This window comes from Mesocricetus auratus, unplaced genomic scaffold (assembly GCF_017639785.1).
Source record: "Mesocricetus auratus isolate SY011 unplaced genomic scaffold, BCM_Maur_2.0 Super-Scaffold_100025, whole genome shotgun sequence".
Taxonomy (NCBI): Eukaryota; Metazoa; Chordata; class Mammalia; order Rodentia; family Cricetidae; genus Mesocricetus; species Mesocricetus auratus.
This window is the reverse complement of record NW_024429206.1, coordinates 25,035,721-25,102,245: the sequence shown is the minus strand read 5'-3', so window position 1 is coordinate 25,102,245 and position 66,525 is coordinate 25,035,721. Positions and strand designations below refer to the sequence as shown.

The 66,525-nt window shown below is 52.6% G+C and overlaps 4 protein-coding genes, 2 long non-coding RNA genes and 1 other non-coding gene across 13 annotated transcripts; 4 read left to right on the top strand and 3 right to left on the bottom strand.

The window, feature by feature from the left end:
- The first annotated feature begins 9,002 nt into the window (after positions 1 to 9,002).
- Positions 9,003 to 14,382, top strand: Vps37d (VPS37D subunit of ESCRT-I). Its single transcript, XM_005080354.4, is given in 5 exon segments — positions 9,003 to 9,197; positions 10,610 to 10,781; positions 12,744 to 12,826; positions 13,279 to 13,518; positions 13,520 to 14,382. Coding segments are annotated over 5 exon segments (771 nt in total). The 5' UTR covers positions 9,003 to 9,059; the 3' UTR covers positions 13,658 to 14,382.
- On the bottom strand, positions 11,965 to 17,315 carry LOC121133934. Its single transcript, XR_005870949.1, has 2 exons — positions 14,486 to 17,315; positions 11,965 to 13,089 (listed from the first exon to the last, which is right to left on the bottom strand). It is a non-coding gene; the product is annotated as an uncharacterized LOC121133934 (long non-coding RNA).
- Positions 17,316 to 21,475: 4,160 nt separating this feature from the next.
- On the bottom strand, positions 21,476 to 24,778 carry Dnajc30 (DnaJ heat shock protein family (Hsp40) member C30). Of its 4 annotated transcripts, none has more exons than XM_040731178.1 (2): positions 23,350 to 24,778; positions 21,476 to 22,020 (listed from the first exon to the last, which is right to left on the bottom strand). In XM_040731178.1, exon 1 carries the CDS (start codon positions 24,739 to 24,741, stop codon positions 24,082 to 24,084), a length of 660 nt encoding a protein of 219 aa, XP_040587112.1. In that variant the 5' UTR covers positions 24,742 to 24,778; the 3' UTR covers positions 21,476 to 22,020; positions 23,350 to 24,081. The 4 variants fall into 4 exon arrangements, with proteins under 4 accessions (XP_040587112.1, XP_021088786.1, XP_005080410.1 ...); XM_021233127.2 differs by having other exon boundaries at positions 21,476 to 21,750; XM_005080353.4 differs by having other exon boundaries at positions 23,614 to 24,778.
- Positions 24,779 to 24,884: 106 nt separating this feature from the next.
- Bud23 (BUD23 rRNA methyltransferase and ribosome maturation factor) lies at positions 24,885 to 35,605 on the top strand. Of its 2 annotated transcripts, XM_005080352.4 has the most exons (11): positions 24,885 to 25,010; positions 25,102 to 25,139; positions 27,241 to 27,336; positions 27,414 to 27,496; positions 27,708 to 27,804; positions 29,982 to 30,078; positions 31,170 to 31,220; positions 31,917 to 32,002; positions 32,412 to 32,457; positions 32,703 to 32,761; positions 35,093 to 35,605. In XM_005080352.4, the coding sequence occupies exons 1-11, from the start codon at positions 24,963 to 24,965 to the stop codon at positions 35,235 to 35,237; spliced, it is 846 nt and encodes a 281-aa protein (XP_005080409.1). In that variant the 5' UTR covers positions 24,885 to 24,962; the 3' UTR covers positions 35,238 to 35,605. The 2 variants fall into 2 exon arrangements, with proteins under 2 accessions (XP_005080409.1, XP_021088785.1); XM_021233126.2 differs by lacking the exons at positions 24,885 to 25,010; positions 25,102 to 25,139 and adding an exon at positions 25,193 to 25,358.
- On the top strand, positions 34,591 to 34,724 carry LOC121134098. The gene has a single exon (XR_005871125.1).
- A 47-nt stretch (positions 35,606 to 35,652) lies between the features above and the next one.
- Positions 35,653 to 37,455, top strand: LOC121133960. Its single transcript, XR_005870974.1, has 2 exons — positions 35,653 to 35,749; positions 37,143 to 37,455. It is a non-coding gene; the product is annotated as an uncharacterized LOC121133960 (long non-coding RNA).
- On the bottom strand, positions 37,409 to 62,863 carry Stx1a (syntaxin 1A). Of its 3 annotated transcripts, none has more exons than XM_005080351.3 (10): positions 62,748 to 62,863; positions 51,087 to 51,164; positions 50,705 to 50,804; positions 46,979 to 47,053; positions 45,877 to 45,950; positions 45,684 to 45,792; positions 45,203 to 45,276; positions 42,171 to 42,308; positions 39,097 to 39,207; positions 37,409 to 38,742 (listed from the first exon to the last, which is right to left on the bottom strand). In XM_005080351.3, the coding sequence occupies exons 1-10, from the start codon at positions 62,775 to 62,777 to the stop codon at positions 38,665 to 38,667; spliced, it is 867 nt and encodes a 288-aa protein (XP_005080408.1). In that variant the 5' UTR covers positions 62,778 to 62,863; the 3' UTR covers positions 37,409 to 38,664. The 3 variants fall into 3 exon arrangements, 1 of the variants encoding a protein (XP_005080408.1); XR_005870972.1 differs by having other exon boundaries at positions 38,704 to 38,742; positions 39,097 to 39,290; XR_005870973.1 differs by lacking the exon at positions 37,409 to 38,742 and having other exon boundaries at positions 39,170 to 39,290; positions 42,054 to 42,308.
- Between the last annotated feature and the right edge of the window lie 3,662 nt (positions 62,864 to 66,525).

Here is a 66,525-nt window from a genome sequence, read left to right as displayed (position 1 = left end):
TACATACATACAAACATCCAGGCAAAACACTCTCACATAAAATAAAACATACACTTACTGTGTGTGTGCATGTATGTGTATGTGATTGGGCACATGCCTGCCAAGGCACACACTCGGAAGTTAGAGCGCCACTTGTGAAAGCTGGTTCTCTTTCCACCACGTGTGGAACTCAGGTCCTCAGGCTTGGCAGCAAGCGCACACACTAGCTAAGCAATCTCACTGGCCCTACGTCTCATTAGTTATCTGGAGGCATGTTATGGATTATCAAATATTATTCACTACATTTATCTAAAACTCACATTTTATCCAGGCTGATTGGTACACACTGGGAGTTTCAGCATTCAGAAGGCAGACATAGGAAAGTTATGATGTGTTCCAAGCCAGTCAGAGCTATGTAGCAAGTTACTTCTAAACACACACACATATATACACACCAAAAACCCTCACATTTACCTGGGCTGGCCATACCCAGTATTCTCCCTTGCTCAATGAAAGATGGGGAGATGTGGGGTGTCCTCGTGTGAGGAAGGATCCTTAAGGTCAGTCAGCAAAAACCATCTTCCTCTTCTTCTTTTTTTTTTTTTCTTCTTTTCTTTTCTTTGGTTTTTCAAGACAGGGCTTCTCTGTATTGTTTTGGAGGCTGTTCTGAAACTTGCTCGGTAGACCAGGCTGGTCTTGAACTCACAGAGATCTGCCTGCCTCTGCCTCCCGAGTGCTGGGATTAAAGGCATGTGCCACCAACGCCCGGCTCAGAAACCATCTTCTAAGACCCTTTTTGTTCTTGTTTGAGAGACAATTTTGGTTTGTAGTGCTCAAACCCACAATCTTCCAGATCACACAGCCGTGTAATCCCACTACACCTGGCTGCTTCTCCTTCCTGCCATTTCCACAGCGCAGGGAGCTTACTGGGGTCCCCCTCACCTTCTCAGACCTTCACGGGGTTAGACTCACTTCATTCAGCAGCAATCAGAGGCGGTGGATGACTACTCCCCATTTTCCTAGTAAGGAGAGAGAGGACCGGGGTTGCAGCTCAGCTGGCAGAGTGCCTTGCCTAGAGCACCCGAAGTCAAGGATTCCAGCCCTGGCACCACACAAACCAAGTATGGTGTTGCATGCCTGTCATCCCAGCATTCAGGGAGCTGAGGGCAGGAGATGGTGAGTTCGAGGCCAGCCTGGGCTACATGAAAGCCTATATAAATGGAAAAAAGGAAAGAAGAGAAGGAATAGCACAGAGCACAGGGTGCTTGTTGATTTATCTGGGCTCCTGTGGATGGGAGGTGGCAGGGCTGGGCTTTGGCCTTTGGTGGTGCGTCTCTGCGGGTGCAGGCTAGCAGATCCTGTGCTGGGGGCTGGGACATGAACCTGGTCCCTTCTTTCACGGAATGTGCAAATCTTAAATGACTGTGGTGCCGTCTAGGCAGCGCCTGAGAGGCTAGAGAGGATGCTCTGGTCCTTTAGCAACTTAAGTGTTAGGGTAAAAGGTGGGAAGAGGGGAAGGTTTCAGATGCAGGGACGGTCTAAGCAACAGCAGGAGAGGTTGGGGAAATAAAGCCCAGGGAGATGGCTCAGCGGGTTCGGCGTTTGCTGCAGAAGCCCGAGGACCCAGTGCGATCGACATAAAAAGTCAGGCTCAAGCAGGGCAGTGGTGGCACATGCCCGAAATCCCAGCATGTGGCAGGCAGAGGCTGGAGAATCTGAGTTCGAGGCCAGCCTGGTCTACAGAGTGAGTTCCAGGACAGACAGGGCTATACAGAGAAACCCTGTCTTAAAACCCACCCCTAAAAAAAAAAGTATTTCCTGCTCTTGCAAAGGAACACAGTTCAGTTCCCACCACCCATGTTGGGCAACTCACAACTGCCTATAACTCCAGCTCCAGGGGTCTTCAACACACTCTTTTGGCCTCTGCAGGCACTAGCACATACATGGCATACAATCAGGCAGTCACATACATAGACATCAATACAAATTAGAAAAATCTTTAAAAGATAAAAGAAAGTATATGCCCTTACACTGATTTGATATCCTTTGTATGGCAGGTTTTTTTTTTTTCCAAACTTCTTCAGGAAGTCATAGAAATATCAATCAATAGGTTAAAGGTTAAAAAAAAAGTAATGGTTCATCCATACAAAGAGATACTATACTGCCAGTACAAATGAAGAAACGTGGTTTATGCTTTTGGTGCATGCTTTTAATCCTAGCACTCAGGAGGCAGAAACAGCCAGATCTCCATGAGTTTAAGGCCAGCCAGGGCTGCACAGTGAGACCTGCTAATGGTGATGACGGTGAAGAGGAAACTTGGGGCTGCACCTGCACTCATGTGCTGTATACCCCTGTGGACACACACACACACACACACACACGCACACACACGCACACGCACGCACACACACACACACACACGCGCGCGCACACACTTACACATAATTAAAACAATAAAAAAAATCTTTAAGAGGAAGCTGCAAGCCGGGCAGTGGTGGCGCATGCCTTTAATCCCAGCACTCTGGAGGCAGAGGCAGGCGGATCTCTGTGAGTTCGAGATCAGCCTGGTCTACAGAGAGAGCTCCAGGACAGCCTCCAAAACAATACAGAGAAACCCTGTCTCGAAAAAAAACAAAAAGGAAGCTGCTTGATGAATGTTCTGCTGTGGATAAAATCTAAGCAATTCAGAGAGAAAGAAGCCACATGAAAAAATATAATGTATACCCATGCTCTTATAAGCAACCCAATTAAACTCATTGAATCGCCAAACAAGAAAGAGAAAGCTGATGGGGGCCAGTTGGGAAGAAGCGGGACGGGGAGAGTAGGGGTGCACTGCACGCACTCCTGAAAATACCATGGTGAAACTCAGTTTTATTATTTTATTATTGTTATCCGTTTGTTTAGGCTTTCTGAGACGGTCTCCCTTGTGTAGTCCTGGTTGTCCTGGAACTTGCTCTGTAGACCGGGCTGGCCTCGCACTTGGAGATCCGCCTGCCTCTGCCTCCTGAGTGCTGGAATTAAAGTTGAGTGCCACCACCACCCAGCTGAAACCCATTATTATACATAATTGATACAGGCTTTAAAGATAGAATACAATATCAATCTATTTATATAAAAATCTAGAAATGCAGACTAACTAGTAGCAACAGAAGTGGAAAGACTATGGAGTTAAGGATTGGGAGAGAAGGCTAAGAAAGGCACAATGAGGACTGGAGAGGTGGCTCAGAGGTTAAGAGCACTGTCTGTTCTTCCAGAGGTCCTGAGTTCAATTCCCAGCAACCACATGGTGGTTCACAACCTCTGTAATGAGATCTGGTGCCCTCTTCTAGGGTGCAGGCATACATGCAAACAGAACACTGTATACACAATATAATAAATAGGAGAGAGACAGAGACAGAGAGAGAGAGACAGAGACAGAGAGAGAGACAGAGAGGAGACAGAGAGAGAGACAGAGAGACAGATAGAGAGACAGAGAGAGAGAGACAGAGAGGAGACAGAGAGACTAAAGAGATGACTCAGTGGTTAAATCATTGGCTGTTCTTGCAGAGGACCTGGGTTCAGTTCCCAGCACCCAAGTGGCAGCTCACAACTGTCTGTAACTCAGTATCAGGGTCTAATTCCCCTCTGATCTCAGCAGGCACCAGGCACACACATAGGCAAACACCTATACCCATAAGAATAAAACTAAGCCAGGCGGTGGTGGCGCATGCCTTTAATCCTAGCACTCGGGAGGCAGAGGCAGGCAGATCTCTGTGAGTTCAAGGCTGGGCTGGACCGACAGCCTCCAAAACAATGCAGAGAAACCCTGTCTCGTAAAAAAAAAAAAAAGAATAAAACTAATACATCTAAAAATAGTTTCTTTAAAGAAATGATTAACGCTTTGTTTCTTTTCTTTTAAATAATTCAAGCTGTCCCCCACAGGTGCTGGGAACTGAACCTGGTTCCTCTGGAAGGTGACCCATTTCCAACAGACACCACCAGTGCTTACCCCACAGTATAAAGGTACTAGCTGGCCTTTTATCCCAGCAGAGGCGGACAGATCTCTGTGAGTTCAAGGCCAGCCTGGTCTTCAGAGTTCCAGGACAGCCAGGGCTATGCAGTGAGAGCCTCTCAAAAAAAAAAAAAAAAAAAAAAAAAAAAAAAGACTGTGCCTGCAATAGAAATGAGAAGCTGGAAGCAGAGCTGTGGGAAGACATCTCCATGGGGAACCCCAGCTGACTGCCTCAGCTGCCCCGCTTGGTGTCTCCTGGACGTTCTGAGTGCCTGGTTTGATGATGCTCTCTTGTTCTCTCTCTTCTTTTAATTAATTAATTGTGCATAGTACGTGAGACATGCCCTGGAGCCTATATGGAGGTCAGAGGACAAATTATGGAAGTTGTTTCTCTTCTTCTGCCTTGTGGGCCCCAGGAATCAAACTCGGATTGTCAGGCCTGGCAGCAAGTGCCTTCGCCCTGCCGAGTCACCTCACTTCTGCTGTTGGTAAAGGGTCAGTCAGTCCGGTGCTTGTATGACGAGCAGTGCCCATGCGGAGGTCAGGGGACAATGTTTTTGAGTCGGTTCTCTCCTTCCACCTTTACGTGGGTTCTGGGGATGAACTCAAGTCATCAGCCTTTTACATGGCTAGGGACTTTATGCACTGAGCCATCTTTCTGGTCCCATGCTTTTTTTTATTCTTAATAATAATCGTTATACAGGAAATACAAGAGAAAATAGCTAAGCATCTTTGGGCTTTAAAAAAAAATTTTTTTTTTGGTTTTTCGAAACTGGGTTTCTCTGTAGGTCTGTAGGTTTGAAGACTGTCCTGGAACTCACTTGGTAGACCAGGCTGGTCTCAAACTCACAGAGATCCTCCTGCCTCTGCCTCCCGAGTGCTGGGATCAAAGGTGTGTGCCGCCACCGCCACCACCACCCAGCAGGCTTTTTAATTGTTTTGTTTTTTTGTTTCTTTAAGTTTTTGTTTGTTTTTGAGACAGGGTCTCTGTTATGTAGATCTGGCTGTCTGAGAACTCGCTCTGTAGACCAGGCTGGACTCGAACTCAGAGATCCGCCCGTCTCTGCTCCCCAAATGCTACAATTAAAAGCTTGCGCCATTGTAGCTGGCTTCTTACGTAGTTTTTAGTTTAGTTTTGCTTTGGTTTGTTTTTTGAAAATACTAATCATGTACAATAGTGATATTTTCACACATGTCTCTGTTGGCCTTTGATCATATTTACCCCGTAGCCTGTCTGGTCTCCCCGTCTCACTTACCCCTTTCCTTCCTGGCCCGGATTCTACTTCATCCCGCCCACGCCGGGAGTCTCGTTACTGTTGGTTTTCTGTTTTTTCGAGACAGGGTTTCTCTGTAGCTTTGGAGGCTCAGTACCGTTGTTTACAGAGAGTGGATGAGCACACACACCTTACCGGTGATTGCACCACTGAAGAGACATCTTTCCTTCCCTGGGCAGGCACAAACTCAGGGGCTTCCCGAGTCCCGCCCTTCCCTGTGGTGGAATATTGGCCAAGCCAACTTATTCAGGCTTTGGGAAGATAAACACAACTGCTGCAAACTCAAGGGCCCACACCGTGCCTTGAACAACCCTTACCTCAGGCTCTTAGATTCTGTTCATCTAAAAAAAAACCTGTCTGTTGGTGTGTCTGTCCGTCTGTCCGTCCGTCCGTCCGTCCATGCAACTGTGTCAGTGTCTGTGTGTCTGCACACTTACCACAGCGTCACGTGTGGACCAGGAGTCAGTTCTGTCCTTCCACCACGTGTGTTCCAGGGATTCAACCCAGGTCGTCCTCGGGCTCGGTAACCAGTCCTTATCCACTGAGCACCCTGCCTGCCCCAGCTGAGTGGGAACTCATGCTCTTCCTGCCTTGGCCTCTGGAGGGCGGGGGTTACAGGTGTGTGCCCCTCATTCCATCTTTAGCTCTTCAGGGACAGCGAGGGCTAAGACAGAGAAACCCTGTCTCAAAAAAAAAAAAATCCAGAAACAACAACAACAAAATTGGAATGGAGGTATTCCTCCCTGAAGCCCCTCCCACTCTCAAATTGCTTCTCACTTTACTTTTGCTCTGCTCAAAAATAACACACAAACAAGAATAAAAATTGCCGAGTGGGACACGATGGCTCACACCTCTAATACCAGAACTCAGAGGGGAAGGCAGGAAGATGGTGGCAAGCCTTGCCTATATGATGAAATCCTGTGTAGAAAAGAAACAAAAGGCCGATCTCTAACTCAGTGGTAGAACAACTTGCCTAGGATCCCCAGTGAGGGGGTGAGGGCGCAGTTCAGCAGCGGAGCACTTTGTATGGGTTAGTCCTCTGTTTCCACCCCGACTACCTCAAAGAAAACAAGTCCTGATGGGGATAAAAGGGAGTCAGTTAAAACAAAACCTAAGATGGACAAGAGGGATGGACAGAAGGCATCAGGAGCAGAGCAGGGGACTAGCCAGTCACTGGAGAGCTGGGAGTTGACCTCAGATCAAAGCTGTATCTGCTTGTGTTGACCTCTGAATGGAAAGGTTGCTCTTCCTGGAGGCAGAGGGGAAGCCAGGGCAAAGAGCAGGTGCAGAGAGCGTTCTGAGAGGCGGGGAGGAGACAGACAGGTTTCTTTCTAGGATGAAGAGTGGAACTCTGTATGAAGAGGGACACAGAAGGACCAGTGGTCTTAAAAAAAAAAGTCATGTATTTATTGCCAGACAGAGTGGCACATGCCTTTAATCCCAGCAGGCAGGAGGCTGAGGCAGGTGGATCTCTGTGAATTCCAGGCCAGCCTGGTCTACATACGAGTTCCAGGACAGGGATACACAGTGAGACTCAGTCTCAAAACAAAACAGAAGTTTATCTATTTAGTGTGTGTGTGTGTGTGTGTGTGTGTGTGTGTGTGTGTGTGTGTGTGTATGTGTATGTGTGTGTATGTGTGTATGTGTATGTGTGTGTGTGTGTGTGTCACAAGCATGCAGGGGTCACAGGTAGCCCAAGGAGGACACTGGATCCCCTGGAACTAGACTCACAGGCAGCTGTGAGCCCAAACTGCAAAAGCAGCAAATGTTCCTAACTGCTGAGCCATCTCTCTAGTCTGGGGGGGGGGGGCTGTCTTACTGAGAGCATTTATGTGAGGCATGGGGGTTGAACACACAGACCCCAGAGGCAGGAACCTGTCACCATCACACTTTCTGATCTAAGAAGGGCAAAGGTTCCCAGAGTAGGAGGGGCCAAGGGAGAACCGGACAGGAAGAGACCCCCGAAAGCTCAATAGCTGGCACTCGAGAGGCAGAATAGGGGCGGTCAGCAGGGCGTTTGGAGATGGACTGTTGATGACTCTGGGGACTATGGTCAAGCAGAATTGTGAGTTCACAGGAAAAGGACAAGTATCCAGGCTGGGGAGGTGCCGAGGGCTGGCGAGGTGTCCAGGGCTGGGGTGGGGGCGGCTTTCATATGCGTGGATTTCAGTTATGGGTAAGCGGTGGGAGAGTCAGCCAGATGTCATCTTAGCACTTGGGAGGCTGAGGCAGGAGGATGGAGCTGGATTCGGGACAGTCCTTACCGAGCTCTCTTGGTCCCTATGACTTGGCTTGTGATCTTCTTCAGAACTCCTATTCATCCTATGAAACCCAGTTGAGCCGGGTGCCTCCTAGGATAACCCTTTCTGATTGGCTGGTTCCAGTCATGTGCTTTCATAGCCATGCGGTATGCACGGGAACACATTCACTGTGTATTTTGCTTTGTGGGAAAGTGCATGTAGTATGGGTGTGTATGGAAAACAGAAGTCAATTCTGGCTGTCATGTCTACTTTTGTTTGTTTGTTTTTAGACAGGGCTTGGGGCCTCACTGACCAGGCTAGGCTGGCTGACCGTCAAGTGCCAGGAATCCACCTGCCTCTGACACACTGTGAGCATGAACCAACATGAATCCATGTCTGGTTTTTGCCTGACTTCTAGGAATTGCACTCAGGGCTTCCTTCCCGTGTGGCAAGCACTTTGCCGGCTGAGCCACCAATCGCCCTTGCTCCTGCCATCCTGAGTTTTGGGACAAAGCTTTGTTATGTAGCCCAGACTGGCCGGAGACTTGGGACAATCCCCCTGCCTCAAGCCTTCATAGTGCTGGAATTACAGGCAAGTGCCACCACGCTGTCTTGCAGTAGATGCGGGGCTGAGGCTCGGCCTTGACGTATGAATTCTCTGAAGGTAGGACAGGGTCCCCCTAGGTAGTGGCTCAACCTTTGTGCTCTGTGGATGTTGCACAAAAGGGAGCGAGGATTATCATCATCTGCAATGTGACTTTAGGGAGGTGATGTCATCGCTGAGATTTTAAAATCTGTTTTATTTTTAAGTTACCTTTTAGGAATTTATGTTTTGGTGCTGTTGGGGGAGGACTACAGGGCCTTGTTCAGGCTAGGCAAACACACTACAGCCGAGCCATGGCCCCCAGTATCTCTAAAGTAACTGTAACTCAAGTTAGTTACATATTCCCCTGCCCTGCGCCAAGGCACTCAGTATTCACTCTCTCCACGCTTATAGTGCTCAACTCCCCATTTTATGGAGGGCAGAAACTGAGGCACAGGGCGGGGGGAGGAGGTGACAGGGACGGCCGGACAACAATGATTGACGTGTTCAAGTTCGCAGCCAGACCGGGGATTTGGCGCCCAGCCCAACTAAGAAAGCTGTAGGAATCCAAAGGGGGAACCATGAAACAGCCTTGCAAACTGTAGGCGCCTGGGGTAGGAGGGTCCGCGGTGAAGCGTGGCAGGACGTAGGGGTGAGAGGAGAGAAAGGGTTAGGTTTCAAGAGGATGGGCTTCTGGAGAGAGGCCGTTTGGAGCGACAGGTTCGGGGTGACTCGGTGGCACCCGGGCTGGAGATCTCCGGGTGAGGCCCGCCCCCTACCTGCCCCACCCCCAGTCCTGCCAGCGGCGGCGACGGCCCCTTTAAGGGCGATCGAGGCGCCCCCTGGCGGCGGAACGTGGACAGCGCAGCGCGCGGCCGGAGCTGGAGCTGGAGCCGGAGCCCGGAGCCCGGAGCGGAGCCGGAGCGGAGCCGGGGCGGAGCGGGGCCGATCGGGCCGAGCCAGCAGCCGAGCTGGGGGCGCGGGCGGGCGGTATGTACCGGGCCCGGGCGGCGCGGGCGGGGCCGGAGCCCGGCAGCCCGGGGCGCTTTGGGATCCTTAGCACCGGGCAGCTCCGGGATCTGCTTCAAGATGAACCCAAGCTGGACCGGATCGTGCGGCTCAGCAGGAAGGTAACGCGGGGGGCTCGGGCAAGAGGAGGGTGTTGGGGGGTGGAAAGGACGGGCCGCGGCCTGCGGGGACCCGGAGACCCAGCCAGCGGAGGCCACCCCCCCTGGAGCTGCCAGGCCTCGGGATCATGGGAGCCTGGCACGTCCGAGTGGGCCCCGCGGAGCCGCCCCCGGGGGATGGGGGGCGCCCCAATCCTGCCTGGGGCGGGTGGTGCGGGAGGGGGCGCCTGGGGATGCACCCGTGCACCCCGGGATGGCCGCGAGGCGTGCCCTCCCGAGGATGCTCCGGGGAGGTGTGTTCTGGGGGGCGGGAGGTGGAGGGTGAGCTGTGTTGTTGGGGGCCCTGGCTCAGCACACCCACGTTCTTTAGGGCCAGAAAGGGGAGGCGCCTTGCTTGGGGAAGAGCTGAAGGCCTGCTTGACACCTGGGGCGGGAGGATAGCTGGGAAGGGGCGTTATGCTTTAGACGGGGAGGGGGCTTTGTGTCTGCCATTGGGGATAGGTCTATGAATACAGAGGCTTGTATTCCGTAGGCCACCATAAGAGAAAGTTGTATATTTTACGGGAGACATAGGCCCGGGCTGGTTGTCTGCTGGGAGGGGGGGCGCAGAAAGAGAAAGTGTGGTAGAAGGGGCCAGCCGAGGAGGGGCATGTGCACGGGTCAGGGGACAGATGGAGGGGAGTGTGCTCTCCAGGGGCGGGGAGCCAGGCTTGGCCCTCCTAGAAACAGGCTCAAAAAGCCTTCTTCAGGGCCCCAGCGCTGCCCTCTGCGAGGCGAGCAGCTAGCCCTTGCAGGGGACCACAGAAGCAAAGGGGGTGTGTGTTGTATTCGCGGGGGTGTGTGGGGTTCCACTAGAGGGCCGACGAGGGGGTTTGAGAGATGAGAGGGCGACCTGACAGGGAGGGGTGCTGGGGAGGCACAGGGTGAAAACATCACTCCCCAAAGAGTCAGAACAGAGGGTGGGAATGTTTTCCACACAAACACCTGAGGAGGAAGCGAGACAAAGGCCTGGAACGGGAGGCAAGCTGTCCAAGCATGGAAAATGGGACAGAGAGGGGAGGGGTAGTCCACGGGGACCTGAGCAGACATATTAATTGAAAAATTAAAAATTAACTAACATTTGTAGAGGCCTTTATAGTTCCGTTCACTTGGGTCTCACAACAACCCGGTAAGAGAGGTGGTTTTTGTTTTGTTTTTGTTTTGTTTCTAATCGTAGAAGAAACTGGGGCCCAAAGAGAGGACGCCAGGCACAGCCTGGAACAGGCCCACCCGGGCCCCTCCACCTGTTGGTGGCCCGCAGGCTGGGGACGCCCCGGTGCCTTTGGCTAGGCCTGTGGTGGGTGCTGTGCTGCAGTCGACTCCAGGTGACCCTGGGCAGCCTGAGCCCAGGCCCCTTAGCTCTCGTGCCCTGGCAGTTCCAGGGTCTGCAGCTGGAGCGCGATGCCTGCTTGGCCTCCAACTACGCGCTGGCCAAGGAGAACCTGGCCTTGCGGCCCCGCCTGGAGATGGGCCGGACTGCCCTGGCCATCAAGTACCAAGAGCTTCGAGAGGTGGCTGAGAACTGCGCAGACAAACTGCAGAGACTGGGTGAGGGGAGGCCCAGGAGAGCCGCCAGGGGTGGGGTTGGCCTTGACTTGGGCTCCGGGTGGGACTGGGGCACAGCTACTCCTGGACAAAACCTGAAGGGAGCTGTTTTGGCCTCCTGGGAAGTGAGTTGTGAGGTGTGGAGGAGCAGGCTCGGAAGGCCGGGCTGGGTCCCCAAAGCCTGTAACCGCAGGACTTGGGAGGCAGGATCACAAAACTTGTGTCAGTCCTGGGCTCCGTGGTGAGTTCTGGACCATACTCTTGAGGGGAGACCCTGCCTCAGAAACAAAAATAGCTGTGTGGAGGGCCTGATGGAGCCAGGAGGTGGTGGCACACGTCTTTAGCCCCAGCACCTGGGAGGCAGAGGCGGGGGGTCTCTGTGAGTTCGAGGCCAGCCTGGTCTGCAGAGCGAGTTTCAGGACAGCCAGGGATACACAGTGAAACTCTGTCTTGAAAGACCAAAAAAGAAAGAGAGGAAGGAAGGAAGGAAGGAAGGAAGGAAGGAAGGAAGGAAGGAAGGAAGGGAAAAGAAAAGGGAGGAGGAAGTGGCCCTGGGTAGTAGAAGGGGCTAGCCTGGGCATGGAGGACTATGCCTATCGTCCCACCACCTGGGAAGGAGACACAGGAGGATCAGTAGTTCAAGGCCAAACTTGGCTACAGAGTGAGTTTGAGGCCACCCTGGGCTACCTGTGACCATACCTAAAAAAAAAAAAATCACGGCTGGTGACATGGTTCATTGAGTAACGACACCCGGTAGGAAGCTTGAGTTTGATCCCTGGGACCTACATGGTAGGAGAAACCCAGCTCACATAGATTGTCCTCTGACCTCCACAACTATGCAGTGGCGTGAGCATGCCCACACGTAACACACAAGAACACAAAGTAGAAATTAAATAGTTTTTAAAGACCCAGCATCAAAACAAACAGAAAAGGAGAAAGGGGGCTGGGAGGCGCCTCAGTGCTTACACTAGAGCACTGTCCGCTGTTCCAGAAGACCTGGGCTCAGGTCCCACCACCCGAGTGGCAGTCACAGCCACCTGTAATTCCAGGTCCAGGGGATCCAGCGGTACCCTCTGCTCTCCATGGGCACCCAGCATTCACATGGTACACACACACGGGCAGGCAAAACAAACATGCACACTAAATAAAAGTTTTTTTAAAAAAGAAGAAAAGGAAAACCAGGACGTAAACTTGAAGCCCGGACTGCCCCTGTGGTCAGTCTCAGCTTTATTTTATTTTATTTTATTTTATTCCAGGTTACAGGGCTGCCTCATGTCTGACCTAACTGCTGGGTCGGGCGGTGGTAGCCTTGGTGTGGTAGTGAGGGGGTATCTGTCCACAAACACTCAGTAGTGACCATGTTATTGAAGAAACTGAGCAAACCATGGTGGTGCACGATTACTACCCTGCACTCAGGAGACTGGGGAGTACCATGCTTGGCAGGCTAGCCTGGGCTACACACGAAACCTTTCTCAAATGATGATGATGGTGATGGCCGGGGAGATGGCTCAGGGGTTGGAAAGGACTGGAGTTTGATTCCCAGCACCCAACTTGGACAGCTCACAGACTCCAGATCCTGGGGGTAGGGGGACCTGACAACCTCTGGCCTCTTCAGGGACCTGAACTCAGTCAAGAGCGTGTACTCATACACAAACATATACTCGTAATTACAAATAAAATCTTGTTAAAGAGAAAAAGAAACCACAGTATAAAAACAAGCACAGAAGATAAGCCAAACTTGTTTGTGCGTGCCTATAATCGCAGCACTTTAAGGGCTAGAGACAGGAGGAGCAGGGGTTCGAGGCTAGCCTGGGCTACACAGCCCAGAGTTCAAGGATCGAGGCTGTAAGAGACCCTGTCTCAAACGAAACAACAAGGCCAGTTGAGGATTTGGAGGCCACCGAGGCGGGAACTGTAGTCACCTGCGGTCAGTGGGAGTCAGAGTCCCTGTCTGGTCTGTCCCAGAGGAGAGCATGCGTCGCTGGAGCCCCCAATGTGCGCTGGGCTGGCTGCAGGCTGAACTGGAAGAGGCTGAGCAGGAGGCCGAGGTGAGGGGTAGAGGCGGCTGGGCCCAGGTGCACAGGGAGGGAGGCCCATCCTGTCCCTCTGGGGTTGTCGTTTCCTCGGACACTCGGGAGCGTCTCTGAGAAGGCCGCCACGATTGCCTACAGAACTTTCCGGAGCCACGGCAGCGTTTGACGTCCTAGGGGAAGGATGTCCACAGCGGAGGGCAGGGTCGGCTGAGGAGTAAGGCCCCGCTTCTCTGGGCTGGGTGGGCAGCGGACACTGAGCTGAAGGGCCTGGGAGCGCCCTTTCTCGTGGAGAGAGAGAGAGAGAGAGAGGGTGGACGTCGTCGTCTGCCCTGCCTGGGTGAGCCGGAGGCTGGGCCAGGCTGGAAGCTCGGGGCCTCTGCTGGCTGGGCACCGTGGGGGAGGAGGGCGCCAGCCCCTGGCCGGATCGCCTCCCCCCAACTGTCCCTTTCCCTCCCGGACACCGCCAGGTCCAGATGGAGCAGCTGCTGCTGGGGGAGCAGAGCCTGGAGGCCTTCCTGCCAGCCTTCCAGAGGGGCCGCGCCCTGGCCCACCTGAGGCGGACCCAGGCCGAGAAACTCCAGGAAGTGCTGAGGCGTCGGGAGCGCTCTGCCCAGCCGGCCCCCGCTACCGCCGCCGCCGCCGCCGCGGACGCCCCCAAACCCTTCCCTGCCGCTGCCGTGCTGCCCACGGGGGCCGCCCGGGGACCACCCCCCCGCCGCGCCCCGGAGCCTGCCCCCCTTGGACTCCCGCCCAGTGCCCCCGCTGAAGGGCTCTCCCGGGTGCCCCTTTGGCCCAGCCCCTCTGCTGAGCCCGCGACCCTCTCAGCCTGAGCCCCCCCATCGGTAGGAGCCAGGGTGCGGCCTCCCAGCGGGGGGTCCAGACAAACTTGGTTCGTGGCTCCTCCCCTCCCCCACTGCCCGGGTGGGGGGAGGGGCAGGCCCCTCCCCCCCGGCCTCAGGCAGGCCCCGGGCCCTGGAGGCTGAGCTGGGGAAGAGGGGCTTCCCGAAGAGGCCCGTAGAGGGCTGGGGGTGGGGTGGGCAGGGTGCTGGACCTCGGTCGCCAAGGAAACTCTGCCTTTTTATTTTATTTTATTATTTTTGTCTCCCCGGTCCTCCAGGGTGCCAAGCCAGGTCTCCAAATGAAAAGAACTTTATGGGGGCCTGCTTCCCCCAGGGAGGTCTTGCTTGGGGGGGGCGGTGGCCTGTGGTCGCACCCTGCCACATGACTGGGCTCGAACTTATTGGCCAAGGCTTACTGGATTGTTCTCCTCACATCCTGAGCTAACCCTTTCCGCATTTCGGGGGCCCTCCGCCTAGGAGCCAGGTGGTCGTGCCCCAGCTGCGGGCCCAGGGACACTCCCAAGGGCCTTGCGGCTCGCCCTGGGGCGAGGGAGGACAGAGGCTTCTCACCTGCACAGGTGAGAGCCGGCCGCCCCCCAGGAAAGACCATTCTGTATTTTTCTGTCCCTGTCTCCTTAGAATGGAAGCTTTTTGAGGGCAGGTCCTTGTCTTTGTATGTTCTGTCCCCAGCCCCGCCTCCTAGGGGCTGTCAATAAATGTGCTGATGGATGACGGTGATGATGCCCCGCCTCCTCTCTGCCCCCCAGCCAGCCTGCACATCTGCTCAGGCTCAACCTCCCGCGGAGCTGCCCTGCCCGCCCAGCGCTCGACTGACCTGCAGGGCCAACCGAAGCCTCCTCCGAGGGGCTGCCTGGTTTCCAAGGAGTCTTTTCAGCCTTACTTCCCAGCCCGGCCAGAAGTGACGCTGACCACTCCACTGTCACCCGCAGCCTCCCCGGGCCGCACCTTCTCCTCCAGGATGGCTTGTCAGCTCATCGGGATGGCAGCGCACCTTCTCCCGCCTCCGCTGGTGACCCACCCCTTCGATGGGTGACGGAGGAGGGCTCTATTAGCAATGCAGGCGTCTGTCCCCCACCAGGGAGACATTCAGTGGCCAGTTTGGCTGCTGGATGTGGGGCGAGAACACTGGCGAGCGGAACGTCGGGGAGAAGGGGCATAATGATGACTCCACTCAGAACGCGGGAGGCAGAAGCAGGAAGATCGGAAGTTCGAGGCTGGGAGCATAGCAGAGTTGGAAGAGCGCTCGTGTTTTATGCAGGAAGCCCTGGGTTCGACCCCTAGCACCCCCTAAACCAGGCAGGCATGTTGGGTCACACCTGTAATCTAGCACCTAGGAGTTGGAGGCTGAGAGATCAGGAATTCAAGGTCATCCTCCACGCATAGTGAGTCTGAGGCTGGCTGGGCTGCGTTGTCTCAACAAACAAACCCCACAAAACCGCATTCAAGGCCGGCCTAAGCAACACATAAAGTCCAAACTGAATACATGATGAGACCCTATCTTTGCAATAATGCAGCAGTAGCATTTCTGGGGTCGACCAGGGGTCAAGTCTAAGCACAGGAAATGTGGCCAAGAGGCATAGAAACACCTACAAGCAAGAGTGGTCTTGTCAAAAGCACTGGAGAAGCCAGGCACGCTGCCTCTTTCCCATAATCCTAGCACTTGGGTGGCGGAGGCAGCAGGTTCACCTTGTGTTTGAATCTAGCCTGGGGTGGTGAGTTCTGGGCCACTCCAAGCTACAGGGTGAGATTTTCTTTTTTTGTGACAGGAAACTCACATTTTAGAAAACTCTGGCCTCTAACTCACAGAGACCGCCTGCCTCTGCCTCTGGAATGCTGGGATTAAAGGCGTGCGCCACACCTGGTTTAGAGTGAGACTTTGTCTCAAAGAAGAGTGTAGTCTTGTTGACGTTTACATGGCTAGTGTGGTCTTTGTTCCTGTTACTAGAACTAGAATCATCGAGAATGTGGGTGTTGAGTTAACTCTCTTTTCACTGAGGTTTGTAGAATAAAAGGGACCCCCCCCCACTGGCATCTTTGGAGTATAAAAGATGAGAGGGTGACTTGGGACTAAGGTCTTAAGAAAAGTGTGCAGATGCAGGTGTGTGGTGTTCAGCCTATTCCTTCTTCTTCTCCTCCTCCTCCTCCTCCATGTAGTATTCTGTCTGCATGTATGCCTACAGTCCAGAAGAGGGCGCCAGATCACACTACAGATGGTTGTGAGCCACCATGTGGTTGTTGGGAATTTAACTCAGGACCTTTGGAAGAACAGCCAGTGCTCTTAACCTCTGAGCCATCTCTCTGGCCCCCAAGGACTACTTCAAGTGTGGCCCCAGGGATAGAGCCAAGGACAGTGGGAGGAGAATTTGGAGAACATGTGGGGGTTCCTCATGGGGGCTCTCAGTGGCTGTTCCTGAAGACAGGATCCCTGCTGATGTGTGAGAAAAGCTAGACTTGCTTGATCTTTAGAATGTCACCCGACAGCTGGGGCGCCTGGTGGGTCGGAACCTTAGTGCCATTTAAGCTCTATCAGCGGCCCCCAGAAGAGTGCGGGGAAGGCACCCTGGGAGCAGGCTGGGTGCTCACATCCTACACGATGTCCCATCCCTGGACCAACATTCCAGGCAGTTTTGTTTAGGAGTATAACCAAAGAGAGCAAGAGGCAGGCGTGGTGAGGCACGCCTTTGATCTCACCTCTTAGGAGGCAGAGGCAGGAGGATCTCTGTGAGGGGGAGAGCTAAGGCTGGGCATGGCTACCTCTTACCCTTATCTTTGAGGAGTAGTTTCTAGAAGGGGTCAGTGTTCAGGACTGACCTCAGCCCGCCTTCCCTAGGACAGGCGGGAAGTCCAGAAAGAGCCAACCAGGTTGAGACTGTGGCTCCAGTGGTGGCGTGACCACCTCACATGCATGAAGCCTGGGTTCCACCCCCAGCACCCCATAAACCAGGTGTGGCAGTGCATGTCTGTAATCCCAGTACTTAGGAGCTGGAGGCCTGAGGGTCAGAAGTTCAATGTCATTCATGACTACAAAAGAAGTCTAAAACCAGCCTGAGGGATGCATTACCATGGGAACCAGATGGGTCCTTCAGGTTGCCTCCCAGTGAGGTGAGGTGTGGTGGCCCATACTTGTAATCTAATCCCGGTACTTGGGAGGCAGGAGCAGGCAGATCTCTATGAGTTCAAGGCCAGCCTGGTCTACAAAGTGAGTTCCAGACCAGACAGGACTACATAGTCTCAAAAAACAAAGCAAAGAGTCCCATGTCCTTGACTAGCAGGTACATGTATTTCTGAAGATTCCAGTCATCATTACTCTTGGTTTTTTTTTGTTTTTGTTTTGTTTTGTTTTGTTTTGTTTTTTCGAGACAGGGTTTCTCTGTGGCTTTGGAGGCTGTCCTGGAACTTACTCTTGTAGACCAGGTTGGCCTCAAACTCACAGAGATCCGCCTGCCTCTGCATCCCGAGTGCTGGGATTAAAGGCGTGCACCACCACCGCCCGGCTTCTACTGAACTATCTTGCCAACCCTTATTGGGGACTTTTTTGTTGTTTTTGTTTTTTCTTTTTTTTTTTAGATTTATCTATTACATATACAGTGTTTTGCCTACATGCCAGAAGAGAGCACCAGATTAAATTGTAGATGATTGTGAGTCACCATGTGGTTGTTGGGAATTGAACTCATGACCTCTGGAAGACCAGTCAGTGCTCTTAACCTCTGAGCCATCTCTCCAGCCCCCTGTTTTTGTTTTTTCTTTTTCTTTTTTTTCTTTTTTTTTTTTTTTTGGTTTTTCGAGACAGGGTTTCTCTGTGGCTTTGGAGGCTGTCCTGGAACTCGCTCGGTAGTCCAGGCTGGTCTCGAACTCACAGAGATCCACCTGCCTCTGCCTCCCGAGTGCTGGGATTAAAGGCGTGCGCCACCAACGCCCGGCTTCTGTTTTTGTTTTTTCGAGACAGGTTTCTCTGTGGCTTTGGAGGCTGTCCTGGAACTCACTCAGTATATCAGGCTGGTCTCAAACTCGAAGAGATCTGCCTGTCTCTGCCTCCCGAGTGCTAGGATTAAAGGTGTATGGCACGACACTTTTTTTTTTTAGATTATTATTCATTTATTTGCATGTGTCTGTGAGTGTGTGTATCGGGAGTGTGTGTGTGTGTGTGTGTTGGGAGGCTGTGTCTGTGAGTGTGTGTATTGGGAGGGTGCGTGTGTGTGTGTGTGTGTGTGTGTGTGTGTGTGTGTGTGTGTGTGTATTGGGCGGTGTGTGCTCCTAAGCGTGTGGAAGCCAGAAGAGCATCCAGTGTCCTTTTCCATTAGCCTCCCTCTTCTTCTGAGACGCAGTCTCTCCCTGAAGCTGGGATTCCCGTTTTCTCAGCTATGGAGCTCTGGCAGTCCTCAGTCTCTGCCCTCCAACTCTGCAGAGTTGCGGTTTCAGGGGTGTGTGAGGTGCACGGCTTATTACCTAGATACGTGATCTGAACTCCACCCCCAGGCTCTTAACCACTGAGGTGCTCTTAACCACTGAGCCTCCTTTCCTTCCCAGGTCTGGGTTTACAAAACAAAACAGAGCAACAGCAACAAAAACCAAGGTCTCTAGACTGCTTACTATGTGGATGGCCAGACAGAAAGTTGTGTTAGTTGAAGACTCATTATTTATGCGTCTCTGTGTGTGTGCACCTGTTTGTGTGTGAGCCTTTGGATGCCAGAAGAGGGCATCTAAGCCCTCAGAGCAGTGGGTACAGAGAATTGAATCAGGTTCTCCGGAGAGCAGGAAACTCAACTGCTGAGCCATGTCTCCAGCAGCAAATCAGTTTGTTTAACTATGTCTATGGGGGGGGCTGGGGAGCTGGGCGCATGCCTGCCTGCTTGCTCCTGCTGGTGCATTCATTTGCTGGAGCCAGATCTGCCCAGCACAAACTCAGTTTCTCAGGCTTGGTGAGAATGTACCCGGTAATCCAAGCTGCTTGGGATGATTCTGTCCCAGAAAATCTTATACCATGGCTTTGTTTGTGAAGCACCAGGTTTTATATATTTTCCCCAGAATTCCTTATTTTTCAAGTAGGAAACATGTTGGCATTAAGTAACTTCTCTTCTTTAGATAGGTTCTCACTATGGAGACCAATCTGCTTGAATTCAGAGAGATACACCTGCCTCTGCCTTGCAAGTGCTTGGATTAAAGGCGTGAGCCACTATATCCTAAGTGAACAAGGCACCAACCAGAGTTCACCAAGTCAAGAAGTTGCCAACCAGGGTCGGGCGTTGGTGGCGCACGCCTTTAATCCCAGCACTCGGGAGGCATAGGCAGGTGGATCTCTGTTGAGTTCGAGGCCAGCCTGGTCTACAGAGCGAGTTCCAGGACAGCCTCCAAAGCCACAGAGAAACCCTGTCTCGAAAAAAACCAAAAAAAAAAAAAAAAAAAAAGAATAGACACCCCAAGGCCAGCCTAAGCTACATAGAAATATACTGTCCCCCACAAATGATAACAAAAAACCACGTCTCCTAGCTAAAGTCTCAGGAGCTGAGACTCTTATGTATGTAACTCCAAAGTTGATAGAAACATTGCCTAGAATTTCCTATCCAGGGCTTGGGTATGGCTCAGTGGTAGAGCATCTTCCTAGGACCCCCGTGAGGGGCTGGGGTGTGGCTCAGTGGTAGAGCCCCTGCCTAGAATCCCCCAGTGAGGGGCTGGGGTGTGGCTCAGTGGTAGAGCACCTGCCTAGAATCCCCCAGTGAGGGGCTGGGGTGTGGCTCAGTGGTACAGCACCTGCCTAGAATCCCCCAGTGAGGGGCTGGGGTGTGGCTCAGTGGTAGAGCACCTGCCTAGAATCCCCCAGTGAGGGGCTGGGGTGTGGCTCAGTGGTACAGCACCTGCCTAGAATCCCCCAGTGAGGGGCTGGGGTGTGGCTCAGTGGTAGAGCACCTGCCTAGAATCCCCTAGTGAGGGGCTGGGGTGTGGCTCAGTGGGAAAGTACTTGCCTGGCATGTGCAAATCCTGGGTTCTATCCCAGCATTGGAAAACAATGAAGGTTTATATTATCTTTCTGTATAAAACAAGGGTTATTAAAAACGTATGTATTTGTGTATATGTGTATTTGCACATGAGTGGAGGTCAGAGGACAGCGAGTGGGAGTTAGTTCTTTCTCCTGTAGATCCTGGGAATCAGAAGCGACTCAGGATGCCAGGTTTGGTGTTAAGTACCTTCACTGGTGAGCCATCCCATTGGTCCAGGCATGGGTTATCATATCAAACTCAAATCCTTGCAGGGGTCAGTAAGGTGATGAGGTAAAGTAGTCTGTTTCTCTGAGAAATGCTTTTGCCTCCTTTCGTTCAGCTTTTCTTTATATGAGGTTATTTTGAGACACTGTCTCATGTGTAGGCCAAGCAGGCCTGAAGCTCTTTATCCTCTTTCTTTCTTTGATTTTTCAAGACAGGGTTTCTCTATGTAGCCCTGGCTGTCCTGGAACTCACTCTATAGATGACGCTCACCTCAAAAACACAGAGGTCTGCCTGTTTCTGTCTCCTGGATACTGAGATTAAAGGTATGTGCCACCACCACCTGGCCATTCTTTTTCTTTTTAAAGATTTATTTTATTTCTTCTCTCTATATTTTTTTTCCTTTTAAACACAAGCCCCAGCAGGCTATGGGGCTCTATCCTGCTTGTTTTTTTTTTTTTTTGCCTTTTTTTTTTTTAACATGCATTAGTGTTTTGCCTGCATGTATGTCTTTTTTTTTTTTTTTTGGTTTTTCAAGACAGGGTTTCTTTGTGGCTTTGGAGGCTGTCCTGGAACTAGCTCTTGTAGACCAGGCTGGCCTCGAACTCACAGAGATCTGCCTGCCTCTGCCTCCCAAGTGCTGGGATTAAAGGCGTGCGCCACCAACGCCCAGCGCATGTATGTCTTTGTGAGGGTATTGGATCCCCTGGAACTTAAAGAAGTTGTGAGCGGTCACATGGGTGCTTGGAATTGAATCCAGGTCATTGGGAAGAACAGACAGTGTTCTTAATTGCTGAGTCATCTCCCCAGCCCAAGAACAAGAGTTTTTAATTTTTAATTTTACTTTTTGCTTAACAGGGTTTCTCTGTGTAGTCCTGGCTATCCTGGAACTCACTTTTAGATCAGGCTGGCATCAAACTCACAGAGATCCACCTACCTTTGCCTCCAGGGCGCTGAGATTAAAGGCATGTGCTAATAGTTTTATGTTTGTGTGTCTGTTAAGTCCATGTGTGAGTGCAGTACCCACAGAAACCAGAAGAGGGTCTTGGATTCTTTGAAGCTGGACGGCCATCGTGAGCCCCCAGACATGGGTGCTGGGAATGGAACTTGGTCCTCTGTAAGAGCAGTACATGTTCTTAACTGCAGAACCAAGCTCCAAGCTCTCTATCCTGCCTGCATTTGTTGTTGCTATGGTTTGAGGAAGGGTCTGAGTGCGTAGCCCTGGCTGGCCTCAGATTCAGAGATCAGCCTGCTCCTGCCTCCTGAATGCCAGGACTAAAGGCTACCCCACTGCATCTGGGGAAGACCTTACCCTTCTCTCCCCACTTGTGTGCTGGACGTGCAGACAGCACCACCATTTCTGATGCCACGTTAGGCACGGAATCCAGGGCTTCCAGTGTGCTCCATTTCTGGTGCTCACTCTGGTTTAACACAGAGAGGGGCACTACTCACCAAGTCAGAGGCTATGCAGCACCCTAAGTTACAGGTTGGATCCAAGAGCTAACCTACCTGGGGGTTGGCACCTGGTTAGGCAGGTGCTCCCTCTGATGTCATCCACAGGCACGACTTTATCCCAGCAAAGCTGAACCAGAGCACTCAGTCTGAGGTTAGGTAACTTCCCTTCATTTATTTGGAGGCAGGTCCACGTAGCCTAGGCTGGCCTTAAACTCTGTCTCAGGGTGACACTGAACTTCGGGTCATCACACCATGCTCAGGGTCCGCAGTGCTGCAGTTGGAACCCAGCGCTTTGTGAATGCCACACAAGCCCTCTACCAACGGAGCTACATTCCCAGTCTTCCCCATCCTCATCCACAAGACGATGACCACGAGGCCTGTGACTCGCCAACGTTCCTTTTCTCTCTTCAAGAAGTCTGGCGACCTCCTAGGGAACACAGGTTCAAGATACAGGATATCTTGTTTCCCAAAATGAGTGTTGGTGGCCATTCCTGTGGTGCTGCAGGGAATCTCCTGAGTCACTGGTGAGCCAGAGAACTAGCTCCCTGGCCCAGAGCTACACATCTCTTTTTATTACATTTATTTATTTTGTCTGCGTGTGAAGTATCCAGGTGCGCATGCGCACACATGCACACGCCATTACATGGAGTTTAGAAGAGAACTTAGGAGTTACTTTTCTCCTTCTACCATATAGGTCCTGGGGTAGAACAAGACAAAGTCAGTCATTCATAGGTGCATGCCATCCCCACCCTGGGTTCCTGTACTTACCATGTCCTAGCCCACTCCCAATGTGAGTCAGAAGTAAGGGGACCTCATGACTACTGTAGCTCTGACAACAAGTTATTGCTGGCTGCTTGGTGCAAGAAAACCAAAAAACCAGAAATCTAAACCTGTCCCCTAGTGCTAAGCAGGTGGAGGCAGGAAGCTGGGTGTGGCAGCATAAATCTTTAATTCCAGCTCTCAGGAGGCAGAAGCAGGCAGATCTCTGTGAGTTCAAGGCCAGCCTGGTCTACAGAGTGAGTTCCATGACAGCCAGGGCTTCACAGGACCCTGTATCAAAAATGAAACAAAAACAACAACAAAAAAGAAGGTGGTGGCAGGAGGATCAAGAGTTCAAGATCAGGCCGGGCGTTGGTGGCTCACGCCTTTAATCCCAGCACTCGGGAGGCAGAGGCAGGCGGATCTCTGTGAGTTTGAGGCTGGGCTGGACCGACAGCCTCCAAAACAATACAGAGAAACCCTGTCTTGAAAAAAAAAAAAAAAAAAAAAAAAAAAAGAGTTCAAGATCAGGCACAGACCAGCCTGATCATGACCAGCCTGGGTTACTAGACACTATCTCAAAACCATCAACAACAAAACAAAACAAAACTTCCCCAAAATCCAAATGACAAACTCTCCCAAAAACTCATTACAATCCTTGGTCAGCAGCATATAAGAAACCTAGTTTTCAACTTTTTGTTTTGTTTTTTTGAGACAAGGTTTCTCTGTATTGTTTTGGAGGCTGCCCTGGAACTCACTCTATAGTCCAGGCTGGCCTCGAACTCACAGAGATCCGCCTGCCTCTGCCTCCCGAGTGCTGGGATTAAAGGTGTGCGCCAGCACCGCCTGGCAATTTTTATTTTTTTAAAGACAAGCCTTGCTAGATAATTGGTCCCAGCCTCCAGTTTCAGCCTTCTTGGTGGATAACAAGCCTATACTACTCTCTGGACTTCATCTCCTGCTGCTTCTATTCCTGGCTATTCCAGGGTCCAAAACTATACACGATCCAAAACCTCATTAGAAAGATTTGACTGATCGTCTGATCAACACTGCAGATGCATGGGCCACACTCAGGGACTCGCGCTCCAAGTCTGTCACAGCTGGCGGGCAGACTACACAGTTAGCAAAGCGAGTGGCTAGGAAAGGCAGACCAAGGACAGGCATGCTGTCCCAGGATGAACTTGGCCCCAGTAGCACCACCCTATGTCACCACTGTGGAGCAGAATATGGGTAATAGTGACAGACCTCAGGAGAGCTAATTACTTACTCTTCTGCTGTTACATCCCCAGGGCACCTTCCGCAAAGGTCACACTCGAGATAAATATGGACACAGGAAGATACTCCTCATACTCAAGGGCTTTGTTTTCTCGATGGCACATGACAGAGGTGGTGTGAAACAGGCCTGAGAGAAACGGGGGACACACCACCACCACAGCCATGCTGGGGACCAAACCTAGCGCCTCCTGCCTGCTAGCATTCTCTCCCTGAGCTAGGGACGTCCCCGTCTGCTGGATCGCCGATCAAGTCTCACCTTTGGCTTGGGGTAACACAGAAAGACAAGATTCATGCAAGCCTCCCAAATTAATCTTTTTGGCAGCAGACAACCAGTGATATTGCACGGTTCAAAGGTTACAGAGGAAGTGCTGCCCCATGGTATAAACGTGTGGCAGGGGACAAGACAAAACTTGCTCCTGGCTTCTGGATAAAACCAGAGCATTTGTTCTGGGAGTTGACATCTGGAAGGCAACTTCTAGGAGCAAGCAGGCACCCAGGGGGCTCTGGAAAGCACGTAAATTTCTGGTCTCCGGGTATCTATCCTGGGGTCTCTTTCTTGGCCAGGAAAGAGCTTCTTTTTCTGGACCATAGGAGAGGGATATGTTGATGACAGGCCAGGCCAACAGAATGCCACTAGAGGTAGTCAATTCAATCCAAGACCAATAGTTCAAAGGTTAAAAAGGCAAGTGTCTTGGGCTTGTTCCCCTTGCCTCCTTTTCTCCGATTAAATACGAAAACCGACGAAGACGAAGATGAGGAAAAGGAGGACAAAGAAAGTGGCATCTCGGGTCTCGTCCCACCGGAGCCCCTTGTTGTCCCGGCTCTCCTGCTTTTTGCGAAGGGCCTCCCTGCGGGCGCGCAGACGCCGCTCTCTCTCTAGCTGCTCTCCGTAGTGCGCCTGGTAGAAGGCGTCGAAGTCGAACATGGTGCGCCGGTCGCCGGGGGAGGCCCGGAAGCCATCGTGAGCTCCGGGGGCACAGCGGGGAGGGCGGGGAGGGGTGGGGTCGGCCGGGGGTGTCCTCGAGGGCCTGACACCGGGTCCGCGTAGGTCCTGGTCGGTGAGCAGGCCTCGGTCATACTTGCGACGGAGGACGGTGCTGCCCAGGACCAGGTAAGCTTCGGAGATGCGCGTGAAGCGCTCGGCGGCCTCGGTGCTCCCGGGATTGCGATCGGGATGGTAGAGGAAGCTCTGCCGGTAGTACGCCGCCTTGATCTGTGCCTGCGTGGCCGTGGAAGGGACGCCCAGCAGCTCATAGAGGGCGGTGCGGGAGTAAGCCCTCCCTGGCGAGCACAAGCCCGCGGCGGAATTTTGTGGGAGCCCCCCGGCCCGCCACAGTCTCCGCAGCGGTGACAGCGGCCAGCCCAGGCAGCGCGCGGCCGCCATGTTGTGGCTCGGGCAGGGGGGCGGGACTGGGCGGAGCAGAGCCGGCCAATGGAAATCGCGGGTCGTCAGGGGCGTCTCCACCTTGTAGCCAATCAAAAGAAAGAAAGGCGGGGACAGTTCGGAGCGTGAGTTCGACGGGGGGAGGGCTTGTCGCAGATTGGTGACGTCAAGCACTGCGCCGGGGCTTGCCGGCACCAGCGTGCTGCAGCGGTGCCCCAGAGATGGCGTCTCGCAGCCGCAGACCCGAGCACAGCGGGCCGCCAGAGCTGGTAGGAGCCTTGTCAGGTCTCGGTCTCCTTCTATAATGCCTGTTTTTGGGTTCTCTCCCTCACACCCCGTGTATCTTTCTTTTCCCAACAGTTTTATGACCAGAATGAAGCCCGGAAATACGTTCGCAAGTGAGGAAACCGCGGCTGTTGAGTGGCATCGGGGGTCGGGGTCGGCGTGTCGCCCGTGTTCTGGGCGCCGCGGGGAGAGCTTGTTGGATTTGGGAGTGAGGGGGCGGGGAATGCAGTTCTGCCGCCGGTGAAGTGAACTTTGAACCGTCGAACTCCTGGAGGGATCTTGGTACCTTGGTTCCAGCGTGGGTGGGCGTATTCATCTCCGGTTTACACCAGGTCATTTGACAAAGTGTTTAAAATAGATGGTAGTCAGTAGTTAGAGAAGGGTGCTGTCATACTGTAGGCTCTGTCGCTGGGCCACACCCCCAGTCCCTCACTTGGGCCACACACCCAGAAAGGAATCAGTATTAGTAGGTGGCAGGGCTTATTGTGATCCTTATTTAAATGCACGATTGCTCTAACTTGTCATGGCAACCATTGACAGAAACATTGTGCCTGCTGTGTGTTGGAGGTGACTGAATTCCTGACCCTCCCGTCTCCACTCCCAAGTGCTAAAATTGCAGGCATGGTCCAGCATGTAAGGCTTTATGAAAACTGTTGTGTGCGATTATTTACTTTGATTCTGGACAGACCAGGTGTAGAACTATTCTGTTTAGTATGGCAGTCAGTAGCTAGCTATTAAAATTCTGTAAGTTTGAATTACTTAATGTGGAGAGATGGAAGAAAAAAGACACTCACAATTTTTTGCTGATTATAATATGAAATAACACTGAGTATATTGACCTAAAATACTTATATATGGGGTTAAGTAAATTGATTACAGTTTACTTGTCCTATATTTTTTGAGATATGTTCACTTTATGTAGCCCAGGCTGGACTTATTTGTGGTGACTGACCCTCCTGCCTCAGCCTTCTGCATGCTGAGATTACAGGCTTGTCCTACTGTGCTCTGTTCTTCTGCTTACTGTCTTTCCCACCTCCACCTTCCTTTAGAGACAGGCTCTCTGGGTAACCCTGGCTGGCCTTAGCTCACAGAGGTATGCCTGCCTCTGCCGTTCAGATTCTGGTTCTGTGGAGGCGTGCCCCACCACACCTGGTGCCTGCATTATATTCCTCATGGTCATCGGCGCTGTGAGGGTTTTGTTTTCAGGTCCTGGGGATGGGATGTGTGGCCTGGTACCCACTTTTTACTACCGAGGTGGCTAGTTTTGTTTTTGGAGGTGCTGGGTGTGGAACTCAGGTTCTCCTGTATGTTGGCAAGTACTCCACCACTGAGACGTGTCCCTAACACTTGTTGTACATTTTTGATCCTTATAGGTGGGAGTGAGTGTGTCAAATGAGTCTTTGAGAGGGAATATTCCTAAGGAATAAAGCATCGAAGTCCAATAGAATTGTAGGTCATCACTGACTGGCTGTTTGCTGAGTGACCTGACTGTTTCTGTGAGCTTTGCAGCCGGTGCACTTAAATGTGTACACAGTAGAATGACTTTTGGGATTACTTTGGTGATGTTTTGAGGCAGGATCTTGTCCAGACTGGACTTAAACTCTTCGTCTTGTCTCAGCCTTTTGAATGCTCAAATTTTGTGGGAACGTCCATGCCTATCATGGAACTACTTTTAATGGCTGCATTAGAGTTTGTTGGTTTCAGGTTAGAATCGTAAGTTTAAAATGTTGGGCAAGGGGCTGGTGAGATAGCTTGGGGGGGTCATCACCAAGCTTCAGGACTGAATTCGATCCCCAGAACCCACATGTTAGAAGAAGAGAACCAAATTGAGCAAGTTGGCCTCTGACCTCCACATGCAGACAGACAGACAGACAGACAGACAGACAGACAGACAGACAGAGTCACACACACACACACACACACACAATGAAATAAATAATTTTTTTTCCAGACAGTGTAGCCCTGGCTATCTTGGAACTCACTCTGTAGACCAGGCTGGCCTTGAACTCACAGAGATCCACCTGTCTCTGCCTCCCGAGTGCTGGGATTAAAGGCGTGTGCCACAGCCATCCACCAAATAAAAAAATTTTTTAAGTTAAAAAAAAAAGTACTTTTAGTTGATTGTTCCTTTTTAAAAATTCTCCTAACTCTTTTGATCTAGGAGAAACATGACCTAGAATCCTATAACTGCTCCTATGTTTTTCTGGTTCCCAGCTCACGAATGATTGACATTCAGACCAAGATGACTGAGCGAGCATTGGAGCTCCTCTGTTTGCCAGAGGGTCAGCCCTCTTTTCTGTTGGACATTGGGTGAGGTCTGATTGCCCTGGTGGGGTGGAGGGTGTTTATTATTCATCTATGTGACCCCCGTGGATTGTTTCTTCCAGCTGCGGTTCTGGACTGAGTGGAGACTTTATCTCAGAAGAGGGGCACTATTGGGTGGGCATTGACATCAGCCCTGCCATGCTGGGTAAGTGTGCTCTGTCCTGTGCCAGGGTGACTGTCCTCTTGATTATAGAGCAGCTAAATTGGATTTTTGGTTGAGATCAGGTCTTGCTGTAGAGCCAGGCCCCAACTTGGGATGCCCCTCTACCTCAGACTTCCTGCTGTTACAATCACCGGCCCACTCACCACGCCTGTATGCAGCGGTGGTACCCATACTCTCCTTTACTTCGATGTAGATGCTGCCTTGGACCGAGACACAGAGGGAGACCTGCTGCTCGGGGACATGGGCCAGGGAGTCCCTTTCAGACCGGGTTCTTTTGATGGCTGCATTAGGTAAGGGCCTTCACTTCCCTTCCTACTTTTAATTTCATTGACCAGGGTTTCCTAAACCCAGCTGTGCAGCAGTCATACATGGTATTTAGAAGTTTTTTTAGCAGTCTTTGTCTTTTGCCTGTGAGCTGGCCCAGTGATCACAGGTGTTTACCAAGCCTAAGTCTGACATAGAGTACGCATGGTGGAGAAGAAGAAGGCTCTTGAAGAAGGGTCTGTCCTCTGTGTACGAGGCAGGGTGATACAGAGTTAATAAATGCAGTTAGACAAATGCACATGTCCTAAGATTTTTGAGATTTACAAAGACAAAGACTGCTAAAAAAATAGTTGTGGCCGGGTGGTGGTGGCGCACGCCTTTAATCCCAGCACTTGGGAGGCAGAGGCAGGCGGATCTGTGAGTTCGAGGCCGGGCTGGACCGATAGCATCCGAAACAATACAGAGAAACCCTGTCTCGTGAAAACAAACAAACAAACAAAAAATAGTTGTGTGTGTACACGTTCTTTTTCTTTTCTTTTTGTTTTTGTTTTTTGAGACAGGGTTTCTCTGTGTAACTTTGGAGCCTGTCCTGGCACTTGCTCTGTAGCCCAGGCTGGCCTCTACTTTACAGAGATCGTCCTGCCTCTGCCTTCCGAGTGCTGCGGTCAAAGGTGTTTGCCACTGCCCAGGCGTGTGTGCACATTCTTATGTAAGTGGAGGCCAGAGAGCAACCTTAGGTGTTGTCTTCAGACATTATCTAACTTTTGTTTCAGACAATCTTTCATTGGCTTGGAACATTGTCACACAGGCCAGACTAGCTGTCCAATGAGCTTCCAGGCATCTTCCTGGCTCTGAATCCCATTCCCCCATTGCTGGGATGATAGACATACTGACCCTATAATTATTTCCCCAGGCAGTGGTGGCACACCGCTTTAATCCCAGCACTTGGGAGGCAGAAGCATGTAGATCTCTGAGTTCAAGGCCAGCCTGGTCTACAGAGCAAGTTCCAGGGTGTCCAGGACTACATACTCAGAGAAACCCTGTGTTGAAAACTAAGTTTATTTTATTTTATGTGTGTGTTGGCCTGTGTGTATGTACCACATGCATGTCTGGTCCCCTGGGGTGGCTAGAGGACAGTGTCCAATCTCCTGGAACTGCAGATGATTGGGAGTTGCTGTGTGGCTGCTGGGAACTGAACCTGTGTCTTCTGCAAGAGCAGCCAGCGCTCTACATCTCTGATCGGTCTCTCCAGCCCCGGACTTTAACAACTAGCTTTGGGGCATTGAAATTACTGTAAGGAATATGCAAAGTGGCCGCACATGGTTGTAACCCCAGCTCTAGGCAGGCAGGAGGATCAGTTCACTCATCCTCTGCCACGTGAGATCCTGGCTCAAAGTTAAATGATAATATTAAAGAAATATGAGCCGGGCGGTGGTGGCGCACGCCTTTAATCCCAGCACTTGGGAGGCAGAGGCAGGCGGATCTGTGTGAGTTCGAGGCCATGCTTGACCGACAGCCTCCGAAACAATACAGAGAAACCCTGTCTCGTAAAAACCAAAAAAAAAAAGAAAAAGAAATATGGAGCATTTGGGATTTTTGTACGTATATGTGTATGATTTTTTCTGTTCCGGATCTCACCAGGTAGCCCTGTCTGGCTGGGAAGTCCCTATGTAGATCATAGAAGTGTTTCTGTTTTGTGATCAGACTGAAGGCCTTGCTCATGCCAGGCCTGTAATGCGGCATTCTCTGGCTGGGTGTGCAAAGCAGTGAGGAGGTGTGGGCCAGAAGTCAGGAGTGTAACTTCAGGAGGTGTGAGATCTGATGTGTGTGTGTGCATGTGCACGCACGCACGCGAAGAGCCTTGATAGACGCAGCAGAAGCGTGTAAAAGGACAGATGAGTGGCTGGGTAGAAAGCGCTGTCCAGTGGGTTTACTTTGCTGGGAGAGAGTGAAGGGTGGTAGGCAGCAGTGGCCTTGGCTCCTGGAGGTCCACATGGACGTTGGTTGAGAAAGCATTTCCTAGAATGAGTGAAGGAAGTGAGTGCTGCCTGGGCTGGTTCTGAGTTGTCAGGAAGTGACCAGGAGTGGACTGGCCTGCAGGGTCGGAGCTGTGTGCAGCAGATTATGGTGGATAACGGCAGGGTCCTCGGGCGGTCACTGGGGAGGGTGTCAGTCCCTGCTGACTGGGTCCCTTCCTTCCCAGCATCTCGGCTGTCCAGTGGCTCTGCAATGCAAACAAGAGGTCGGACGTCCCTGCCAGGCGCCTCTACTGCTTCTTTTCTTCTCTGTACTCCGCCCTTGTGAGTATAAGCTCCCTCCTTTCCTGTCTGCCCGCCCTTGTGAGTATAAGCTCCCTCCTTTCCTGTCTGTCCGCCCTTGTGAGTATCAGCTCCCTCCTTTCCTGTCTGCCCGTCTGTCCGCCTTGTGAGTATCAGCTCCCTCCTTTCCTGTCTGCCCGTCAGTCAGCCTCCTGCCTTGCAAGTTCAAGGATGAAATTGAGGGGCCCCATGATAGGAAGACTGCGTAGAAAGGACACACAGCCCTGTTGAGACTTGGTTGGGCTTTGTGGTATAGGCCTGGAATCCTAACACTTTTGGAGGCAGAGACTGGAGAGTTGGGAGTTCAGGGACAGCCTTGGCTACATAGGAAATTCAAAGTCAACCAGACTTGTCCAGGTGCAAAAGGCTGACATCTGACCAAACTCAGAAACATTGCAGTCAGTATCTGAGGCAGGCAGTTGAGTGAGAATAGTGATGTCGTGACGTTATGACCAGCTAACAGAGGTCACCTGCCACAATGTCCATGTCCTCTCCACTTCTCTCCACTGTCACTTTTTTTTTGTTGGGGGGGGGGTTGTTTCCGAGACAGGGTTTCTCTGTATTGTTTTGGAGGCTGTCGGTCCAGCCCAGCCTCGAACTCACAGAGATTCGCCTGCCTCTGCCTCCCGAGTGCTGGGATTAAAGGCATGCACCACCACTGCCCGGCTACTGTCACTTTTTTAGTCAAAAGAAATTTCATGGCTGGCATTGTGGTGCACATCTTCGATCCCAACCCTTGCTGGGTAATTCTTGTTTCTTGTCCTTTTCCTTTTGAGACAAGGATTTTCTGTGTAGACGAGGCTGGGCTTGAGCATATCGTGATCCTCCTGCCTCTGCCTCCCAAAGGCTTGGGCTACAGGCATGCACCTTTCTTGTTCCTTTGTCACTTCCTCAACTCTAAGTTAGATGACTGCTTTACCAGCAAGTGCCCCGGTTCAGGAGGCTTGTTCTGATGACTGATGTTCAGAGCCTTGCCTGTGATGGGAGCTCTGCAAATATCCAGTGAGTGAAGGCGTGCAGTGGTCACGATCGCTTGAGTGCTTGTGTGGTCATGACGTTTCTGTTGCTTCCAGGCCCACGGGGCCCGAGCCGTCTTGCAGCTGTACCCTGAGAACTCGGAGCAGGTGAGCAGCTTAGCTGTATCTGTGGGAAGGGGGTGTAGAGCAGCCCTCTCCACTCAGCTCCTTCCTGCCACTGGCAGGACCAAGGAGCTCTTGCGGCTTGGCGGGAGGGAAAGAGGGAAGGAGCGCCCTAGTGATGGTGGCAGTGATCCCAGGCGGCTTCCTGAGAGGGGCGCGTCTGTGGGGGAGGCTGGGCTGTTGACAGATGAGATGGTGGGAGGCTGGGGTGTGGCTCAGTGGTCGAGTGCTCACTTAGTGTACACATGAGGGCCTGGCCTCCATCCCTGAGAGCCAGCACTGGGTGTTACAGGATGTGCTGTGATGTTACACATCTCCATAACCCACAGTAGAGAGGGGCCGGCTAAGGACCTCCTGCCTTAGGTGGTGTGAGTTAGGCTTAGAATGACAGTAACCTGCAGGTCCCTGAGAAGTAACACAATACCTGAGTCTGATCTAGTTTCCCGAGGGTGTGGCGATGGGTCCCTGGACCAGAGCGTGGGGACAGCAGAACTGCTTTGTTCTGACATCCCCTCCTCAGGGTGGGGCTGCTGAGTCTGCTTATAGCTCACTCTGCCTTGGTAGCTTTTGGGGCCTGTGAGTCGGGAAGGTCTAGTTAGAATATGCTTTAGATTCTGACCAGTGAGAGCTGAGGACCTCTAGAGCGTCTGTCCCTCCCACCCCTCCGTCTTCTCCCTTCAGCTGGAGCTGATCACAACCCAGGCCACGAGGGCGGGCTTTACTGGTGGCGTGGTGGTGGACTTCCCCAACAGTGCCAAAGCAAAGAAGTAAGTGCCAGGGGTGGGGGTGATGGCTGGGTGGGTGGAGCGCCTGCTCTGCAAGCATGAGGGCCTGAGCTCCCGTTCCCAGCACCAGTGTAAAAGGCCAGGCATGGTGGTGCTTGTGTGTAATCCCTATGAGGCGCTGGGGAGATGGGAACAGGCAGACCCTGGAGAACCGCTGGCTAGCCAGTGTAGCCTGCATGGTGAGCTTGAGGATGGTGAGAGACCCTGTCAAAGCATGAGGGGGACCTCGACTTCATGTGTGCACACACAGTGGGTGCCGGGCCCAAGAGCTGTCTACACAGCAGGCTACTGAGTGGACAGGAATGCTGGGTAGGTGGGCAGGGCCACAAAGATGCAGGACAAGGACTTGTGTTTTGTGAGCCAGGTTTCACGTCGCCCTGCCTTGTTTCAGGTTCTACCTCTGTCTGTTTTCTGGGCCTTCCACCTCCCTGCCAAAGGTAAGCATCCTGGGCTCTCAGGCCAGCACAAGAGCATGCTGGGAGGACCTCAGTGGTCAGGGTTCCTCAACCCCTTGCACACACAGATGCCAGCTATTTGAGATTTGTGCAGGTCTGGGAAGGACTGCCAACCCCTGTAGCCTGTAGTCGACTTTCAGGCCTGCTGGGTTACTTGGGCCTGGACGCACATATGTCTGTGTTGGGGCAGTAAGTGCCAAGGTGACTTAGGAGCTTTGTCTCCACAGGGGCTGACTGAAAGCCAGGATGCAGACCAGGCCACTGAGCTCGCGTTCACCAGTGAGAGGTAAGGTGCATAGGTGCGGGGACCAGGCAAGGACCTGGGCATTTCTCTCCGCTTTCACCCGAGCCTTAGGTTAGACACGGCTGCTGTGCCCAAAGGATGTCAGAACCAGCTGTGCCTCTTGGGCTACATCTGCATCCTCCTCAGGCTGGGAACTGGGACAGCCACGCCCCTTAGCTTCCTGTGTGAGCCTGCAAACGCCCCTTCTCCACACCGCTTCCCCCAGGCACTTTGAACTACAGCCTGGGTCCCAGCCTTCCCTGGCTCCTGCATCCTCCTCTCTACCCTCTAGAGTCATTGCTGTCCACACACATAGCTCACAGTTTGTTCCCACAGCTCACAGAGAGCACCGTCAGCAGCAGACACTAGTGTTAGGATGAGACACCCTAAGATGCATGGAGGGGACTGGACGCCTGGTCCCAGGGCCCAGTGCGGAGCTAGCAGGGGAACTAAGAAAGCAGTAGCCAAGGCTCAGGGCCAGGCTACTTATGTAGCAAGCTCCTGTTCCTGTTGCTGTTTTACTATGAAGAAGCAGGTCTCCTCATGGTGTCACCGCCCCAGCCCCGTCACTCCTGGCGCCTGTGGTCACTGCCATTTCCTTTCACCCACCTCGGTGACTTTCTGTTGCCTGCATTTAGTGACTTGCATCTTGTTCCTGTAGCAGACTTTCTTGGACACATTCTTGTTGATGATTATGAGTGGTCAGCCTAATGTAGGCTTGTTTCTAGATAGCTTCTTTAACTTAAATTGGCCCGTTTCTGCTAATCTATGATGGCCTCGGGGATCATTTAGTACTGTCCGGCCTGCTGTGCCCTGGCCTGCCAGCCCCACGTTTCCCTCCTCTGCCTAGCTATTGGCCGGTCTCAGCTCTTTATTAGACCAATCAGGTGCCTGAGGCAGGCCAGGGAAAACAGCACCACATCTTTTCATAAACAAACCAAGCAGCAAACCAATGTGACACATCTTTACATACTTAAACTATTATTCTGCAACACAAACAAATGCAATGCATCTTTATTAGTTAGACAAATTTCTGTTCCACAACACGTTCCCATTTATACTCTGCCCCCAGTGTCCATGTGCTCTGAATGATCTTTGGATCTGCTGCTCTTGCTGTCTCCTGACAGCGCCTGGCCCTGACCCTTGGCCACTGCTTTCTTAGCTCCCCTGCTCACTCCCCTTTGAGCTTTGGGACTCTTCTAGATGTTTCTACTTGGCTTTGCAGAGAAGTACAAGGTGTCCAGTCCCTCCATGCATCTTAGGGTCCCTTGGCTTCACACTGGTGTCTGTGAATGGGGTGGTTACCAGCGCTGTCCCTGCTCTTCCGGGTGGTCCCAGCCCTCTTCCCTTTCCTCCTCAGTCCACTCAACTCAGTCCCTTCTTCCCTCCTCTTCCTGGCTACTAAGGGCTGTCCGGGTTCCTGTCGCAAGCATTCTTACACACCCCTAGTGTGCATGTCTGTCACTGCTGCTGTAAACTCGCTGATTCCTGCTGTTCCCCTGCCCACGGAGGAGGGCAGGCTCCGTACTTCCCGACCAACGAGGGTGCTCTTTCTCTCCTCCCATGGCTCCCTTCTGGCCTCCTGTGGCTGCCCTTCTTTGCTGGTGGCCTGGGTTGCTGCACACAGCCCAGCCCCTGCCATACATGCTGAGCAGCTCTTGGACCCCTGCCCTGGCTCTGCTAGGGGAGGGTTTGACAAGGCTAAGTCATGGCTCCTGCCTGTACTCAGGAAGCAGCCAGCCACTCTCCCTCCAGCTAGGCCGGATCGCTTCATCCCAGCAGCCAATAGGAATGTGGCTGTGGCTGTGTGAGCGGGCTCCCTCTCTTCCTTGTGCCTTTTGTCCATTGGGCTGTGGGGAATCACGTTCCTCCTCAGCGAGGGCTGGAGGCCAAGATCAATCTGTGAGGAAAAGCTTCGTCAGGACTGCCACGAGCAGGCGGCCTTGTTTTCCGGTCTCCGACATTGACAGAAGCTGGCGATGGGCAGGGGACGGGTGTGGGGGTATGACACTGGCTCCCTCTAAGCACACTGAACCCCAACCCCGACAAAGACCTTAAGTGGCATCAGTGGACAGTGCAGGTACCATGGCTTTCCTTGGACACCACCAGGCTCTTGGGTTACTCCTTCCTGGAGTCACCCTATGGACAAGGTGTGTGCCAGACACAAGGCCATCTACCCGGTGATACCTTACAGGGACAGGGACTGCCCCACAGCTCTACTAAACCAGGTTCTGGTCCTGTTGCAGAGGTATCCAGAGTGGGGATTATAGATGGGAAGAAGGGGTCTCTAGAGCTGCCCCCCCACAGCTTAGCCACCCTCTCGCTTCTTTCTAGGGCCCCACACAAGAGGGCGCGGCGGGACCTGCTGAAGAAGAGCAGGGAATGGGTCCTGGAGAAGAAGGAGAGGCGCAGGCGCCAGGGCAAGGAGGTCAGACCTGACACCCAGTACACGGGCCGCAAGCGAAAGCCCCGCTTCTGAGGGTGCTGGATCTAATCAAGTGGAGATCCTGGCCACCCACACCTGCATCCAGCCCTGCAGACGGCCCTGGCCACCCACTCTGTTCAGAGGTTGGGAGCTGTCCAATCCGGGACTACCTCTGAGGAATTTTCTAGATTGAACTGTTTACCTCAGCAGCTAGCAACATAGTATTTTAGAAAAGTTGTGAATTTCTCAAAATATTTTTTCACTAAAAGGGTTTCAGGGAGTTGGGTTTGGCAGCCCAGATCCTGTAATCCCAACACCCTCCTGAGAGGCTGAGACAGCAAGATGGAAAGTTCCAGGTCAGTCTGAGCTACACAGCAAAAACCTGTCTTAAAAAAAAAAAAGAAAAAAAATTCTAAGGATGTTTTATTTTGTCTTAAATATATTAAATTACTTTCTAAGTAACTGGTCTCCCTGGCTCTGTATACCCTGTATCTCAGGTTCCTGTTGGGGACCGCTGCATGGACCAGGAATGGACAGAAGCACCCTTGCACCTTTGAGAGGCACAGGTGGGTCCCTTGAATCAGGACCCATCTCTCATGTCATGATGTCATGCAAGGATGGGAATGGGGCTCGGGTGCTGGAGGTTCCCATTGCCTCCGGTCTCTGCCGCTCTAAGTCCCTTGCCTCAGGTGGGAACTTGGCAGCCTCAGGCCATGTGGACAATCGTAGATCCTACTCTGGGTGTGTGGCGTCCACCAGGCTGACGATATTTGATGGATATATCCTATGAGCCCCAGGAGGGAGACCTGGCCGTGGCATAGCAGGAAGGTGCTGATAAGGGAGGGTGAGGGGCATCTCCCAGGGACCAGACCTGAGGCCTTGGCTCAGTGGATGCAGCTCTTGCCATGTGAATGAGGGGTTCAGATTCCCAGAACACAGGGGAAGCTGGATGCAGAAATGCCGCTAGTTAGACAATTCCCTGAAACCCCTGGGTCAGCTATACACAGTGAACAAAAGACCAAAGATCCTGCCCTGTATGCGAACTAAATCAAATAATCGAGCAGAACAAGGGGAACCCAGAAATTTAAATACAACAATACAAGAGCTGGGAAGAGCACTTCTGCTTCAAACACTTCCACAGCTGGGAGGGCAGGAGCTCTGATCCCCAGAGCAAAATAAGATCCTGCCTTGTACAAGGTAGGTGAGGACCAAAGCCCAAAGTTGTCCTTTGATCTCCTCACACATGCACACACGCCCAGGCACACATGCATACTTTTTAAAAGGGCTGGAGAGATGGCTCAGTGGTCAAGAGCATGTACTTCTCTTCCAGAGGACCTGAGTTTAGTTTCTACCACCCACATGACCACCTGTAACTCCAGTGCCAGGTGATCCAACGCCCTCTTCTGGCCTCCACAGGCACCTGCCCTCACATGACAGACGTAAATAAACAGCCAGGCATGGTGGCACTACTTTTTTTTTTTTTTTTTTTTTTTTTTTTTTGGTTTTTCGAGACAGGGTTTCTCTGTATTGTTTTTTGGACCATGTCCTGGAACTCGCTCGGTAGACCAGGCTGGTCTCGAACTCACAGAGATCTGCTGCCTTTGCCTCCCGAGTGCTGGGATTAAAGGCGAGCGCCACCACCGCCCGGCTAAGTCAGCATACGTTTAAGTCACTGATCTTTTTACCAGTAAGCCTTTCAAGTCTTACGGTGGCACTACCTTTTAATCCCAGCACCAGGGCAGCAGAGCAAAGCAGTGGATTTCTCTGGATTTGAAGTCAGTGTGGTCTACCTAGTAAGTTCCAGAACAGCAAGGGCTATACCTAGTGAGGCCGTCTTTAAAAAAAAAAAATTGAAGAGATGGTTTCAGCAGTTAAGAGCACTTGTTGCTTGTGCAGAGAAACTGGAATTGGTTCCCAGCACCCACATGGCAGGCAGCTAACATCCACCCATAAATCCAGTTGCAGGGATCCAACCCACTGTCCTGACTTCTGCCGGCCCCAGGCACACTGGCAAAACAGTCATAAAGGTAAATCTGAAGCCATGCCTCTGATGAGCAAAGGCGCTGGCTCTCCCCTAGGTAAGGGGACATTCTGGGACTCCCAGAAAAGCCCAGATGTTACCCACTGACCAGGCAGAGGCAGCCGACCGCCTTCAGCACCTACACGGTTGATTCCATATCTCCTACGCCGCAAATGGAGAAAGAAAGTTCCAAACAGAGGCTCACTACAGATACAAATGTTTATTCTACATAAAAATTTCACAAAATGGGCAGCTGGTTGTACCAAGACCTTTGGTGAAGGGGTGGGGGAGGCGGCCATGAGAGAAGGCGTCACGGACAGTGGTCACAGTCACTGGGCAGGAGCGAAGCTGAGGATGGGGGGTGCGGACACGGCCCCAACCCCCGCTGCATGCACTCGCATGCACGCACACTCCTCGCCTGGGAACGAGAAAGGGTTCCTGGGGCAGGGGGTACAGTTTTGACGCTGAGAAGCCCCCAGATGGCAGGGGAGGGAAGTGGGGAGTCCCCTTCCCCGGCTGGCTGCTGAATACTGCATCCATACACCTGACACCACGTGGCACATCAGTGGGACACAGGGCAGGGTGAGACCGCAGGCCCAACGTGACACCTGGCTTTTCAAAGCATTAACACACCAGGGGACCGCTGTCCCCAACATGCAACTCTGGCCGAGACTCAACATGCCTGCTAGAGACTGTGGGCAGAGCCCTGAGGTCTCGCTCCCACCTCTCAGCTCCAAGCAAGGCTGCAGAGGGCACCAGCAAGCTTCTTGCACAAGTTCCCTAGGCTCAGGCCCAGCCCAGGGACATGACTCCCAGGACTGCGGTAAGGGCAGCTGACACCAGAGACATTGTCAGGCTTTGCTCAAAGTGGGGGTACTGGGTGCTTCGAACACACCAGCACCCGTGGCACCCTGAGCTTCCTGGCAGTGGTAAGCTAACAAAGACTTCAGTGTTGGGCTATCTATCCCCTGGGACACCTCTCCCCTAACCTGAAAAGCAGCACCATGTGACCAGCTGGGTCCCCACCCTCCAGGTGCCTTGGCATGGCGGGGAGAGCTGGAGAAGCCAGAGGGCAGGGCAGGTGAGGGCAAGGTTGGGGTCCAGAAAGGAGCCCGAGTCCCAGGGAAGGGTGGACCTCAGGCCTAAAGGAAGGCGGACCTGGCAGGGCCCGAGTCTTGCCCACACCGACCTGTCCCCAGCCCCTGTGGCTGGCCCTGATCCCGCTCCCCTCTGCCTCCTGTACAGACACACACTGTCACAAGATCATGCACACGACACGGCTTGGGGCCGGGTGGTGGGGACGGGAGCCTCATGGCAGAGAGGGAGCAGTGTGGGGCGGGCGGGAGGGGAGGGGCTCCCAGCCAGAAGGCAGGGGTGGGGAGGGCAACCCAGCTAGGCGCAGCAGCCAGGGGCCTCCTCAGGGAGACCCATCCAGAGTGGAGAGGTGGGTGGGGCTGGCTTCTACCCGAAGATGCCCCCGATGGTGGAGGCGATGACGATGCCCAGGATCACGCAGCAAATGATGATCATGATCTTCTTCTGCGGGGACACAGAGGGCTGGCCTCAGAAGAGCCGGGGCACAGTAAAGGAGGGGCTGGGTGATAGCATGCGGGCCCAGAACCCCCCAGTGAGGGGCTGGGGATACAGCTCAGCAATGGAGCTTTCATCTGCCACGTACCAGATCCTGGGTTCCATCCCACATATGAGACAAACCACAGTCAGAAATCAGCAAAGTGAGGGCTGAGATCTGGAGGGTCAGGACTAAGGGTAGGTGATGGAGAGGTGAAGGCTATGGCTGGAGTTTCTGGAAACGGGACAGAGGTACGTGGGGAGTAGTGTCTCACAGTCTGGGGGCTCCCCCGGCCATGGGCTCGGACAGAGCTGGTCACTGACCCTGCGCGCCTTGCTCTGGTACTTGACAGCCTTCTTGGTGTCAGACACAGCCCTTTCCACGTAGTCCACGGCGTGTTCCACATTGTACTCGATCCTGTCAATCATCTCCCCCTGCAGGACCAGGGGTACCCAAGGTCCAGGCCTCCTTCCTCGGAACCAGAAGGGAGCTCGGGGGAGGGATTCAGGAAAGTCCCCTGAAGTCAGAGAGAGAGAGAAAGGGGAGAGCCGTGAGGAGGGCAGGGAGCGTCTCAACTGTGCCACCAGGCCAGGCACCTGGCCAGGGAATCTTGAATACTAAGGCATGCCAGGAGCAGAGCCACCTTTCCCATCCTGGGGGCGGAATTGGCCATGCAGTCTCAGGCAAGGGTGGGGACCATGCAGAGGGTAGTCAGCTGTGCGCCTAGGAAGTGGACAGTGCCAGGCAAGGGCAGGGCTGGGGTGGGTGGGCTGAGCCTGCCCTGGCCGAGGTTTACCAGGTGACCACGGGCAAGCCTCTCACTCTTTCCTTAGGGGGACAGTTTCACAGAGCTCTTAATGTCAGCCATCCTCCAACTCTGAGACCCTCTGGCCAGCCCCACAGTTCTCTTTGGGTCCCATGCTCTTCATCTGACTGTGACATCGCCGCACAAGACTCACAGCAATGCTGTGTCTCTGTTTAGGTCTCATACCTTCTCAGAGGTTCTCACCAAGACACAGCAGCAGCTCCCTCAGACCTCCCCACTGCTTAAGGTTATGTCACGTCTACCCGTTGAACCCCTCGTCCAGCCAGGCATGACTTATGAGCCTAGCACTTGGGAAGTTGAGGAAGCAAGAGGATCGGAGTTCAAGGCTAGCCAGGGTTACACAGGAAGTCCTTTTCTTACAACGGTAAAAAGAAATCACACAACACACAACAATCCCTCAAAAAGAAAAAAAGAGACCAAAGCAGACAAAACCAAACAGCAGCAAAGATTCAAGAGAGCCAGGTGTGGAGACACAGCTAAAATTCTGGCACTGAAGAGGCTGAGCCAGGAGCAGGGGTTCAAAGCCAAGCTTGTGCTCAACAGCAAGACTGTCTCACAAAGGCAAGAGAACAAAACAAAATCAAAACTAAAAGTCAACAACAAAATCTGCATCAACAAAGCCAGAGGTGGTGACTTAGCCCTGTAATCCCAGCACCCAGGAGGCTGAGGGGGGGGGTCACTACAGGTTTGAGGCCAGCCAAGGAAAACCCTGTCTCAAATCAGAAGGCTGGAGATGTAGCTCAGTTGCTATGGTGGTTGTCTAGAATACAAGGTGTCCCGCGTTTGATCTCCAGCACCAGTCAATTGGTACTGTGGCGCACACCTAAGATCCCATCATTTGGGAAGTAGGGACAAGAGTCCAGGACGTGAGATGGCTCAGGGGATAAAGCTGATTGCCGCCAAGACTGAGTTCAACCCTTGGCCCACATAATCCAAGGAGAGAACTGACTCCTGCAAGCACAAATAGACACAGACACACAGACACACACAGACAGACACACAGACACAGACAGACAGACAGACAGACACACACACACACACACATACAGACAGACAGACACCCACACACACACAGAGATTCGAAAAGGTCTTTTTTAAATAAAAAGTTCAAGGTTAGACTGATACATGGCTCAGTGTTTACGAGCACTGGAAGCTCATGCAGAGGACACTGGTTCAACTCCCAACACCCACGTGGCAGATCACAGCAATTGATAACCCTGATTCTAGGGGGTTAGACACTTTTTTCGGGCCTCATGAGGCCCAGGCACATAGGACACAGATGTGTATACAGACACAACACCCACACAACACATTAAAATAATATTTCTTTCTTAGTTCATAGTCATCTTCAGCTACAAATCCAGTTTGAGGTTGGCATGGCACATAAGAGACCCTGTCTCTAAAACAAAACACACCCAGTAAGAGTCAATAAATAAACGGATAGCCTCATGGTATTTGGCACCAACAGTTTTAGCAACTCATCTGTCTCCAACTTTGGCTTGGCCTTGGCCACTTCCTGTGTCCCATTCCCTGTGTCTCCTTAAGCCTAGCCTCTTGCTGAGCCCTTGGTACAGTTGGTCCCTCAGTCAGGGACCATTCCACATCTCTCCTGGGAGTCATTCCTAGCTGGTCCCTTTGAGAGGAGCGGAAGCAGCCAGGAGTGGATGAGGTTCTGAATTTGTGTTAGGACTTGGGCACAGTCTTTCATCTCAGCGCTCGAGGCAGAAGCAGTTGGACCTCACCCTGGTCTACATAGCAAGATGTTGTCTCAAAGGGGGAAGAAAAAGAAAGGAAAGAAAACCTGCAGTAGAAGTCAGGAAACTGGGCTGAGACGGCACAGCGGACAAATACTTCAGTCTGGATCCCTTATAAAAGACATCCCTGTAAAAAGCCAGCCATAGAGGCCCATGCTTCTAACCCCAGTTACGGGAGCCAGGAATGAAGATTGGAAGCTCACTGGGCAGCCAGTCTAGCTGATTTGGTGAGCTCCAGATTCAGTGAGAGTTCTTGTCTAGAAGAAATGAGGCGCGCACACACACACACACACACACACACCTGTGCACACACAGACCTGTGCAAACACACAATCAAGTGTTAGTTTGTGATTTTGTGTTAGGCCTCATTCATAACTATCTCAGGTCTCCTGGGGCTCACAAGCCACTGGCTGAACCTAGGGCTCTCCTGAGCTCCCCCAGGGAATATTCCATTTGTTCTACTTAGATGCTGTGCTAACCCCTTCTCACCCAAATGCCATTCTACTCCTGTAAGCAATGCTCAGTTGTCTTGTTCATTGCCTCCTGCTCCTGGCAAGGCAGCCAGTCCACAGTGGCCGCTGTCAGAGTCTGTGAAGCCAGGACAGGGCTGGGGTGAGGAGTGGAGCCATGCAGGGCCTGGGGGACCAAGCAAAGCCATGCAGCAGGATCCCCGGAGGCCCTAACGACAGTCTACGGTTACCTGAAGACACTGTCCCTCCCGGCCAGGGCAGCGTGTTGGGTGGAAAGGGAAGGGGTTAGTGTGGCCCTGGATGCTGCCGAGAGCCAGAGGTCACAGCATCAGGGGCGAGGGACCCACCTGACTCTCGACCAACATGGCCATGTCCATGAACATGTCGTGTAGCTCCCGGATGCTGCTCTCCAGCTTGATGATCTCGCTGTGCCTGGTCTCGATCTCACTCAGAGCCTGCTTCGAGATGCTGGAGTCCATGATGATCTAGAGGGTAGAGCAGCAGGACCCTGGTGCTGAGAAGGGCTGGAGACCAGGACTAGGAGGGCAGGGAAGCTGCCTTTTCTTTTGCTTTTCAATCTATACATACGTGTTTGTTTGGGTATGTGAGTGTGGTGCCTGAGCTCCTACAGCTGTCAGACATGGGTGTGGGGAACCAGACTCATGTATTCCAGAAGAGCAGCAAAGACTCTTAGCCACAGGAAATCCTCCAGGCTCAATGGTAGGTTTTGTCAATTTGACATAACCTGGAATCACTGGGGAAGAGTCTCATTTCAATGAGGATTGTCCAAATCAGCTTAGCTAGGTCTATGAGGGATTGTCTTAATTACCAATATTAGTCAATGTGAGAAGACCCAGCCCACTGCGGGTGGCACCATTCCCTACACAGAAGACCCTGGACTATGTCAAGAGGAAGCTTGCTGGGCACTAAAGCATGCAAACATTTTCTCTTTGCTTTGATTATGATGTGACTAGCCATTTCAAGCTCCTGTGAGCTGTCTAAATCATGACCCATCTCCCCTGAGTTGCTTTTTGTCTTGGCATTTTATCACAGCGACAGAAAAGAAACTAGAACAGGGGCCAAGGAGGGAGGTGGCTGGGATGAGCAGAGGTTTCCCAGAAGCAGCAGCCACAGTCCTTCCAGCCTCCTGTTTGGCTCCACTGCTAATTAGCTTCTGTGTGACGCAATTCCTGCCTGAAATAAGGAACTGCTGACACTCCCCCCACAGTTAGTGCTCACCAAGTGACTGCTTCATCAGAGCAGGCATGGTATGGAACACCTTTAATCCCAGCACTTGAGAGACATAAGCAGACCAATCTCTATGAGTTCCAAACCAGCCAGGTCTACAAAGAGTTCCAGGACAACCAGAGCAACATAGTGAGACCCCCCTTACATACACACCCTCCCCCCATTATTTATTTATTGCGCATGTGTGTATGTGTGCACGCAAATGCCAAGTAGCACCTACATGGAAGCCAGACAAGGAGTCAATTTTCTCCTTTCACAGAGAGTCCTGGGCATCAAACCCAGGTACTTAGGTTTGGTGGCAAGTGTTTTTACCTGTTGAGCCATCTCTGTTTCTTTTGAGACAGTGTCTCATGTATCCTCGCCAGCCTGGAACTGATGATATAGCCAAAGATAACCTTAAACTCAGAATCCTCCTCCCTGTACCTTTTTTGTTGTTTTGGTTTTTTTTGTTTTGTTTTGTTTTTGAGACAGGGTTTCTTTGTATAACAGCCCTAGCTGACCTGGCACTCAGTTTGTAGAGCAGGCTGGCCTCAAACTCAGAAAGGTCTGCCTGCCTTTACCTCCTTAGTGTGGAGTTATGGGCCGGCAACCATGCTGGATTTTAGTAAGTGCTGAGAACTAAATCCAGGGTTTCATGAGTGGCAGGCAAGCACTTTAACAACCGAGCTGCAGCCCAGTCCTATTTTCTAAACATTGTGTGTGTGTGTACATGTGTACAGGCACACACACATATGAGCACACAGGTCTGTGCACCAGCTTGCACACATGCAGAGGCCAGAACAAGGTATTCATTCTCCCTCTACCACTTTTTACTTCACTGTTTTGTTTGGTGGGGGAGTTCAGACAGGGTTTTCTGCGTAGCTTTGGAACCTGTCCTGGAACTCGCTCTGTAGACCAGGCTGGCCTCGAACTCCCAGAGATCCGCCTGCTTCTGCCTCCCGAGTGTTGGGATTAAAGGCGTGCACCACCAACGCCCGGCTACCTCCCTGGTTTTTAAAAACGTTTTCCGTTTACTTGCATGTGTTTCCGTTTACTTGCATGTGTGGGGTACACGCCCACCGCAGGTTGCGTGTGGTCAGAAGACAGCTTTGGGAAGCCAGTTCTCCTCCACTGTGTGGTTCTTGGGGACTGAACTCAGGTCACAAGACTCAACAGCAGGTTCTTTCCCCTTCTTAGCCATCTTGTCAGCCCTGCCTCTGGGAGACAGTCTCTCGCTGAATCACAAGTTGGCCTTTTTGGGCTAGGCCGGCCGGCCGGCAAGCACTCAGCTTTGGCCTGGGTCTGAGCGTTCACTGCTGGAGTAACAGGCACTCACATTTTGTTCTAAACCAGGGTCTCACACGCCCCAGCCTATCCTCCAGTGTGCTGTGTAGCCAAGGGTGACCTCATCCTCTTCCCTCCACCTGCCCAGTGCGGGGACAACAGCTGTCATCACACCTGCTTGGTTAGGACATGTGTCCTGGTTGGCCTTGAACTTGGTTAGGACACGTGTCCCGGTTGGCCTTGAACTTGGTTAGGACACGTGTCCCGGTTGGCCTTGAACTTGGTTAGGACACGTGTCCCGGTTGGCCTTGAACTGGAAGCACTACTCTTTCTTCACCCTCTCAAGTGCTGGCTTTACAGGTGTGAGGCATAATGCCCAGCTTGGATACGGATCTTAATTTTCCTTATTACGTTTTATTAGTGTGTGTGTGTGTGTGTGTGTGTGTGTGTGTGTGTGTGTGTGTGTGCATGTGTGCCTGTGGTGTGTGTGTATGTCTGGGTATATATGTGTGTGTCTGTGGTATGTGTGTATGCATATATATGTATAATGTGTTTGTGATGTGTGTGTGAAGACAACTTGCAGGAGTTAGTTCTCTGTTTCCACCATTTGAGTTCCAGGGACCCCGCAGGTTGGCAGGCAGGCATGGCAGCAAGCTCCTTTACCTGATGAGCCGTCTCAACCTGGACACAAGTTTTGATTTTCACTGACATCTATGGGACCCGCAACCTTGTCCCCTTCCTTCTCTTGAGACTGAGGATTTCTCTAAAATCCAAACACTGCCCTGACCCTGGGTTTGGCACACACACTCGGCCTAGTGTGAGGGGTGTGGTTAATGGGTCCTGGTAACAGGGAGGGCTTCCCACTCACCCCAGAGGCGAAGATGGCAGGGTTCCCGCTCTCCAGCATGTCTTCCAACTCCTCACTGGTTGTGGTCCGGCCAGCTGCGGGTGGGATCACACTACGTTCTTCCCTCTCCAGGGAGCTCAGGGGCTTCTAGTCGGCTCTCCAGCCGAAGCCCTACCCCCAACCACCCCTCTAGCTACAAGCCCCACCCCAGGCTGGAGGGATGGAACACATCTCCAGCCACAAGCTTCACCAATGGCCCCATGCTTCCCCCATACGCACCCCAAGGTCTTACCCACCCACCCTAGCCCATGGCACCACCCCTCCAGCTCAAACCTTACCCCTAGCGCAAGCCATACTTACCTACCACATCAGCTCAAACCACCACGGGCCCTGCTTGTAGCTCCAACCCTCCCCCCCAAACTACATCTGTAGCGCAAGCCCCATCTCAGCTCCTTCAGCCACAGGCCCCTCCCTTCCAACCCAGACCCCGCCCCCAGCTCACTGATCTCCAGCTGTCTCTGGATGCGCCCTTTGCAGCGTTCTCTGTAGTCGGACTGTGTGGCGTTGTACTCCGACATGACCTCCACAAACTTTCGTGAAAGCGTGGAGTGCTGGGAGCAGGGAGAAAGGGGTGCCGGTAGGTATCAGGCTCCACAGGGACCCAGAGACTCGCCCGCCCCCGTTTCCTGCTGCACCTGTGTCTTCCGGATCCTCAGGTCTGCAGATGAGCGGTTCAGACCTTCCTCCTGCTCGATGCTCTGCTCGATGCCTGGGTGGGGGGTGATGTCAGGGGACCGGTGAGCAGATCCCAGCCTCCATGCATCAGCCCCATCCACAAGTGGAGGATTGGGCTCCCCACCCCACCCCACTCTACCCCTGGTGTGGAGTCTCTGCCTGTGTCAAGGGGTATAAGGGGGGTGTCATATGGAAAGCAAAATGTAAACAGTAATGGAGGTAGGAACAACAATGGTCCTTCTCCCTGGCTAGTGTGTCCGGCTGTGTGCATTTGTGTGGAAGCACACACCCACTGTGAATACCCTACCCTAAACAGGTGTAGGTGTGTGTGTGTCCATATGGATGTACTTGCTTACGCTGGGTCTGGACTCTGTGACCTGATAATTCCTCTTTTGTTCAGGAAAGTGTGGAGGACCAGGTGTCTGCCACTGACAGGACATGTCCTTCAAGCTGCCACGGCCATGGGACACGTATGCACGCTTGTGAGCACAGACACAACATACAGTTTTCTGCATGAGTCCAGGGTGCCAACCACCTCTTTGGGTGGGTTTTTTAATTTAAAAATTTTTTTTTCTCTTTTGGTTTTTCAAGACAGGGTTTCTCTGTGGCTTTGTAACTAAATATATATATATATACATATATATATATATATATATATATATATTTTTTTTTTTTTTTTGGTTTTTCGAGACAGGGTTTCTCTGTGGCTTTGGAGGCTGTCCTGGAACTCGCTTGGTAGTCCAGGCTGGTCTCGAACTCACAGAGATCCGCCTGCCTCTGCCTTCCGAGTGCTGGGATTAAAGGCGTGCGCCACCAACACCCGGCTACTAAATATTTTTTAAATTTACCATTTCTATACGATTCTCATATAGCCCAGGCTGTCTGTCTGCAAACTAAGTAGCCTAGGCTGTCCTTGAACTCTTGATCCTCCCATCTCCACTTTCTGAGATTACAGGTGTGAGTCTCCACACCCAACATATGGGGTTCTGTGAATCAAACTCAGGGCTTCAAGTAGGCTGGACTGTACCAACTGAGTCACATCCCCAGCCACCGGTGACTTACTCTTTAACTTGGAGCGAACCTTGTTTGCTGTCTTCTTTATATCCGACATGAGCTCTTCCAGCTCCTCCTTGGTCTCTGGGCGGGGGAGTAATAGACACATGGTTTCCTCCTTGTTCAGACCCAGGTTCTAGCACCAGGAGTGGAACATGGGCTCCGGGCAAACCACAGCACCGTGGCCCCCCTCTTCCCTTGGCTGTGTCTTTGTCTGCAGTTGCAATTCTAGGCCAAGGCCACCTCAGCTCCAGCCTCACCCCCTCTCCCGCTGCCTTCCAAGAAGCCGCCCTCCCGCCTCCCGGCTCCCCCATCTCCTGTAGACAACAGATGGGGCTAAATTTAAGAGGCTGGTCAGGCTGCAGTGGGCAGGCGCCAAGGACTGTTTACTTGTGGGGTGTTGGGCGTGGGTTCACCTGGCTTTACCTGGTGGCTCAGGACAGGAAGCAGAAACCCCAGCAGGGCAGCCCACCTTGCCTACCCAGTCAGAGCAATAGCTGACCCTGAACTCCTCACAAAGCTGTCCTTTCTACGTGCTTAGCTCCCCAGAGTGACTGAGACGGGGGACACCGTGGTCTTGGTGGGAGGCAGCAGTCTCAAAGCGCTAATACCCCCCCTTGGGAGTTGTAGCCATAAGGTGACAGGCCACTAGGGGTCATGAGAGGTGAATGAAGGTGAGGGAAGTCCTAGCCATAGCTATGACTTTAAGCTGGCAAAGGCCTCAGGGTGCTCAGCTTGCCGCCCTCCCAAGGTGCCCACAACACCAACTTCTCTTCAGGAGAAACTGGGTCCAGGTTCTCGGCTGTTACCTTTCCGGCCATGCATAAAGGGGTGACGGCGGTGCCATCAGGATAGGCGGGCCACCTACCCTGATGAGTGTGGGTGAGGCGGCGCACGGGGGCTCTGCGAGCGGAGGAGGGGAGCCGTCCTCCCACGGACAGCAGGAAACTTGGTCACCAGCTGCTCTTGCCGCCTCAGCCTTTTTTGCTCGGAACTAAAATAGCCCAGCCCGGATGGCAGCCCCCGAGGATCAAGAAGCAGCGTTGATCAGGGAAAGCCCCAACCCACTGCCGGTCTCCATAGTCCTCCTTAGTCACTCCTGCCTCACAGCCCATGGGATGCTCTCTCCCCCTGGCGAGTGGCTGCATCTCCACGCGGCTCTGCTGCTGCTGCTGCTGGCTCTCGGGAACCATACCCACCCTGTAGGCCACACAGGGATGGATGCGAGTGGACAGGGTGGCACGTGGGAGCTGAGAGAGGAGGCTGAGTGTGCCTCCGGAGCCGAGGGGTCTCCTTGCCAACCCCCCCCCCACGCTTTCCTTCAGACATAGTCTCATATAGCCCAGGCTATCCTGCAACTTACTGTGTAGCCAAAGACGACCTTGAACTCCTGATCTCCCGCCTCTGCCTCCCGATTGCTAGAATGGCTACGGATGTGTGCCACCACTGCCTAGCTACGGGGGGCTGGGGACTGAGCCCAGAACTTGGTGCCTGCTAGTCAGGCGCTCCATCCGAAGCTCGCCGCGTTCTTCTCACACAGAATCCCCGTATCATGCAGCCCACGCAAGGACCCACGGTGACCCAGACAACCACAGACATAAACACGGACATATTGCAGCAATCATGGACAAATCTGCACCGACTTCCCATGGCCTGGGTGCTCCCTCTCTGTCCTCCCCTCCTAGGCTGTCTCCTTAGGTCCCAAACTCTCCGATCTGCCTTCCCAGGGGGCAGGTATAGCACAGCTGCTATCACAACTCTTGGTCCAAACACACTGAATCGAAGGGCCGGAGGAAGCCTTATTCTGACGCAGACGGTGAGGGGTCCTGGGTAAGGGGGACACATGCTTGACACAAAAGCCTTCCCTTGTCTTGTGTGAGCCACAGGGGACTGGGACCTCCCAGAGGACAAGAGATGACGGGATAGCAAGCTTCCAGGAACTAGTGACCATGAAGGGCAGACAGACAAGAGTGGCTGGTCAGCCTGGGTCCCCGAGGCAGAGGACTGGCCAGTCGGTGTATCGGTGTGCCTGGGTTGAAACCTTCCTGGGCAGACAGTCTTGGCTGGGCCTGGCTGCGCTAACATGCTAAACATCAATGTGGCAATCACTGTCTCAACAGAGCACCAGGTGTAGTGGCATGTGCGCATAATTCTAGCACTTCAGAGGTAGAGGCCAGAGCTGGAGGGATGGCACAGAGATTAAGGGCACTGGCTGCTCTTCCAGAGGACCTGAGTTCAATTCCCAGCAACCACACTGTGGATGGAGAGGACTGAGTCCCGAAAGTTCAAGTTGGCCTCTGAATGTGCTCAGGGCACACATACCCCTAGCACCACCTAAAAATTAAACAAATAAATAAATGTAACTTTAAAAAGAGAAAGGGCCGGACAGATGGCTCAGTGGTTAAGAGGACCCAGGTTCAGTTCCCAGAACCCACACGGTAGTTCACAACCATCTAGTCCCAAGGGACACAAGGACTCTCTGACTTCCATGGGCTCCAGACACGCATGTAGTGTACTTGCATACATGCTAGCAGGACCCTTGTGCACATAAAATAAATATAATAATAGTAATAATAGAAGCCAGCTTGGGCTGCATATCTCTCTCTGGTTTTTTGAGCCGTTTCTCTGTATAGCCCTGGCTGTCTTGGAACTCACTCTGTAAATGTAAATGATGCTGCCCTCAAACTCACAGAGATCCACCTGCCTCTGCCTCCCGAGGGCTGGGGTCAAAGGTCTGCGCCACTACCAACCGGTTCAGACATTATCTCAAAAAACAAACAAACAAACAAACAAAAAACCCCAACCAAAATAAAAGATAAGGGAGGACAAAGACAAGCCTGACAGCTTGCTCTGGCCCTGCATGCCCACATATGGGCACACGTACCCAAACACTCACATCCATGCAGCACATACACACACACACACACACACACACACACAGATACAGACAGACAGACAGACACACACACACACACACACACACACACAGAGAGACACACGCAGATACAGACAGACAGACAGACACACACACACCCAGGTCAAGAAACCCTGTCCAGGACTAAATGGGATCTAGACACACACAGGCTCCCTGTGTGAGGGGAGACAGGTGACTAACTTCCTGGAGCCTCCAGAATGCAGGGCTCTGGGCTACTAAGTGGCAGGGTGCCAGATCTCACAGGAAGCCGGGCCTGCTCTGCCAGAGAGCCACCTCAGAGTCGCCATCTGCTCCCTGGGTAGTCAAGGAGGGCGGGGTTGGGCTGGAGCAGGCTCCAATTCATCAAGCATCTTATTCTGTCCTTCTTTCTGTCCATGCATCCATCCATGCTCCATCCTCCCATCCATCCATCCACCCATCCATCCATCCATCCATGGACCCAACTTCCCAGCACCCAGGAGAGCTGCCTGCCATCCCCATCCCGCTAGGGAAAACCGTTAGCTGGGGAGGGGGGGCTGGCCTGGAACTCTCTTTGTAGCAGAGGACGACTTTGAACTCCTGACCCTCTAACCACCACCTGCTGGGGTGACAGGTGTGTAACCGCCATCCCTCGCCATAGTCATCTTCACAGCAGGTCCAGGTCTACCAGCAACAGTGGGGCACTGACCCGCTCATCTCCAGGCCTGGGCCAATGCAAGGAGCCCTGTCTTCTGCACGTGCAGACCAAGCTCCGCCCCCGTCACACCCCAGTGCAGGGGGGCTCAGGAGCCCCGCTTTCAGCTGTTCCCACTCTCACTCACTCTCGTCCGGGTTGGGGGAGGCCAGGATGGCGCTGTGTTTCCGCTTCACCTCCTCCACATTTTCGGCAATCTTGTCGATAAAGCCTCGGATCTCTTCCACCTGGGGACCCGGGCCAGGGAGGTTAGAGGGAGACAACAGAGCCCGGAATCACAGGGAGATGGGCCAGCACCGACTGGGAGCTGGGCAACAGTTCCCCGGAAGTCCAAGCAGGGACTCTGCTCTGCTAAACCCGCCCTCGAAGAGGCTCACCCCGGAGTCCCCTCCCTCCGAGGGCGGGGCGGGGGCGGGGCTGAGCAAGGCTCAGGTGCTGGAGAGTCCTGCACCGGCTTGTGGGTGAGGAAGGACAGGTGCGACAGGAGCATAGAGCAGGCTGGTTCCCACCTGTTCGAAGAACTCATCCATGAAACGGTCCCGGTCCACGGTGACAGTGACATCATCATCGTCATCGCTGTCCTTGGCCTGGGCAGTGTTAAATATATATGTGAGTGGACATGTGTGGGTCCCCTGGGATCCTAAACTATGGACGACCTCCTTCACACACAGGAACAGTACCTCACTCTCGGGAGTCTCTGGGCAGGAACAAGGACAGACAAGCTGTGCCCCAGCTTCCAGCCACAGAGCCGCCTGAGGGCCACCAGGCACCCAGCAGAGGAGAGAAGATTTGCCTGACACTCCTGCAAGCCAGGGCTCCCTACGCTCCACGCTCAATAGCCTTGTTTTCTTTGGTTTCCACAGTGTCTCGATGTATAGCCCAGGCTAGGGTTAAACTCTCGACCTTACCTCGCCTCTCAAGTGCCGGGATTTTGGGTGTGTGCCTGTTTCTCAATTAAAACAGAGCTCAGAGTTTCCAAGACCTGTAGGTCCCAGCGTTCCAAAAGCAGCCATACAAAAACCACAATTACCAGCCAGAGAATAATTAGACGACGCTTATCTTCGGGCCATGGTCATTTTTTCTTCCTTTTCCATTTTTGTGTGTGCGCCTACGTGTGTGTGATACGCATGTGTGTATGTACATTTGTATGCGTGTGGGCGCACACGCATGTGGAGGCCGGAAGTCAATGTCCTCGTGACTCATCCCCCTGTTTATTGAGGCAGGGTCTCCCAATCAAGCCCAGAGCTTGCCAATTGGATACGGGTAGTCGTGCTAGCCAGCTTGCTCTAGGGACACAAGCAAGATGCCACACTAACATGGCATGGGTTCCGGGGATCTGAACTCAGGTTCTCTGCTTGTATGTCGAGCATTTTAACTGCTGAGCAATCTCCCGGCTCTGGCCATGGTCATCCTATCCAGCAACTCCTGGAGTCAGTCCCGGTCATGAGCTGGTTAGTTCAATGTCCTCCCCAGAGCCAAGGTATGCTGATGTGACCCAGGGCACCTTTGGGTCAGGAGCTCTGGGCCCAGCCACGGCTCGAAGCTCAGTACCTGACAGCAGCGGGTACCACCTGCTCTCCCAACAAGGTGCGGAGATGAGAAGGCCTGGCTCAGGGACACACCATCCCTCCAAAACCGATGCTTTCTGTGAACAGGGGGCTGACTGTGGGGGTAGAGGACTTGGAAGAAAAAGACGCAGGCGTTTTCTTGGGCTCTATTACCTAGTCGAAGCAGGACCCACAGAACGCAAGAGGGGGTGGCTGGAAGCTTCTGTGGAGGCAGCACTGAGGGCCCCCCTCCCATCTAGAGATTACACCTCCTCCCCCGGGAAGCTAAAATAAGACCCCACTCTGCTCCTTCTCCTCAGAGGCCTGTGGACTCCACCAGGTGGCCATCCCTCCCCCAACCCATACACAAGGAGACACTGGGAACTACTGTCACACTCAGGGCACACCTTCGGGAAACTGAGGCATGGCCCTGCCTGCAAGAGCCCCGTTTCCTACCACTGTGCAGCAAGCCAGGTCCTGAGCAGTGGAATTGGGATTTATGCCATTCAGTCTCCTGCAAGCTCTGGGATCCAGAGAAGGATGGGGATACTAGGAGAGGTGGAACGAGAATGCCCCATCTTCTTTGCTTTTTTTTCTTATTCACTTCAAATTTTTTAATTACAAAAATTACACACAGACGCCGGGCATTGGTGGTGCACGCCTTTAATCCCAGCACTCGGGAGGCAGAGGCAGGCGGATCTCTGTGAGTTCGAGGCCAGCCTGGTCTACAAAGTGAGTTCCAGGGCAACTTCCAAAGCCACAGAGAAACCCTGTCTCAAAAAAACAAAAAAAAAATTTACCCACAGCTGTGGTATATACAGGAATGCATGTGTATACCGTGCCCAGTAGGTACCCTCCTGCGCTATGTAGGTCAAAGGACAGAGTGTAGGAGTTGGTTCTCTTCCACCTGGGCACTGAACTGAGGTCTCCAGGGTTAGCAGCGAGCACCTTTACCCACTGAGCCTGCTCCTTTATTTTTATCTTGGAGTCAGAGTCTCATGTAGCCCAAACTAATCTCCAACGCAATATGGAGTCGAGGATGATCTTGGATTCCTGGCCCTTCCATCTCTACTTCCTGGGTGCTAGAATTGCAGGAATATACCGCCACGCCCAGTTTCCAGCTTCTTTATCTGGGAATATCCAAAACTGGACAGGCTACCATGTGCCTGCAATCCCAACAACACTCCAGAGGCTGAAGCAAGAGGATAAGGAGTCAAGGTCATCCCCAGCTATTTTCGAGTTCAAGGATAGCTTGTGCTACATTAAGACCCTGTCTCAAAAAAACTAAAATGGGCACTCGGGAGGCAGAGGCAGGCGGATCTCTGTGAGTTCGAGGCCAGGCTAGACCGACAGCCTCCAAAACAGAGAAACCCTGTCTCATAAAAAAAACAAAACAAAACAAAACAAAACAAAAAAAACTAAAATGGGAACCGGGCGGTGGTGGCGCATGCCTTTAATCCCAGCACTAGGGAGGCAGAGGCAGGCGGATCTCTGTGAGTTCAAGACCAACCTGGTCTACAGAGCGAGTTCCAGGACAGCCTCCAAAGCCACGGAGAAACCCTGTCTCGAAAAACCAAACAAAAACAAAAACAAACAAGACAAAAAACAACACTAAAATGGAGTTGGAGAGATAGCTCATCAGTTAAGTAAGAGCTCACATGGCTTTTACAGAGGGTCAGAGTTTTGGTTTCCAGCACCCACAACAGGCAGCTCACAACCACCTGTAACAACTTCAGATAAAAGGGATCTGGCACCCTCTTCTGTACTCTGCAGGCCACACACTCAAGTACACATACCCACTCAAAGACATCCACATACTTCAAAACTTTAAAATAACCCGCCGTCTCCCAAGGGCTGGAGCTAGACTGGAGGCTGGTAGGGATAAGGTTGGACCTTGTCCAGGAGGGCAAAGCTGGGAGAGATTCTGAAGGTGCCATTCAGAGCGGCCCCAAAGCCAGTCAGAAGGTTTGGATCTGACCTCCCAGTTGTGGTCAGATCTGGCATGGTTCTCTGGTACCCTGAGGGGGAAGCCCATAGAAATCATCCTTCTCGATTTCTCTTGGCCTCTGGCTTAATTTCCTCTCAAGCTACTGTGACAAATAATGTCCTGAGAAAAAGCACCTCAAGCTGGGCGTTGGTGGCACACGCCTTTAATCCCAGCACTCGGGAGGCAGAGGCAGGCAGATCTCTGTGAGTTCGAGGACAGCCTGGTCAAGAGAGCAAGTTCCAGGACAGCCTCCAAAACAGTACAGAGAAACCCTGTCTCAAAAAACCAAAAAACCAAAACAAAAAAGCTGACCAAGCCAGCCAGTGGTGGCACACGCCTTTAATCCCAGCATTCTGGAAGCAGAGCCAGATACATCAGTGAGTTCAAGGTCAGCCTCATCTATGGAACGAGTTCCAGGACACCCAGGGCTACACAGAGAAACTCTGTCTTGAAAAAACAACAATAATAATAATAATAACATTTTTAAAAAGTTGACCAAGGTGGTCTAACTCTATTAATATAGCCAAATAATCAATGCAGGTCTAACTCTATTAATATACCCAAATAATCAATGCAGGTCTGGCAAAATGGCTCAGCAGGTCAAAGAGCTCGCCCTGCAACCCTGGCGATCTGAGTTCAATGGCCTGGGCTCAATTCCTGGAATTCAAATTAAAAAAGAAAGAAAACAGAAAAGCTGGATGCAATGGCTATTACGTGAGATCTCAGCATGCCTGCAGGGAGAAGGGAGGCAGAGCCAGAAGAACCCACTAGAACACACATAACTGAAATAACAGGAGAGAGAGACTCTGCCTCAAAAACAAGGTGAGAGCTCAGGAGTGAAAGCACTCGCCAAAAAGCCTGGGGACAAAGTTGCACTCTGGCCTTAACACGGGAGTCACGGCAAGGACACATCCCCACAATACATCACACACACACACACACACACACACAGAGAGAGAGACAGAGAGACAGAGAGATGCATGCAGGGAAATAGAGAAAATTGAAACAAAAATTATAAACACGTAATACTTTCTTTCAAGGAAAAGCCCAAGCGGTCCCCTGCCCACAGCCCATGTACTTAGACTAAAAAGGACTTATCCTGTTTCATTACGTTTGCTTCCCCTCGCATTCTTGGTTTCCTTGAGTTAGGGCCGGCCTCCAACTCCCATCTTCCTGCTTCTGTCTCCCTAGAGCTAGGACTGCAGGTATGGGCCATGATGCTCTTCTGACCAGAACAAAATCAGTGCAGGTGGCTAACCTAGCTATCCTGGCATGCCTTCTTCCTGGTGTCTTGTCCAGGGTGGGCACGGTGCACGAGCCCGAGTGGTTATCCACGCTCCAGGAATGTGGCTCATTGGGCTGAGTGCTTGCCTCTCATGAATCCTGGGATCCCCAACCCCGGACAAACCAACTGTGGTGGTGCATGTCAATAATCTTAGCGATTGGGGTGTTGGAGGCAGGAGGATCACCATCAGCTACACACCAAGTTTGAGGCCAGCCTGGACTACATGACACCCTGTCACAGACAGACAAGCCCAAAGGAGCAGCCAAGTACTTTTTGGATGATTAAGGACCCAGGTGTGTGTGGGACGGGGTTAGTGGAAGCTACATAGAAGGGGCAGGATAAGGGTAAGGGCTTGGTGACCTTCAGCATGGAGGCAGCAGCTGAAGTCATGAGGTTAAGTATAGGTCAAGGCCCAAACATCCTATGGACAGCACAGAAACCAATCTGCTGCCAATCTGGCCAGAGTCTCTCTCTGCCCTTCTTCAGGGTCCACTCCTCAAACTCCCAGGTTGGAGCCCTCCTGTGCCCAAGAGCCCCCAAACTGGAAACATGGAGCCCTCCCTCCCTCTCTCTCCCCTTCCCTCCCTCCCTCCTTTCCTGTTTTATTCTGTGAGACTGGGTCTACCTATGCATCCCAGGCTAACCTTGAGTGCACAGAAATCCTCCTGCTCCCACCTTCCAAATGCCAAATGCTGGGACTACAGCTGTGCAGCTCTGTAACAACCCCCCAAACCTAGCCATTTGATTTTTTCCTGGTGGGTTTTGTTGCTTATCCCCTGGTTTTTACTCTTGATTCATATCCAGAACCTTTTAGGGAAGGGTTAAGAATCCATTCCCAGGGGGCTAGAGAAATGGCTCAGCGGTTAAGGACACATACTGCTCTTCCAGAGGACTGAGTTCAGTTCTCAGCACCCTCTTCTAGACCCCTAAGGTACCTATACATATGCATAAACACACACACACACACACACACACACACACACACAAAAACCCTCTAAGCCGGGCGTTGGTGGCGCAGGCCTTTAATCCCAGCACTCGGGAGGCAGAGGCAGGCGGATCTCTGTGAGTTCGAGACCAGCCTGGACTACCAAGCGAGTTCCAGGACAGCCTCCAAAGCCACAGAGAAACCCTGTCTCGAAAAACCAAAAAAAAAAAAAAAAAAAAAAACCTCTAGTGAGGGGCTGGCAGTGTGGCTCAGTAGTAGAGCTCCTGCTTAGAATCCCCCAGAGAGGGGCTGGGGACAAAGCTCAGCGGAAGAGCGCCTGCCCAGACTGTACAGTGCCTTGAGTTTGATCTCCAGCACTGCAAACAAACAAGACAATCTCTACAGAGGTCAAGTGTGAAAGAAAATGGCCCCAAAGGGGAGTGGCACTATTAGGAGGTGTGGCCTTATTGGAATAGATGTGGTCTTGCTGGAGGAAGTGTGTCACTGTGGAGGCGGGTTCTGAAGTCTCATACATCCTCAAACTCCCTGCAAGGTGCAGAGCTGTCAGCTCCCTCTCCAGCACCATGCCTGCCTGCACACCGCCATGATAACGGACTGGACCCCTAACTGTAAGCTGTCATCTCAATTAAATGTTTCCTTGACAAGAGTTGCCATGGCCGTGGTGTCTCTTCACAGGAATAGAAACCCTGACAAAGACGCCATGGTACCTAACTCCAGTCCCAGAACAAAGGAGGCAGAGGCAGAAGGATCAATATAAGTTTGAGGATAGCCTGGGCTACACATCAAAAACCACATTTCTCTCTCTCTCTCTCTCTCTCTCTCTCTCTCTCTCTCTCTCTCTCTCTCTCTCTCTCTCTCTCTCTCTCTCTCTCTCTCTCTCTCTCTGTCTCTCTCTCTCTCTCTCTGTCTCTCTGTCTCTCTCTCCCTCCCTCCCTCCCTCCCTCCCTCCCTGGAAATGTTCAACCCACACAGTGAATAAAAAGAACTGACTCCTGTATGGTGTCCTGACTCCCATGGGTGCACCTTCATTCATGTGTGCCCCTTCCAAACAAATAAAAAATAAGCAAATATACAGATGATAGTACCTTCCTCCTTCAGTTAAGGAGTCAGCCTTGACCAGTGAGATGGCTCGGCCGGGCGAAAGCCCTTTCCACTCAAGCCTGGCAACCTGAGTTCGATCCCTGGGACTCACACAGAGGTGGAAAGAGAGAATGGACTCCCCAGAGTTGTCCTTTGACCCTCTGACCTCATGACTGCCAGGAAATTGCAGGGCTGGAAGCAAGTGCCGTTCCCAGCAAAGATAGCTGAAACACAGGACCTCATCAGAGCCAGTGTGGGCAGAAAGCCGGGCGCTGCCCTAGCGGTGTTGAGGACACTGTACGTGATCTTCCTGGCACAGACTCATATTCCAGGACACTTGTTCTCCAGGAAGCCACTGTGACTGCTCTAGGGGTGGGGGCGGGGTGGCAGCAGGCCAGCCAGCAGGGTTGGATTCATTTGGTGAACCCAGCCAGCACTGCTGTCTGCCTCCGGGGCTTTTCCCCCCCTTCCTCTGTAGTGACTAATCAAAGTCTATATTGCTGGTGCAGAGAGGCCCTGAGCTCCAGACAAGGATGCACAGAGAGAAGCCAGGCTGGGTCCCCAGAAAAGTGAGCTCCCAAGTCCTGCCTAGTATCCTGTCTCCACTCCTGGGGCTGGGGCGATCCCTACGACTCCACTTTCTACTTCAAGTCCCTGCCCGGGCTCAGCGCCTTCCACAGAATCCGCAAAGGGGCAGTGCTGGTCTATGCATCCTTAAATAAACCCCCACGTAAAACAGGTGGTTTGACTAGATGGTCCTGAAAGCTGATTCCATGCCCAAGTATAGAGTTTATGCTGGACCCTCTCCCAGAGAGCTGAAGAGCAGTAAGGAAACCACACACTAGGTTACCTCTGGGAAACAGACCATGCCAGGTCCATTTTATCATCTCTCTTTTACTTCTGGGTTTGTTGTTATTGTTGCTTGTTTATTTTTTGTTTTGAGACAGTGTTTCGTGTAGCCCAGGTTAGCTTTAACTGCTATGGAGTTGAAGGTGGCCTTGAACTTCTGGTCCTTTTGTCTCCATCTCCTAAATCCTGAGATTACGGGTCTATCTGTGCCACTATGCCTAGCTAATAACAGCTCCATCTTACAAAAGATGGAAGAAGATAGGTTAAGCACCAGAAAGAGATGGTATCTTGAGGAGCAGGGAACTAGTGGGCAAGGACAAAGAGAACCCTGAGCTTCCTCTTCCAGAACGTTCTGCCTGTCCTGGATCTCATGGAACACTGGCTGCCAGGTGTCAGGGACCTTGATATCTTCGCCCTTCTTTTTTACATTTTTATTTTTACTTATTTATTTTTTGCTCTTCAAGACAGGATTTCCCTATGTAGCCTTAGATGTCCTGGTACTCCCTCTGTAGTCCAGGCTGGCCTCGAACTCAGAGATCCACCTCCCTCTGCCCCCCAAGTGCTGGGTTAAAGGCATGCGGCAGCAGCAGCAGGCCACAAGTGCTCTTAATCACAGAGCCATGACTCCAGCTCCCCCTGTCATAGTTTTTGAGACAGGGTCTCACTGAGTTGTGGAAGCTGATACCAAACTCACTGTGTAGTTGAAATTGACCTTGAATTTGAGATCTTCCAGCCTCAGCCTCTGGCGTAGCTAAGATGACAGGAATGTACCACAAGACATCAAAGGCCTGGCTTGAAACCTTTCATTTGGGGGAAGGTCTAAATTCTACTCTGTTGTCAGCTGCCCCCCCCCCCCCCCCGTTTTGGATCATGGTCTTTATCTTAGGAAGTCCAGCTCCCTCTGGGCCACATTCTTATTCCTCATCTGCCCTGCCAGTCCCTGTGCACTCTCTGCCTTCTGACCTCGCACACAAGTGACTGACAACCTGGGAGTGCTCTGGGTTACTGGGTGTGGGGCAGGTCAGTTCCAGAAATTCCCCAGAAGAAAATAAAGATCTGGGGTCGGAGCCAGAGCTCGGTTGGTAGAGCCGCATGACCAGCGTGCAGGAAGCCCCAAGCTCCATCCCGAGCACAGCACAAACTGAGTTTGCAATGGCGGTGCACGCCTGAAATCCCAACACTAGGATAGCGAAGGCAGGAAAGTCAGAAGTTCAAGGTCATCCTCAGATACATGAGGCCTTAATTCAAAAACACGAATAAACGAAACCCCACAGAAAATCAGGGTGCAGACCTGCTGCTCATGCATGTCTGAAATACCAATGCTAGAGAGGCCAAAACAGTAGACTCACAGGGCCTGTATGGGAAAGACCTGGTCTCAAAAATAAAAAAAAGAATTAAGGGCCAACAAGATGGCTCAGCAAGTAAGGGCACTTGCTGCCAAGCATGACAACTTGAGTTCCATCCTTGGGACCCACATGATGGAAGGAGAGAGCCGACTCCTAAAGCTGTCCCTCTGACCTCCGTGCAAATACATAAGTAAACGTAAAGATAAAATAATAATATAATAATAAAATGAATAAAAGCCAGGTGTCGTGGCTTACTAAACACTTAGGAAGCTGAAGTAGGAGAATTGCTTATAGTTTGAGGCCTCCCCTGGCTACATAATGAATTCCAGGCCAGCCTGGGATATGTAGAAAACCCGAGTCAGGGAGGAAAAGTGAAAAAGGAAGAAAAAAAAAAGCAAAAAAGAATCAGTATGGTGGTACGTGCCTGCCACTCCAGCAGCTGGGGCGAGAAGGCTGCAAGATCAGGAGTTCAAGGCTACCCTTGTCGACATAACAGGGTTAAGATGAGCTCTTCTCAGCTGGGCGCTGGTGGCGCTCGCCTTTAATCCCAGCACTCGGGAGGCAGAGGCAGGCGGATCTCTGTGAGTTCGAGGCCAGCCTGGACTACCAAGGGAGTTCCAGGACAGCCTCCAAAGCCACAGAGAAACCCTGTCTCAAAAAACAAACCAAAAAAAAAAAAAAAAAAAAAAAAGATGAGCTCTTCTCAAACAAATGGAGAAAATGAGGAAGACCCCTGAGTTCCAGACATGAGGCCTCTTCATGCCACATGTCAGGGAAACAGTTTACTCCCCAACTGTCTCCCCAGCCGTGTGAGCCTGGACCAGCCTTGGCCTCTGAGGGGTTAGAGAGGCTTCTGATCTCCTGTCTCCGAGGCTAGGGGCAGGGAGCCCTGCGGGCCCCTTCACCGTCGATTTTACTGTGCCATCTGCAGATCTGGGAGAGGTGCAGCTGAAGAAGGCTAGAGGGCTGGGCCCGGCCCACATCGCAGCAGCGAGGAAGCAAGCCAGCTCCTTCCCCAAGTGTGACTTTTATAAATAAGTTCCCTTCTCCTTCCTTCCAAATGTGGTGGTGCTGGGTGGGGGAGAAAGAGGAGGAGGAGGCCAAGGAGGAGGGAAGGGGAGGGAAGGCTGGAGCAGGCACACAGACGCCACGTGTGCGTCCAGCAGCAGCAGCACCAGCGTCTCCATCCCTGGTGACTCTGTGCTTTTAAGCCCTCACTCCTCGGCTACAAAGGTTCCTGCAAATTCAGTCACAACTGGAAGACCTAGGACCTCGTCAAGCCCCAAGAAGCTGGGCTCTTGAGTTTTCCTCTGGTTCTTTTCTCACGCGGCCTGTGCTACTTAGCATCAAAATCCCTGTAGGGCTAAGAATGATGGCGAATTCTACCTCCAAAGTGCTGAGGTGACTGACAGGTGTGCCCAGACATATGGGGTTTATGCTAGGCAAGCGTTCTACTAGCTGGACTACGTTTCTAGTCCCTCTTCATAGCTCATAAACAGGAACCCTAGGACAGAAGAGCAAGGGTTTCTTTCTTTTCTTTTTGTTTTGTTTTGTTTTTCAAGACAGGGTTTCTCTGTGTAGCTCTGTAGACCAGGCTGGCCTCAAACTCACAGAGATCTACCTGCCTCTGCCATCCATCACCTGGATATGCTACCTGACTCCATTTGTGTACCAGCCTGAGATGGTGGTGCACGCCGTCACCTCAGCACTCATGAAGCTCAGGCAGGAGGATTGCTTTGAGTTTAAGACCCAACTAGCCTATACAGTTCCAAGCTACTGTGGACTAGGAAAAGATTTTATTCAAAACAAACAAACAAACAAACAAACAAAAAGCCAGCATAGGAAACTAGGGGGCAGCGACACGGGGCGTGTGGGGGAAGTGTCTAAAGCCTATGTATGACACCAGAGACTGTTTCCTTTGAAACAGATGAAGCACTGGGTACCCAGCCAAGAAGAATACAGGTCTGGAGGCATGTGCCGGTCGGTGGCAGGTGGAACAAGAGGAAGGCGAGGCTGGAGAGCCCAAATGTGGCTGGTATTGGGGTGTTCCAGGCACCAATGGGGAAGCCAAGCAGAAATCACAGCCGTTAGGTCAAAAGCCCAAAGACAGAACTTTCCATGAAAGGTTGTAAGTGGGGCACAAGGGGAGGGATCTAGGAAGCCACCAGACGGGGGGAGGGGGCTCCCAGAAGCCAATGGGTGGAGCTCACGGGAGATGGTCAGCTGGGGAATCAGATAAGACAACCTGATAAAGCACCCCTATTTAACCCTCCCTTGGGGGAGCTTAGTCTCTGCCCCTCTAGGGTCTGAGACCCGGGGAATGACACTCCCCTGTGTGTTAAGAGTATGTGGTTGGGGTCTCAGGACTGGGAGGTGGGGGTTCTAACTTAGAACGGTTCTACAGCCTTCCACTCCTCTCCAAACCCCGCCCCAAGAGCCACACCCCAGAGGCCTCCGTCACACAGGTAGGAAAATAGATCCAGGTCGCAGTTAGACCTGGAAATCCGGGTAGGGTCTGGGCAACGCCGGCTTGGGTTGCCTAGAAGCCCAAAGGTGGACCAAGGGGGTAGGTATGGTTGAGTCCTTTAACCCAAAACAGGCCGGGGATCCCTAAGGCGACTGGGGTGGATCGGGAGCCACAGGTGATGGGAGCCACAGGTGATGGGGCGCCCCAAGAGACAGCTCCCACAGAGGCCACCCCCACCCGGCGGCCTCATTTCCGCAGCGCGCCCAAGGATGGAGTTGGGAGGGGAACTCTGGGCAGGGGGTGGGGGAGACAAGAGGCTCAGCCTCCAGGGGACGGTACAAGGACGGTGACAAGCGGGCGGGGAAGAGGTCACGATTTTACATCCCGCCACCGAAACCCCGTAACAGCTTCCCAATCGCCCCCAAACAGAGGCGCCCCGAAAAGTTCCTCAAGACCCCGGGTTCCAGCCATCAGTCCTGGCGCTGAAGAGCTCGAATCCGTGACCAGAAGTGGATCGGAGGGGTGGGACTCCCAGGGGATTTCGGGGGGTCCCCCAGACTTGCGAGGCTCCCTCTGTCCCACTGTGGACGCCCCGGTGGTCTGCGGGAGCCGAGCGCAGGATTGCGGGGCGCGGGGTGAGAAGCACGCGGGGCTCGGACTCACCGTGCGGAGCTCCTGGGTTCGGTCCTTCATGCTCCCGGGAGTGGCAGTAGGCGCCGGCTGCAGCCGAGTGAGCCCCGCATGCGCGGATGCCGCCCCGCGGCTGCGCAGCGCCCGCCCGTGCCCCGCCCCAGTCCCTGGGACCCCCAAGCCCAGCCCCAGATGGCCACACCCATCATCCTTCCGCGCCGTGATAGATCCCGCCCCGGGCTCCGCCCCCGAAGTGTCCAAAAGGGTACAGATTTAGCACTCGGGTTCTGGTATCTTCTCCACGCATCCGCGAGTGATCTCTGAATCAGTGTGGCTCCAAGACCCTCGCCCTCCCCTGCCCCAGCCCCCACTTCTGCTCAACCACTCAGTGGCCCTTAATCTAGATCCTGACCCTCAGAGCCCTTCCTATCCCCTGGATAACAGTGGCTGGAGTGGACACCCCCCCCACACACACACACCTTTGTTTTAAAGGTAGAGTCTCACTGTGTAGCCCAGGCTAGCCTTGAACTCCTGCTCCTGCCTCAGCCCTTAGGAATACAGGGTTTGCAGGTATGAGCCTCCCTGCCAGGTTTGAAAGTCCCTTCTTTAATTGACTGTCTCGGGGACTTCCAGCATCTTCTTTCTTCCCCAAATCAAAATGCCCCCCCATCCTGTCCTGAGATGGCTGAAACAGTAAAGGTGATTGCCTCCAAGCCTAAAGATCTGAGTTCTATTCCTGGGATCCACATACTGGGAGGAGGGAATCAGCTCCTACAGCTGTCCTCTGGTCTCTATGTGAGCTCTATGGCACTTGAATTCCAAGCCACACAGCCACACAGAGGAGGAAGGTGGATGACTGAGTGAATTAAATCCCTCTCCAGAGTGGTCAGTCCTCAGCTTCCCACCTCTCTGAACATCCTCCTGTCCAGACTGGGACTTTGCCTCCTTTTCCAGGGTTCCTCAGCTCACCTGTTAGATTCAGGATGATTGAATTTCTCCTTTTTGCACAATAAATAGGTGTAAAGATAAAAATGTTTAGTCAGCAGCCAATCAGAGTTCTGGCTGCTCGTCCAGAGGTCATGAGTTCAATTCCCAGCAACCATATTGGAGCTCACAACCATCTATAATGAGATCTGGTGCTCTCTTCTGGCCCGAAGACATACATACAGAGCACTCATACCAAAAATAAATAAATAAATAAATAAATAAATAAATAAATAAATAAAAATTTAAAAAGTTTAGCCAGGCAGTCGTGGCACATACCTTTAATCCCAGCACTCAGGAGACAGAGGCAGGTGGATCTCCATGAGTTCAAGGCCAGCCTGGTTAACAGTTAGTTCCAGGACAGCTAAGGCTACACAGAGAAACCCTGTAGTGAAAGAAAAAGAAAAAAGAAAATTCCCCATCCCACCTCTTTCCTCAGCCTCCACCACCATCTCCCAGAGTTCAAACGCCAGGCCTAATGTCTTATTTCCTGTGTGGAAACTGCAGGCTGCTCAGACCCAGGCCCAGCAGAAAGACCTTGCCAGTATCCACGGAGCAATGTGGATGGTGTGCCAGTTGGTAGACATGCACCTTTTAGTTCCCTGCTGGCATCTTGCTACACAACACACACACACACACACACACACACACACACACTCCGCATCTGCCCACCTCCCTGCCCCTGTCCCGTCTGTGTAAATGGTCTCAGGCCTTCCTGACCCCACGCCAAGCACGCCCATGCCTCTTTGTACATCAGGGTTAGCGGCATGGTTCTGGATCTGATCCAGCCGCCTGCTGCCCAGCGTGTCTGGCCCTGGCGCCTGTCCCGGACTTCAGTGAGGGTTAGATGACTGGCTGGCAGGCTGGCTGCGACACTGGCTCACCCTTCCCTTTATCCCTAGAAAATCTGACAGGAGATAAATGTGGCCTGGCGAGGGAGACAACCGCATCCTCCCCGGTTGTCCAGACATCAACTTTATGCTACATTTTATTTTTAAAACAATTTGTGAGCGTGGTAATGTCGCAGCGTCCACAGAGAGGTCAAAGGACAACGTGTAGGAGTCAGTTTTCTACTTCCGCCATGTGGGTCACAGGCATCAAACCTAGGTCATCAGGCCTGGCAGAAAGTACCTTTTCTCAATGGGCCATCCTGTCATGTATGTGTGTTCCTCTGTGTGTGTTGTGTGTTTAAGAAAGGGTCTCTTATGCCTCAGGTTGGCCTCAAACTTGAGGCACAAGAGACCGAAGATGTTGAATCCCTGATCTTCCTGCATCTGTGTTGCTAAAATTCTTTCCCCCGACTATAAGGTTCCCAAAACAAACCAAGGTATGACGTCACCCAAGCTAACCCAGGAACACCAATCCCTCTATTGGCTTTACGTACAGGGCACAGGTGGGGGGGTCTCTTATAGGTGGATGTTTCTCCCCAAAAGGCCACACTGGAAAGTCTACTCAGTAGGGATGATGGTTTTCCCATGGTTGCATGGATGGAGCCCCTCCTTAAAGCGCCTCCCGTGTGCCACAGGAGGGCAGAGTTGTGGAGATCAGGTTGAGAGGCGTGACTGGATGCGCAGTGAGGGTCCCAGGAGCCTCTCTGTTCCACCCATCTATGAGGGAAGGTCAACAGTGGGCACGCCCACCGGGGGTGATGTTTTGAACCGGCCCAGCCCAGCCCCTGAAGATGGTGACAGTCTGGCTCAGAGGACAGTGCTGTCATCGCCCCCACCACCCAAGTGCTAGGGTTACAGATGTGCAGCACCACCCCATTTTATGCAGCTGGCGATGGAACCCAGGCTTTCATGCGTGCTAGGCAAGCACTCCACCAGCTGAATTACATGCCCAGCCTCTTTTTTTAAATTTCGAGTCAGCACCTCACATTGCCGGAATGACTATGCAGCTCAGGCTAGCCTCAAATTTAAGAGCCAAAAAAAAAAAAAAAAAAAAAAAGCCGGGCGTTGGTGGCGCATGCCTTTAATCCCAGCACTCGGGAGGCAGAGGCAGGCGGATCTCTGTGAGTTCGAGGCCAGCCTGGTCTACAAGAGCTAGTTCCAGGACAGCCTCCAAAGCCACAGAGAAACCCTGTCTCGAAAAACCAAAAAACCAAAAAAAAAAAAAATTTAAGAGCGGCCTGCCTCAGCCTGAGTGCTGGGGGTACGGGTACATGTGTCACTATGCTCATCTCTACTCTGTGTGCACAACAGGACCCATGCTATTCACTCTTCAGTCTTTGGGGCCCACCACCCAGCTTCCAAATAAACCGCACACGGAGGCTTATGCTTTGTCATGAATGCCCGGTCTTAGCTTGGCTTGTTTCTTGCCAGCTTCTCTTGACTTAAAGGATTCGGTCTATCTTTGGCCTTTCATCTTTCTCTGTTCCTGTGTCGCCTTTTCTTTCCTTCTCTCTCCGTGTCTGGATGTGTAACTGGGTGGCTGACCCCGAAGTCGTCCTCCTCCCTCCTTTCTTTCTTGTCCCCCACTCCTTCCTTTTAGTCCAAGATTCCCCGTATTTACCCTCTCTGCCGGCCAGCCCCACCCACTCCTCTCTGCCGGCCAGCCCCACCCACTCCTCTCTGCCGGCCAGCCCCACCCACTCCTCTCTGCCGGCCAGCCCCACCCACTCCTCTCTGCCGGCCAGCCCCACCCACTCCTCTCTGCCGGCCAGCCCCACCCACTCCTCTCTGCCGGCCAGCCCCACCCACTCCTCTCTGCCGGCCAGCCCCACCCACTCCTCTCTCCTCTTCACTTCTGGCTGTTCCGCTCTTTATTAGACCACCAGGTGCGTTAGGCAGGCAACGAATCACAGCCTCACCAAGTTCAACAAATGCAA

What these genes read in the sequence shown, in the direction of transcription:
- Stx1a (XM_005080351.3), bottom strand. Translation starts at nt 62,777, where the DNA reads ATGAAGGACCGAACCCAGGAGCTCCGCACG. An exon ending in TGGATGAGTTCTTCGAACAG is followed by an intron (nt 50,805 to 51,086) that starts GTGGGAACCAGC and finishes CCGGGTCCCCAG; the next exon opens with GTGGAAGAGATCCGAGGCTT. An exon ending in GGTTCGCTCCAAGTTAAAGA is followed by an intron (nt 45,951 to 46,978) that starts GTAAGTCACCGG and finishes CCCCCCACCCAG; the next exon opens with GCATCGAGCAGAGCATCGAG.
- Bud23 (XM_005080352.4), top strand. Translation starts at nt 24,963, where the DNA reads ATGGCGTCTCGCAGCCGCAGACCCGAGCACAGCGGGCCGCCAGAGCTG. An exon ending in CTTCCACCTCCCTGCCAAAG is followed by an intron (nt 32,458 to 32,702) that starts GTAAGCATCCTG and finishes TTGTCTCCACAG; the next exon opens with GGGCTGACTGAAAGCCAGGA. An exon ending in CTCGCGTTCACCAGTGAGAG is followed by an intron (nt 32,762 to 35,092) that starts GTAAGGTGCATA and finishes GCTTCTTTCTAG; the next exon opens with GGCCCCACACAAGAGGGCGC.
- Dnajc30 (XM_040731178.1), bottom strand. Translation starts at nt 24,741, where the DNA reads ATGGCGGCCGCGCGCTGCCTGGGCTGGCCGCTGTCACCGCTGCGGAGA.